This window comes from Phodopus roborovskii, unplaced genomic scaffold (genome assembly GCF_943737965.1).
Source record: "Phodopus roborovskii unplaced genomic scaffold, PHOROB, whole genome shotgun sequence".
In the NCBI taxonomy this organism is placed as follows: Eukaryota; Metazoa; Chordata; class Mammalia; order Rodentia; family Cricetidae; genus Phodopus; species Phodopus roborovskii.
Window position 1 is genome coordinate 2,594,073 of NW_026125554.1, and position 60,948 is coordinate 2,655,020.

General features: G+C 39.0%; 3 protein-coding genes and 1 pseudogene across 3 annotated transcripts; all 4 read right to left on the reverse strand.

Annotated features, from left to right (window-relative positions):
• Positions 1–17,994: 17,994 nt before the first annotated feature.
• LOC127216691 (olfactory receptor 19) lies at positions 17,995–18,960 on the reverse strand. Its single transcript, XM_051177498.1, has one exon. The coding sequence runs from the start codon at positions 18,952–18,954 to the stop codon at positions 17,995–17,997; it is 960 nt and encodes a 319-aa protein (XP_051033455.1). The 5' UTR covers positions 18,955–18,960.
• An 11,224-nt stretch (positions 18,961–30,184) lies between these two features.
• LOC127216677 (heat shock protein HSP 90-alpha-like) lies at positions 30,185–32,547 on the reverse strand (annotated as a pseudogene).
• Positions 32,548–38,129: 5,582 nt separating this feature from the next.
• Positions 38,130–39,068, reverse strand: LOC127216692 (olfactory receptor 1078). The gene has a single exon (XM_051177499.1). It carries the CDS (start codon positions 39,057–39,059, stop codon positions 38,130–38,132), a length of 930 nt encoding a protein of 309 aa, XP_051033456.1. The 5' UTR covers positions 39,060–39,068.
• A 15,339-nt stretch (positions 39,069–54,407) lies between these two features.
• LOC127216688 (olfactory receptor 1078) lies at positions 54,408–55,337 on the reverse strand. The gene has a single exon (XM_051177495.1). It carries the CDS (start codon positions 55,335–55,337, stop codon positions 54,408–54,410), a length of 930 nt encoding a protein of 309 aa, XP_051033452.1.
• Positions 55,338–60,948: the final 5,611 nt, after the last annotated feature.

Here is a 60,948-nt window from a genome sequence, read left to right on the forward strand (position 1 = left end):
AAAAAATTAAAAGAAAAAAAGAAGGTCAAGGGTTATCAGAGGAGGGAAATAGGAAACAGGGAGAGAAAAGTGTATCTTGTACACATGTATGGTATTGTCAAGGAACAAATTTAGTCATTAACCAAGGCATCTCCAGTATTGGTGCACAGACTTTTCCATCATAACACTAGGGCAAATCTGCCCTATTACACTGATAAACATCCTTTGTCTACTTAAACCCTAAAGACACCATGACAACAAGCAACAATACCATGCTTTATCCAAGGTATACTTCTGGATACAAATTATCAGAGGTTGAGTTTGCTACAGTGACCTTTTGTTTGCACAGAAGTGCATGAATGCATGGTGGGATTTGTGCAAATGTCTTTCATTTGGACCTGTCTTATCAATACAACATTATATTCACCAAAAATAAAAAGACATACAATAGTTTTGGTGTGTGTGACTTAACACACAATGCTCTGTCTGCATATTCCACAATTTCCAGGACCCATTAACATACATTCTTCTTCAGAAGGAACATTTTTATGAGTTCATAAAACCATCCTCTTATGATTATCACTCCAAAACTATCACTTAAAAATTAATTATCACCCCAATTAATGAGTTCAGTGGATACTTTTCTTTCCAGTTTCGTGAATCAATGTATTCCTTAACCAACCCAGAAAGCCTCCCTTGCATCTTCCAGTCTTGACTAGGCTAACTTTGCTCTCATGTACATTTTCTGTTCTGTTTTCTGAACTCTTGCTGCAATACTAGTAGAGCTCCAGGACTTACCCAGCTTGACCTCTGAAAGGTAGGTCTGTGCATCAAAGCCCCCAGTCCTCTCTGAATGGCTGATGGTGGAGAACTGAAGCTGTGCTTAATACATGAAGCAGGAAAAACAGAGGCATTAATCTCCAGCCAGGGGTAGGACTTCAAAATCAGAAAAGTAATGTGTGGCTCAAGTTTGCAAATCAGAAGGACTACACTGGAGAGACACTCAAAGATGACAGCAGCTTCTCTTTTGAGAATATTTTCCTCTTATTTTTACAGTCCCTAACCACATGATTTCCCCATGGGACATTGCTCTGCACAGAGAGAAAAATATTCCTAAATATCGACTGTTCTCAAAAGAATAACCCAGGTGACTAGTTGTTATTCCTTCCCCATGAACACACTTGCTTTAACCTCTTAGTAGCTTACTTCATCCTGACTTAAGATTTTAACCAGATTCTAAAGCACTGAAACTAGACTTAAGTATGTCTCAAGTCACCAAAGCATTATATTCCATTGGTGGCTTCAAAAAGTCATGATTTTGTTCAACAACAGGTTGTTTTCTTTTGATGTGAGTCTATGAGTCTTATCTTAGTTGGCTTTATTGTTATTTTTCCAAAGCAAAATAAAGGTGTATTCCTTGAAAGGCAAATAGAAATATTCCATTTATGCCATTATTCATGAGACATCTACAATCATGGAATACATTCCAATCCCTTTACACATTCTTTTTTTCTAAAATCAGCTACTGCTTCTTTGGCTTTTGAATATAGCCATTGACAACTGTTATTAAGAAACTGGTTGTAAATTTGCAAAAGTGAGATTCAGATAGTTCTGTGCTACATCCTAAGTTACAAATAAAAGACAGCTAGACTTAGAATAGAACTCCATAAATGTTTCTGTTTCCTTTAAATGTTTTTGTTATATATTATTTGTGTGTGTGTGTGTGTGTGTGTGTGTGTGTGTGTGTGTGTGTGTGTGTGTGCCATTTCTCTTTCTGAATGTGGGCTCTTGTTAATGAATTTGGCTTGTCACACAAGAGCATTTACAAATTGAAAATTTTCACTAGCCCTCGTTTTTCCCTTTCTACACCTATTGTCACTGATCAGATATGACTCTGCCTCTGAGAATCTGATAGAATGAGAAGAAACGTGATGCTCAGCATCTGAAAGGATCAAGAGAAGCTCTTGTTCCCAAATGCCCATACTACTACCCTGCCCATACTCCCACCCATCTCCATTGTCCATCATCCATCACCCTCCCCTTAAAGGAGGCAACTCAAAAGTCACCACTGAAAGAATGAGGAATCATGTCTACATCAATAGTTTTCCAACTTCAATGTGAAGGACTCTTTTGGGAATTTGCAAAAATGAAGATTCGGATACACTGATTCTAGGATGATCCCATGGATCCTGCATTTATGACTGGCTATAAGACAGTAAAGAATAGAAGCAGAGGATGCCAGATAGGACTTTATAAACCAAGAAACTTTTAATGAAACAGAATACATTTGTACACTAGCCTTTCAAGCTTTCAGTGGATTTTCTCAACCAGAAATTCTCTAGCAATATCCACAAGATTGAGGCCATTAACATTTCTTCATGGATGAGGGAGGGGGCATGGAACCCCACTTCTCTCTGGAAAGTTAGGTTGATTAGAAGAAGGGGGAGTCATTGTTTCCAGTAGTATAGACATTGAAAAATCACACTTTCTCTAGTAAATAAACTCTGTCTCACATTCTAGAGAGAAATGGTATTAAAATTGGTGGGCCATACACTAACTAAATACATGAAAGGCACAAATGGACTTATTGAGAAGATTTCTAGAATTGGAAGAAAAAGGATGAGAGAGGGGAATGAAATGAAAATGGCCAAAATTATATGCAGAAAACCATCAAATTACTTTTTTTAATTTTAATTTTTATTTTTACTTTACATACCAATTCCATTGCCCTCTCCCTCCCTCCCTACCTCTCTCTTTCCCTCTCCCCCACCCCATGCACCTGACCACTCCCTTCCAATTGCCCCAATTGCCCTCTTGGATGGTGATGCCATCCAAGAGGGGTCATCTATATCTGTCAAGTCATTTGATGTAGGGACTAGGACTTCTCTCCTGTCTCTAGGTAAAGTATCCCTCCATGGGGGATGTGCCCACAAGGTCATTTTGTGTAACAGGTATACATCCTGGTTCCACTGTCTGAGATCCTTTAGACTGCTCAGTCCTTCTGGCTGAGACCCATATTCAGGTGGGCCTGAGTCAGTCCCATACTGGATTCCAAGCTATCTGTCTGGGGACCCATTAGCTCCTCCTTGTTCAGGTCAGCTGTCTCTATGTGTTTCTGCAACCTGGTCTTGCCCTCTGTCTCTGCATCTGGATTCTACTTAGACTCAGTATTTAGTTGTGGGTGTTTGCTTCTGTTTTCAACAGGTACTAGATGAGGGCTCCATGATGGTGGATAAGTTAGTCATCAATCTCATTATCAGGGAAGGGCATTTATGGTAGCCTTTCCACTGTTGCCCAAATTGTTAGTTGGAGTCAGGGTTGTAGTTCTCTAGACCTTATTTAGTTTCAATTTTCTCTTCAAAACTATAATGGCTTCCTGTTTTATGTTCTCTCTCTCTCTCTCTCTCTCTCTCTCTCTCTCTCTCTCTCTCTCTCTCTTTCTCTCTCTCTCTCTCCTGGCTTCTATTCCTCCCCTGACTCAATCTTCATAGTTCAACATGCTTTCCTCTCCTCCCCTTCTCTTTCTCCCTCTCCCCTCACTCCACTATCCCATGTGCTCTGGAGAAATTGTCCCTTTCCCATTCTGTTAGTGACCTTATATGAATCTCTTAGAATTCTCCTTCTATCCTCATTCCTCTGGCGGTGTGAATTATAGGCTGGTGATCCTTTCCTCTATGTCTACCATCCATATATGAGCGAGTACATACCATCTTCCTATTTTTTGACTGGGATACCTAATTCACGATGATTTCTTCAAGTTCCATCCACTTACTGCTAATTTCAAGATACCATTTTTTTTTCTGCAGAGTAGTATTCCATTGTGTAGATGTGCCCCATCTTCATTATCCATTCTTCAATTGAGGGGCATCTAGGTTGCTTCCAGGTTCTTGCTATTACAAACAATGATGGTATGAACATAGTTGAGCACATGTGTTTGTTGCATGGATGTGGATCATTTGGGTATATGCCTAAGAGTGGGATTGCCAGGTCCCGTGGTAAACTATTTCTCATTTTCTTGAGTAACTGCCATACTGATCTCAAAAAATGGCTGTACAGGTTTGCACTCCCACCAGCAGTGGAGGAGTGTTCTTCTTTCTCCACATCCTCTCCAGCATAAGTTGTCATTGGTGTTTCTAATTTTAACCATTATGGCAGGAGTAAAATGCTATCTCAGAGTTGTTTTGATTTGCGTTTCTGTGATAGCTAAGGATGTTGAGCACTTTCTTAAGTGTCTTTCAGCCTTTTTGATTGCCTCTATTGAGAGTTCTCTATTCAGTTCTGTATCCCATTTTTAATAGGGTTATTTGGTGTTTTGTTGACTAGTTTCTTGAGTTCTTTGTATATTTTGGAGATCAGCCCTTTGTCAGATGTAGGATTGGTAAAGATCTTTTTCCCAGTCTGTGGGCTGCTGTTTGGTCTTGTCCACTGTGTCCTTTGCCTTACAGAAGCCTCTAAGTTGAGGAGGTCCCATTTATTAATTATTGATCTCAGAGTCTGTGCTCCTGGAGTTCTGTTCAGGAAGTGGTCTCCTATACCATTTTGTTCAAGGATACCTCCTACTTTCTCCTCTAAGAGGTTCAGTGTGGCTGGATTTATGTTGAGGCCTTTGATTCATTTGAACTTGAGTTTTGTGCATGGCAGTAGACATGGCTGTATCTGCAGTCTTCTACACACCATCATCCAATTTTGGCAGCACCATTTGTTGAAGATGCTTTCCTCCCCCCATCGTGTACTTGTAGCTGTTTTGTCAAAAATCAGGTGTTTGTAGGTGTGTGTGTTAATACCAGGGTTTCGATTTGATTCCATTGGTCTACCTGTCTATTTCCCAAACTATAGCTCTGTAGTAGATCTTAAAGTCAGGAATGGTGATGCCTCCTGAAGTTCTTTTATTGTATAGGGTTGTTTTGGATATCCTGGATCTGTTTTTCCATATACAAATTGATTATTATTCTTTCAAGGTCAGTGAAGAATTGTGGTGGGATTTTAATGGGGATTGTATTGAATCTGTAGATTGCTTTTGGCAAGATTTCTATTTTTACTATGTTTTTCCTACCTATCCAAGAGCATGGGAGATCTTTCCATTTTCTGGTATCTTCTTTAATTTCTTTCTTTAGAGTCACAAAGTTCTTATTATATAGGTCTTTCACTTGTTTGTTAAGCATTACCCCAAAATACTTTATGTTGCTTTTGGCTATTGTAAAGGGTGATGTTTCTCTGATTTCTTTCTCAACTCCTTTGTCATCTGAATAAATTAGGAATGCTGATTGTTTTTTTTAGTTTGTCTTGTAGTTTACCTTGTATCCTGCTAGCTTGCTGAAGATGTTTATCAGCTATAAGAGTAGAGTTGTTTGGTTCACTTATGTAAACTATCATATCATCTGCAAATAGAGACAGTTTGACTTCTTTCTTTCCAATTTGGATACCCTTGCTCTCCTTTTGTTGTCTTATAGTTTTAGCTAGGACTTCAAGTTCAATATTGAAGAGATATGGAGAGAGAAGGCAGCCTTGTCTTGTTACTGATTTTAGAGGAATTGCCTTAAGCTTCTCTCCATTTAATTTGATGTTGGCTGTTGGTTTACTGTATATTGCTTCTATTACGTTTAGGTATGTTCCTGTTATCCCTGATCTCTCCAGACCTTTATCATGAAAAGTTGTTGAATTCAGCATCTAGAAAGATGATCATGTTGTTTATATGGTGGATCATGTTGATAGATTTTCGTATGTTAAACCATCCCTGCATTCCAGGGATGAAGCCTACTTGGTCATGGTGCATGATTTCTCTGATGTATTCTTGGATTCCGTTTGCCAGTATGTTAATTGAGTATTTTTGCATCGATGTTCATCAGGGATATTGGTCTGTGGTTTTCTTTCTTAGTTGTGTCTTTGTGAGGCTTGGATACCAAGGTGATTGTGGCCTCATAAACAGAGTTTGGTAATGAACCTTCTGTTTCTATTGTGTGGAACAATTTGAAGAGTATTTTATTAGCTCTTCCTTGAATTTCTGGTAGAATTTTGCACTGAAACCATCTGGCCCCAGGCTTTTTGTGGTTGGAAGGCTTTTGATGACTGCTTCTATTTAGTTGGGGATAATAGGTCTATTTAAGTTGCTTGTCTGTTCTTGATTTAATTTTCTTAAGTAATAGTTATCCAGAAATTTGTTCATTTCCTTTGAATTTTCAATTTTTATGGAGGACAGGTTTTCAAAGTATGACCTGAAAATTGTATGGATTTCATCTGTGTCCATTTTTATGTCCCACTTTTCATTTCTGATTTTGTTAATTTGCATGTTCTGTCTCTGCTTTTTCATTAGTTTGGATAAAGGTTTGTCTATCTTGTTGATTTTCTCAAAAAACCAACTCTTTGTTGCATTGATTGTTTTGTATTGTTTTCCTGGTTTCTATTTTGTTGATTTGAGCCCTCAAATTAATTATTTCCTGGCATCTACTCATCCGGGGTGAGTTTGGTTCTTTTTGTTCTAAGGCTTTCAGTTGCGCTGTTAATTCTCTAATGTGACTATCCTCTGTTTTCTTCACATGGGCACTTAGTGCAATGAACTTCTCTCGTAACACTGCTTTCAAGGTGTATCATAAGTTTGGGTATGTTGTGTCCTCATTCTCGTTGAATTTTATTAAGTCCTTAATTTCTTTATTTCTTCTTTGACCCAGGCATCCTGTAATTGTGCATTGTTCAGTTTCCATGAGTTTGTAGGGTTTCTGTGTTGTTGTTAATTTCCAATTTTAAAGCATGGTGGTTTGATAGGTTACAGGGGACTATTACAATTCTTTTGTTGAGGTTTGTTATGTCACCTAGTATGTGGTCGATTTTAGAGAAGGCTCCATGTGGAGCTGAGAAGAAGGTATATTCTTTTGTGTTTGGATGGAATGTTCTATAGATGTCTGTTAAACCCAACTGAGACATAACTTTTGCTAATTCTTTTGTTTCTTTGTTATATTTCTGACTCTTGGTCCTGTCTACTGGTGAGAGTGGGGTGTTGAAATCTCCCACTATAAGTGTGTGAGGTTTTATGTGAGTTTTGAGTTTTAGTAGCGTTTTTTTTTTTATGAATGTGGGTGCCTTTGTATTTGGGGCATAGATGTTCAGAATTGAGTCTTTGTGTTGATGGATTTTTCCTGTGAGGAATAAGAAATAACCATCTTCATCTCTTGATTAATTTTGTTTTCAAGTCTAATTTGTTAGATATTAGGATAGCTACACCTGCTTGCTTCTTGGGTCCATTTGATTGGAATATCTTTTCCCAACCCTTTATCCTGAGGTAATGTCTATCTTTGAAGCATAGATGTGTTTCCCGTATGCAGCAGAAGGATGGATTCTGTCTTCATATCCATTCTGTTAGCCTGTGTCTTTTTATAGGCAAGACTAATATTGAGGGAGAGTAAGGACCACTGATTGTTAATGCTTGTTTGTTTTAGATTTGTTGTTGGCAGTGGTATTATGAATATATTTGTCCTGCTTTATCCTTAGATACTGGTGAAGTGGGATCAACTGGTGTCTATGTCTTTGTGAGTGTAGTTAACTTCTTTGGGTTGGAGTTTTCCTTCCAGAACTTTCTGTAGGGCTGGATTGGTAGATACGTATTGTGAAAATCTGGCTTTGTCATTAAATATCTTGTTTTTTCCATCTATAGAGTTTTACTGGGTATAGTAGCCTGGGCTAGCATCCGTGGACTCTTAGTACTTGTAGAACATCTATCCAGGGCCTTCTGGCCTTGAGACTTTCCATGGAGAAGTGTGGTGTAATTTTGATAGGTCTGCCTTTTTATTTTACATGTTCTTTTTCCTTCACTGCTCTTTATATTCTTTCTTTATTCTGTATGTTAGGTGTTTTGATTATTAAGTGTTGAGGGGGTCTTTTTTCTTTGGTCCAGCCTATTTGATGTTCAGTATGCTTCTTGTACTTTCATGGGCATGTCCTTCTTCGTTGGGAATGTTTTCCTCAATGACATTGTTGAATATGTTTTCAGAACCTTTGAGCTGGGCTTTCTCACTTTCCTCTATGCCTATAATTCTTAAGTTTGGCCTTTTCATGGTGTCCCACTTTTCTTGGATGTTTTGTTTTAAGGATTTGTTGCATTTACAATTTTCTTTGGTTGATGAATCTATTTCCTCTAGTTCATCTTCCATGCCTAAGATTCTCTCTTCCATCTCTTGTATTCTGTTGGTTATGCTTGTGCCTGTAGTTCCCAATCATTTACCCAGTTTTTCTATTTCCAGCATTCCTATGGTTTGTGTTGTCTTTATTGTCTCTATTTCAGTTTTCAAGTCTTGAACCATTTTTTTCTCCTGTTTAATTGTTTTTCCTTGCATTTCTGTATTTTCTTTAAGAAATTTGTTCATTTCTTCCAATTTTTTGTTTGTTTTTTCTTCCATTTCTTTAAGAGATTTTCTCACATCTTCTTTGGGGGCCTCTATTATTTTTATGATGATAATTTTTAAGTTGTTCTCTTCTGCTTCATCTGCTTTGGGGTGTTCAAGTCTAGTTGGTGTAGATCCTGGTAGTGTTATACTTGTCTTTCTATTGTTTGGTGTTTTCTTGTATTGCTGTCTTCCCATGGCTTCTTCCAGTAGGTGTAGGTAGGTTCTCTCTCTGTGTCTCTCTGTGTCTCTGTCTCTGTCTCTGTCTCTCTCTCTCTCTGGAATCCCCATATGGGCTTAGGTGGGTCAGAGGTTCTATGTCTGTAGCTCTGGGTGGTCCAAGCTCTTGGAGGTCTCTCCTCAGGCAGGGGCCAGGCGATGGGGTCAAAGATTAGGCTCCAGCAGAAGACTGACTGTGGTGGTCAAGGATCCCAAAGGCTGGGACACAGGATGTTCAGTGAGTGGATAGGCAGATGTAGCCTGGGCCTGGCCCTCTCCAGCTGAGGCCTCTTTAGCAGAGGCCTGGCGATGGGGGTCAAGGATCCAGTAGGCAGAAACTCAGAGTGGCCCCCAAGGGGATAGGCAGATCTCTGGGAGGGACCTGGAACACAAGTAGAAGACCAGTGGAGGGGGTCAGAGACCAGGCAGTTGGGGATTACGGGTGGTCCTGTGTGCTTAGGCAGGTCTAGTGTGCTCAGAGCAGCTCCAGGAAGTTCCCTGAAGGTGGCAGGATTGTTGTCTCCATCCTCTGTTCCAGTGCTCAACCAGAGCGGTGGGACAGTGGGCAGGGTAGTAGGAGGGCAGGCTCTTGGTGGGTTTGGGTGGGTGTGTATCAGGTCTCCAAGAGCACTCTTGATAGGGACAGGACATAGCGGGAGTGAGATCAGGTGCCAATCCAAGGAGTTCTCAGGGAAGGGTGTGAGGGTAGTCTACCCAATTTGGTTCCAGACTCACCTCTAGCCAAGGCCTGGTAATGGGGGATCAAAGACAAAGGGGGTCAAAGACTAGGTAGATACTTAGGATGTTTCCACACAGATGGGTGGATCTAGCTGGCACTCTCCAGCTGAGGGCCCTTTTCATCAAATAACTTTAAAAAAAAATGTGTTTCCTTCTCAACTTTTTAGTGTCACATGGAGTCTTCTCTAAAATTGACCACATACTGGCAGCAAAGTAAACCTCAACAGATACAAAAAAATTATAATAACATCCTGTATCTTATCGGATCACCATGGTTTAATGTTAGAATTCAACAATAACACAAATTGCAGAAACCCTACAAACTCAAGGAAATTGAACTATACTAATTGGATTACTCCTGGGTCAAGGAAGAAATAAAGAAATTAAAGACTTCCAAAAATTCAATGAAAATAAAGGCACAACATGACCAAACGTATGGGGCACTTTGAAAGCAGTGCTAAGAGGAAAGTTCAGAGCACTAAGTGCCCACATTACGAAACTAAGGAATAGTCACACTAGGGAATTAATAGGGAATTAATGGCACACCTCAAAGCTCTAGAACAAATAGAATCCAACTCACCGTGGAGGAGTAGATACCAGGATATAATCAAATTGAGGGCTGAAATCAATAAAGTAGAAACTAGGAAAACAATACAAAAAAGCAATGCAACAAAGAGTTGGTTCTTTGAGAAAATCAACAAGATAGTCAACCTTTATCCAAACTAACCAAAAGGCAGAGAGAGAATGACAAAATTAACAAAATCAGAAATGAAAAGGAGGACATAACAATGGACAGTGAGGAAATCCAGAGAATTTTCAGGTCATATTTTGTTAACATGTACTCCACAAAATTGAAAAATTTCAAGGGAATGGACAAATTTGCTAACACTTAGCAAAATTAAATCAAGGACAGATGAGCAACTTAAATACTCCTATAACTCCTAATGAAATAGAAGCAGTCATCAAAAGCCTCCCCCCAAACAAAACAAAACAAAACAAAAAAACAAAACAAACAAACAAACCAAAAACCCAGGGCCAGATGGCTTCAGTGCAGAATTCTACCAGAAATTCAAAGAACAGCTAATCACAATACTCCTCAAAATTTCCACACGATAGAAACAGAAGGTTCCTTACAAACTCTTTTTACGAGGCAAAATTACCTTGGTACCCAAGCCACACAAAGACACAACTAAGAAAGAAAACTACAGACCAATATCCCTGATGAACATGGATGCAAAAATACTCAATAAAATACTGGCAAATTGAATCCAATAGCACATGAGAGAAATCATTCACCATGGCAAGTAGGCTTTATTCCCAGGATATAGGGTTGGTTCAACATATGAAAACCTATCAATGTGATCCACCATATAAACAAACAGAAATAGAAAACCACATGATCATCTCACTAGATGCTGGAAAAGCCTTTGACAAAATTCAACACCCTTTCATGATAAAGATCTTGGAAAGATCAGGGATAACAGGAACATACCTAAACATAATAGAAGTAATATACAATAAATCAACAGCCAACATCAAAGTGAATGAAGGGAAACTTAAGGCAATTCCTCTAAAATTAGGATCAAGACAAGGCTGTCCACTCTCTCCATATCTCTTCAGTACTGTACTTGAAGTTCTAGCTAGAACAATAAGACAACAAGAGATCAAGGGTGATGGGAGATGTCATTCTGTAAATATGTTTCTCTTATTGTTTAATGAATAATGCATTGTTGGCCAATAGGAAATCAAGATAGGCAGGACTACAAGACAGGAAGGAAAAAGGAAGTAGGAGGGAGGAGATCCAAGATGGAAGATGGAGAGAGCATAATGCCAGCCCCTCTCTCCAATAAGATTAGACCACATGGAAATACTTAGATTAATAGAAATGGGTTAATATTTAAGACAGAGCTAGCCGATAAGAGACTAGCAACTGGCCAACAGCATTATATCAAATACAGAGTATCTGTGTGTTATTTGGGGCTGGTGTGGTGGTGGGACCAGACCGGCTGGCAGAGAAAACCTACTCCTAACGCAAGGGGATACAAATTGGAAAGGAAGAAATCAAACTGTCACTATTTGCAGATGATATGATAGTTTACATTAAGTGACCTGAAAAACTCTACCAGGGAACTCCCACAGCAGCTGATAAACACCTTCAGCAAATTAGCAGGATACAAGATTAACTAAAAAAAAATTCAGTAGCCCTACTATATACAGGCAATAAAGGGGCTGAGAAAGATATCATAGAAATATCACCCATTATAATAGCCACAAACAACATATACTATCTTGGGGTAACTTTACCAAACAAGTGAAAGATTTATATGGCCAGAACTTTGTGTTTTTAAGGAAAGAAGTCAAAGAAGATACCAGAAAATGGAAAGATCTCCCATGCTCTTAGATAAGTAGGAACAGCATAGTAAAAATAGCAATCTTGTCAAAAACAATCTACAGATTCAATGCAATCCCTATCAAAATCCTAGCACAATACTTCACAGACCTTGACAGGATAATAATCAACTTTATATGGGAAAACAAAAGACCCAGGATGGCCAAAACAACCATGTACAATAAATGAACTTCAGAAGGCATTACTATCCCTGACTTCAAGCTCTATTATAGAGGCATAGTCCTGAAAACAGCTTGGTATTAGCACAAAAATAGATATGTAGACAAATGGAATCAAATCAAAAATTCTGATATTTACCACACATCTACAAACACCTGATTTGTGATAAAACAGCTAAAATTATACAATTGAAGGAGGAAAGTATCTTCAACACATGGTGCTGGCACAACTGGATAATGGTGTGTAGAAGACTGCAGATACACCCATGTCTATTGCCATGCACAAAACTCAAGTCCAAATGGATCAAAGACCTCAACATAAATCCAGCCATACTGAACCTCTTAGAAGAGAAAGTATGAGGTACTCTTGAACAAATTGGTACAGGAGACCACTTCCTGAACATAACACCAGTAGTACAGACACTGAGATCGACAATAAATGGGACCTCCTCAAACTGAGAAGCTTCTGTAAGGTAAAGGACACTCTAAGGCAAAGGACACAGTGGACAAGACCAATGGCAGGCCACAGTCTGGGAAAAGATCTTCACCAACCCTATATCTGACAGAAGGCTGGTCTCCAAAATATACAAAGAACTCAAGAAACTAGTAATCAAAACACCAAATAACCCTATTAAAAAGTGTGGTACTGAACAGAATAGAGAATTCTCAATAGCGGAATCAAAACTGGCTGAAAGACACTTAAGAAAGTGGTCAACATCCATAGCCACTGGGGAAATACAAATCAAAACAACTCTGAGATACCATTTTACTCCTGTCAGAATGGCTAAAATTAGAAACACCAATGACAGCTTATGCTGGAGAGAATGTGGAGAAAAGGGAACACTCCTCTACTGCTGGTGGGAGTGCAAACTCGTACAGCCATTTTGGAGATCAGTATGGCAGTTCCTCAGGAAAATGGGTATCATTCTACATCAAATGATACACATTCATGCAACAAACACATCTTTTCAAAGATGTTCATAGCATCATTATTTGTAATAGCAAGAACCTGGAAGCAACCTAGATGCCCCTCAACTGAAAAATGGATAAAGAAGATGTGGCACATTTACACAATGGAATACTACTCAGCGGGGGATGGGGGTGGGGGTGGGGGAGTGACAATGGAATCTTGGAATTCACAGGCAAATGGATGGAACTTGAAGAAAACATCCTAAGTAAGGTAACCCAGTCACAAAAAGAGGAACATTGTATGTACTCACTCATATATGGATTTTAGACATTATTCACACCACTAGAGAAACTAGGATACAAGGAGGAAACTAAGAGATTCATACAAGGTCCCTCACAGAAGGGAATAGGAACAAGATCTCCTGAGTATATTCAGAGTGAGGGAGCAGTGAGCAGAGAGGGAGTTAGGAGAAAGAGAATGGGAGGAGTGGAGAACATGTGGGACCAGGAAGATTGAGTCAGGGGACGAATAGACGAGAATGAAAAGAAAAAGATATAATAGAGGGAGCCATTATAGGTTTGAAGAGAAAACTGACTCTAGAGAAATGTTGAGAAACCTACAAATATGACCCCACCTAACAATCTGAGCAACAGTGGAAAGGCTACTTTTTATGCTCTTCCCTGATAATGAGATTGATGACTAACTTATATGCCATCATAGAGCCCTCATGTAGTAGCTGGTGGAAACATAAGCAGACATCCACAGCTAAACACTGAACCAAACTCCTAGAATCCAGTTACAGAGAGGGAGGAGTGGTAAGAAAGGGGTCAAGACCAGGCTACAGAAACACACAGACAGCTGACCTGAACAAGGGGGAGCTCATGGACCCCCAGACTGATAGCTGGGAAAGCAGGCTTATACCAACTCAGGTAACCTGAACTTAGAAGGCCTGGGCAGTCTAAGGGACCTCTGACAGTGGAACCAGGATGTATCCCTGGTGCACAAAAAGACTTTGGGAGTACTTTCCCATGGAGGAATTCTCCCTTAGCCTAGAGGCAGGGGTGGGGGTGGGGAGTAGGCCCAATCCTTACTCCAAATGACTTGACAGATTTTGATGATCCCTCCTTGAAGGCATCAATCTCTCTGTTGAGTGGGGGTGGGTAGGGGGTGGGATAGGGGGTTGGGGGCATGGGGAAGGAGGGAGAGGGAACTGGGATCAATATATAAAATCAGAATATATATATATATATATATGTATATATATATATATATATATATTACAGCTAGCATTTTATTTAAGGTTAAAATGTCCTAAAGTTAATATTTTAGAATATGTGTTTTCTTTTAGAGGTAGATATTTTACAGTGAAAACTAAGTTCCTTTTCAACTGTGTGGAGTCAGACCATGCTCATTGAAGGGTTTTTTTTAATGAGCTTTCACTCTATAGGGAATGCATTTTCAAATCCTGTCTTGTTTATAGAAACCACAAAACTATACCATGTTACGGAAAAGTAAACTACGGAAAAGCGAAACTACCAAGGTGAATAACCAGAATGATTACATGAGCGCTTTTTTCTGAAGCAAGTTTATGAGCCTCCCTCTCCTAATTTAGGTTTTAAATGTAGTTTGAAAAATAATGGTGTAGAGAGGAATAGGAATTATTTCAACTTATCAAATTTCATTCTCTTAAAATTTTATTTTCATGGATTATTTTACTTAATCTTTCTAAAACAATAGAGAATTATATTAGAAAGGGAGTGATGCTCCACTATTGAGAAGTTTCTGTCGAGTTGTTCAATATGGTTTGTATTCTTTACCCAAAATATATAAACAGGGTTGCTGCTAACTCAGTTTTCAATGCTCCTATTTATACTTTATTTATTTATTTATTTATTTATTTATTCTACACCCAACCTCAGTTTCCCTCTTCACCTCCCATTCCCTCACCCCATTCATATAATCCCCTTCAATTCACTCCTCCATTGTTTCTGTTCATAAAGGGGCAGGCCTCCCAAGAGTGTCAACAAAGCATGGCATATCAAGTTGCAATAAGAGTAAGCACCTCCCTTTGTAGTAAGGCTGAGCAAGGCAATTCATTATGAGGGCTAGGTTCCCAAGAGCCAGCCAAAGCATGAAGGGACAGCCCCTGCTCCCATTGTCAAGAGTCCCATTAGTAGAGCAAGCTACACAATCATCATATATATAGCCAATTTACTCTTTATTTACCCAAGTAATTAATGATACCAGAAATAAATCATTCAGAGAGCAGGTCATGTAAGCTATTTGAGAAGCAAACAGATTTCAAATGAGAAGACAAACAGCTTAAGATCAGTCAGTATTTGTGCTTGCTTTATTTTCAATACAGTGTGTTACAGAGTCTACACATCTTAGAATTTCTGCATATTCTGAGATCCCGCAGGACAAAGAGATAAACAGATCTGTTGTCCTAGAAATAGGTTCAGTTCCTGTAGATGTTGCCTTCTTTAACAAAATAAGAATAGCAGAGGTAATTTGGGTTTCAGCCTCCAATAGGGGGAAATGACTCTGTCAAGGTGTATTCAGTCTATCACATGAGCCTTAAAAGCACAGAGCCATCTCTAGCTGCAAAAAGGCAAGATGGAGCAAAAAGAACAAAGAGTTTGTAATTGTCACAGCCAAAGAATAATCAGAGGATGAATTCAGTTCCCTCACCTCTGAGATGTGGTGGGACCTGAATAGGACAGACAAAGCAGGAACTGATGGTGGAGGCAGTTTCCAACAGTAACCAGCAAGAAAGTCATAACCTTTGCTATAGATCTAGGATCTGACTCCACTGAGAATCTGAGTGGCACCCCCGAAGCCCACAGGAAGGTCATTAGTAAACTCAGCACGAGTACCAACCTGCACAACTATGCTGAGTACGGTGCTGTTTGAAGCCTCCCCTGATTTGTGGTTTCTGTAATTCATTAGTGTATCAATGTAACACAAAAATGTGAGCATCTGGTGATCTCTGTACAGAATGGAGGCTCTAACTCATCACTGTGTTAACAAACTAATTATGTGGTGGTCTTCAAGATCTTCACCATGTTTAAAGAGGCCGGAGTTTAGAGATAAGATAATTAGAGTATGCCAATCACATTACAATGTGTGCATGCTCAAAACATCAGATTATTCATAGTAAATATGTACAGTATGTAATTATACCATAATTACATATATAATGCATAAAAATAATTGTATTAGTCTCTCTCCATAAATGATTAAAATAATAGGAGTTAGCTATGTAATTTCTCCTTTAAAATCTGTCGTTCAATGATAGCATGTGTTAAGTGAGTATATGCTTTCTGATCGTGAAAAAGAGAGGGAAATGCTAGAACAATGCCAGGCATAGATAAGAGTGAAATCAAGTATGAATCCTCTGGAATAACCTCATATAAGAAGAATAAAACTCCAGATTTAAAATAATTAGTAAAATTTAAAGGTGTTTTGACCTATGAATGATTCAGTTCACTTCAACAACAGTCCACAAATCAAAGTTATATTATTGTACAAATAAAAGATGAAATGCTGCAGTAAATTTTGAGGGAGCCCAATGTCTACTCAGTCTTTTCAGATGTAATAAGACAGCTGATGGTGTCACTGAAACACAGTTCTCAGTAACATAGTGAATCTGTGTCTTCAAAAGAGTGAAATAAAAATGAAAGAATATTATTTTACTATTCTGTGAGATTTTCACACATATATACAATGTATTTGATCCTTTAATACCTCCCTACTGTATTCCCCTCCCAACTCTGCATCTTATTTTATAAACTTACTATAACACACTAAGCCCAATTATGAGTGTCCATATGCTCATGTGTAGGGAGACATTTACCCATGCATGGTCAACCTAGTAGGGTTCAGCTATTTTTAAAAAAAAATCTCTTTCCACTAGCTGCCATCAGCTACCTTTAGCTCCTCAGCTAGGAATGAGAACAGTAATCCATTTCTCTCTCCATGCTGTAATGTTGACTGGTATGTGCTGGCACTCTTGTGAGAAGTAAAAAAGACATCTACCCACCCCTGATGAAGGATAGATCAAAATAAGGATATCACCAAAGTCCAACTTGGTGAACCAATGAGTTTTATTGGTGGATCTTATAGGAATATGGGTGAGAGGTTACTTATAGGAGCAGAAATGATTCAAAGAGCTACATCGCCAAAGTCTACCACAGCTCCTGAAAGCTGAAAACCTAAAGCATGCTTCTTAACCCAGATCAATGGGTTAAAGAGCCTTTCCGGGTAGCTCATTTGTTCCTAAGCCTCTCACAGGCATCTCTGTTAGTGCTTTCTTCTTCCAGGCTTCTCAGCTGGTCTGATCCACTGTGGGCAGCTAGGCTTATCTGAGGGTTGTCTAGAAAACAGTTTGTCTGCAGGTGTCTCGACAGTCCTTATTGATTATATACATGATTAAAGAGGGAGAGATCTAGTGAACCTAATCAGTTTCATGGACTTGCTCAAGCTATTTTGAGTTGTTTACTCTCTAAACTTAAGAAGTTTCCATGTATGGTAGAGTATTTCACCCACCCTTAGGGCATCCTGTATATTCACCTCCCTGCAAACATCTTGTGATTAATGAGCTTTTCTTCAAGATTGAAGGCTCAACTCTTGAAGGAAACTACTATACAACAGCAAGAGCTAATACAGGTCTTATAGAGGCAACAACAGCTGTGATTTCAGGAGTGTAATAGCCTGCCACATCTAGAAGGGAGCTTTCATTCATCTCTCCCCAGCCTCTCCTTCTTATAACCCTTTATTTGACCTCTGGCTCAGTGGTGGTATTCAAATTATTAGATACTATACAATTAGGTATCCTACCTGCTGGATGGAATTATGTCCATAGAAGTATTTTAGCTTAGGGATACTGTTTAGTAAAAGAAAACTCAACACTTGTTATTTCAAAATAAATCATTTGTATGAAGTCTCAGTTGTTTTCTGGTTAGAGTGGAAGTTTCTAGAGGATTTGATCCAAGGATAGGTATTTATTTGAGGAAATAAGAAATGACAAAGTAAAACACAGATATCAGAAGTAACACTAAGCCTTGTAAAGAAAGGAATTGTTTTAAGAAACAATATAATAGGCAGGGAGATTAGAAGAATTAGTGAGACTAAGTTGGTATACAATATATGACCAAAGACCACAATTGCTAATTCTGTAACTCTAGGTTCTACAAACATGAGTACATGCTATGAAGGTAAGTTCATTGGTCTGTTTCTAGTCACCCTCCCTAAAAGTATTTTAAGAGCCTTCTTCATGTCATTGTTCCTTAGACTATATATGAATGGGTTTAGCATAGGGGTTACCACAGTGTACATCAATGAAGCCATTGCAGTGGCATGTGGGTTTTGGGTCACAGCAGAACTTAGGTACACCCCCAGGAGGGTGCAATAAAATAAAGAGACAACTGAAAGGTGAGAAGCACATGTGGAAAATGCTTTGTACTTCCCTTGAGCTGAGGAGATTGCACGTATGGAAGACACTATCTTGGAGTAAGAGTAAAGGATGCCAGAGAGGGGGCCCACAGCCAATAGCATAGCTGCAATATAAATCACCATGTCATTAAGAGAGGTGTCAGAGCAGGCGTGGTGTACCACCTGATTAAGTTCACAGTAAAAGTGAGGGATATTCAAGTCTGTGCAAAATGACAACTGCAAAGCCAAAAAACTGTGTAACAGGGAATTTAGGACACCTATGATCCAGCATGCTATAATCATTAATCCACAGCGTCTTGTGTTCATGATGACCATGTAGTGCAGAGGATGACAGATGGCCACATAGCGGTCATAGGCCATCACAGTCAGCAGAAAGATGTCTAATACTGAAAAAAGCAGTAAGAAGTACACCTGAGTAATGCAATTTGCATAGGTGATAACTTTGCTCTGTGTCTGGATGTTCACCAGTATCTGTGGGACAGTGGTGGAGGTGAAGCAGATGTCCACAAAGGACAGATTGGAGAGGAAGATGTACATGGGTGTGTGTAGGTGGGTGTCCACAATGATGGCCATGATGATGAGTAAGTTACCAAAGATAGTCACTAGGTACATGGAGAGGAAAAGTCCAAATATGAAAGGTTGAATTTGAGGTTGACTCTCTGAAAATCCCAGAAGAAAGAATTCTGAAAGCTGAGTGTCATTTCCTTGTTCCATGTGTTTGATATGTCTACCAAAAGAAAAGAAAAGAAATATGAGGAAGATTCAGTCACTCATTAATAACCTAACACCAATGCTTTTTCCTTCCTTCCCACCCTCCTTACTTCCTCTCTCTATCGCACGCGTGCACGCACGCACACACACACACACACACACACACACACACACACAGAGAGAGAGAGAGAGAGAGAGAGAGAGAGAGAGAGAGAGAGATCTACCTCTTCTTATCTCAATTATCTCTGGTCATATATTCATGGGGTACTCACTGGGGCAGGATTATTGTCAATCTACTAAGAACCACAGCTCTGAAAATAATGGACTCTCTCCTCCAGCAGCTATCAGCTGCCAATGGCACCTCAGCCAAGGCTGAAGCCTTATGAAATCTTTTCTCCTTCATAATAGTGTTGACTTGTTTGATCTTGTGCAAGTCTTGTAGAATGAAACACAATGCTGTGAGTTTATATGTATAAGGACCCTGTTGTGTGAAAAAGCCATGATAGCACAGGAGCCCCTTCCAAACTTTTGTTTCTTTCTCTTTCCACTCCTCCTTCTACACTATTTCCTGAACCTTTTTATTTAGATGTCTCATTTTGGGCTGAACACTTTGTATACATTTATTCTCCATACTTTGACAAATTATCAGTTCCTATGTTATCTCCCATCCACTGAAAAAAAAAAAGAAGCTTCTCTAATGAGGATCAAAAGCATCACTTATCTATCAACACAGATATAAATATTTAGGCTCATTTTGATACTATGAACATTTAGCAAACTAATAGCTGTGAGTTTCCCCCATGGCCTATGAGATCATCAAACAATGTGTTCCTGGCCAGATAACATACATACATATATATATATATATATATATATATATATATATATATATATATGGAACCCTGTATTTCTAGTCTTCTATAGTCATGAAATTTTATTACCCAGAGAGTCCTAGTGTTATTTCTGAGTTGAAATTTCTGTGCCATTTTCAATATGTACTCAAAGACCTCATATTTAAAAAATCATGTATAATTAACTCAGACACACATTTATCATTCTGTGTCATATAAAGATACATAAATCACATATGTTTGTGAAACTTAAACTTTTCTTGAATGCAAATCTTGACTTAATGAGAACCAAGAGCCATAGGACTTGTTGAAACAGACCTGTTCAGAAAGGCAAAGGCCAGGCCTGGTAACAGACCCACAAGTGTAGCTACCAGGAAGACTGGGGTAGCAAGAAACAGGTTTAAGGGGTAAGCTATGAAAATCTTCTTCAGTTTTGTCCTTCTGATCTATGTAATCTTGAGTTTCACATCTGGCTATAAAGTGAGGTCAAGTCCGGCCTGAATCACTTCATCCCTGGCTGTAAAATGAGATAGGATCTATCCTGAATGACTTACTAAGACTGTCTCAAAGGGTTTTGTAACTCACTGGTGGGACATTTGCCTAGGATATGTGAGGCCTCGTACTTAATAACAAGCACAAAATTATAGAAGACCAAAGGCACAGCAAGGATAAACACTCATGAAATGAGAGTATATGATAGGCTGTTCAGTCACATTCTGCTGGGGCAGAAAGGCATTGAACATGTGAACATTAACAGTGGTGAAATAAGCCAGTGAAAAACATCACATTTTCTTTAATATATATAGCTAATCTAGAGTTTAAAATGACAGAAAAGTGGAATGAACAGCAATGGGGAGTAGTAAGGGAACTATCAAAAGTGGTGGTAGAGTTACAAGAGGGTGATGAACACAATCAGGGTACATTCTACACATGTATAAACCTTCACAGATAGACCCAGTATAGTATATAATTGATATTTCACAAAAAGTTAGAACAATTAGGATAATAGAGTATGTCTGTAAGATTGAACCTCACAAACCACATCATTTTCCCCAACACACACACACACACACACACACACACACACACACACAACACACACACACACACATACAATACACACACATGCTATTCCTGCTAAATAACTGCAAAGGATATTGACCATTTGCAAATAGGTAAGAAAATGGCAAGAATAATGTTACTCATCAGTAAGGAAATTGTTCCAGAGATTCTTTCTAATATATCTCTTTCTCATTTTTAATGTGACTGTCCTACATGAAGAAAGGAACATACAAAGAATAAAAATCATGAACTTTTGCAACAGTACAGACATTAATCATCTGGATCTTTCTTATTAATATAACATTATATTCATCTTAAAAATAAAGTTATTTGTTGTATGTAAATTTACAATCAGTGCTTTCTGTCTATACATTCCATAACCTCCAGGGTCCAGAACTTAAGTTCTCATTTATATGGAACTATTTTATGAGTTCATAAAACCATCCCCCATGACAGTGCCCCTTACCAGCAGGAAGTAGTTTGGAAAGAATGACGCCCAAATTCCCAAATATTGTCTATAAATGTTTGTTTTCATTTAAATGGACTTGGTTATAGAAAACAAACAAATAAATAAAAAATCAAAACAAACAAACAAACAAACAAACAAAAAACCCCATCCTTTTATGATTATCCTTTCCAAAGTATCTCTTAAGGATTAACTACCACCCCAATTACTAAGTTCAGTGGATTCTTTTCTTTCCAGTTTCATGAATCAATGTATTCCAGGACCAGCCCAGAAAGCCTCCCTTGCATCTTCCAGTCTTGGCTAGGCTAACTTTGCTCTCATGTACATTTTCTGTTCTATTTTCTGAACTCTTGCTGCAATACTAGTAGAGCTCCAGGACTTACCTGGCTTGACCTCTGAAAGTTAGGTCTGTGCATCAAAGCCCCCAATCCTCTCTGAATGGCTGATGGTGGAGAACTGAAGCTGTACTTGACACATGGAGCAGGAAAAACAGAGGCATTAATCTCCAGCCAGGGGTAGGACTTCAAAATCAAAAAAGTAATGTGTGGCTCAAGTTTGCAAATCAGAAGGACTACACTGGAGAGACACTCAAAGCTGACAGGAGCTTCTCCTTTGAGAATATTTTCCTCCTGTTTTTACAGTCCCTAAGCACATGATTTCCCTATGGGACATTGTTCTGCACAGGAAGAAAATTGTTCCTGAAGACTGACTGGTCTCAAAAGAGTAACTTAAAAACCCAGGTGACTAGTTGTTATTCTTTCCCCATGAACACTATTGCTTTAACCTCTTTTTTTTTTTTGAAACAAATGAAGGTGTCTTTAATAGATGGATAAATTTATCAGGAATACAAAAAGAATTGTTGATCTACTTATATGCATGAGGTAGTCTGCTACAAACACTTTTTTTTAGAGGTTATTTTCTTTCTTTTTATTTTATTTTATATTACAAAGTCCAATTAAATGAAAACAAACATTTATACACAATATTTGGGAATTTGGGCATCGTTCTTTCCAAACTGCTTCCTGCTGGTAAGGGGCGCTGTCATGGGGGATTCGAAGAAGATTCAGATATCCTGGCTGTAGTCTGTAGGGCTGTTTTGTCCAGCTGTTTTGAATGTAGGATCAGCTTGTACTCTGTTTCAGGAGGTCTGGCTTGATCAAACCACATTAGTCTGGAAGGAATCCACAGCTTTTCATTTTCTGTGGAAACAAAAATAGAAATCCTTTTCTCCAGTAACTTGTCCTTCAACTTAAATTTTGGAGTCAAAGCATTTTTTTTAAATTTAATTTATTATTTTACATGTATATCCCAGTTCCCTCTCCCTCCCTCACTCCCTCCCTCCCTTTTACCCTCTCTGCCCTCTCACATGCACTCTTAACACCCTCCCCTCCCATCCCCCCACCCCAATTCAATATGTAGGGGAATGCCATCCAGTTGGGGTCATGTAGATCTGACAGGTCCTGTGAAGTAGGGACTAGGGCTTCTCTCCTGTCTCTAGATTAAGGCAGTTATCCCTCCATGGGGGATGTGTTCCCAAAGTCCTTTTGTGCACCAGGGATACATCCTGGCTCCACTGTCTGAGGTATCTTAGACTGCTCAGTCCTTCTGGCTGAGACCCATATTCAGGGGGGCCTGAGTCAGTCCCATGCTGGCTTCCCAGCTATCAGTCTAGTGGCCGTTAGCTCTTCCTTGTTCAGGTAAGCTGTCTGTATGTGTTTCTGCCGCATGGTCTTGTCCTCTCCATCTGCATCTGGGTTCTAGTTCGACTCAGTGTTTATGTATGGGTGTTTGCTCCTCTTTTCAACAGGCATTAGTTAAGGGCTCCATGGAGAAGTTAGTTGTTGATCTCACTCTCCGGGAAGGGCATTTAAGGTAGCCTTTCCACGGATGCTCAAATTGTTATTTGGCAGCAGTCTTGTAGTTCTCTAAACCTTTCTTTGTGTTCAATTTTATCTTCAAACCAATATTGGCTACCTCTTTTATGTTCTCTCTCTGTGTCTCTCTCTCTCTCTCTCTCTCTCTCTCTCTCTCTCTCTCTCTCTCTTTCCTATCTTCTATTCCTAACCAGGCTCAATCTTCCTGGTCCCACATGTTTTCCTTTCCTCCCCCCCATTTTCTCCCACTTCTCTCTCCATTCGCTTTCCTCCCCCCCCACTTCACCTGAGCTCTGGGGGACTTGTCCCTTCCCAGTTCTGTGAGGGACTTTATATGAATCTCTTAGAATACACCTTGTATCCTAGTTCGTCTGATGATGTGAATTATAGGCTGCTGATCCTTTGATCTAGGTCTAAAATCCATATATGAGTGAGTACATACTGTGGTCCTCTTTTTGTGACTGGGTTACCTCATTCAGGATGGTTTCTTCAAGTGCCATCCACTTGCCTGTGAATTTCAAGATACCATTATTTTTTTCTGCAGAGTAGTATTCCATTATGTAGATGTGCCACATCTTCATTAACCATTCTTCAATTGAGGGGCATCTAGGGTGATTCCAGGTTCTTGCTATTACAAATAGTGCTGCTATGAATATAGTTGTACAGATGTCTTTGTTGCATGGATGTGAATCCTTTGGGTATATGCCTAAGAGGGGGATTGCCGGGTCCTGTGGTAAACTAATTCCCATTTTCCTGAGGAACCGCCATACTGATCTCCAAAATGGCTGTATGAGTTTGCACTCCCACCAGCAGTGGAGGAGTGTTCCCATTTCTCCACATCCTCTCCAACATGAGTCATCACTGGTGTTTCTAATTTTAGCCATTCTGGCAGGGGTAAGATTGTATCTCAAAGTTGTTTTGATTTGCATTTCCCTGATAGCTAAGGATGTGGAACATTTTCTTAAGTGTCTTTCAGCCTTTTTGATTTCCTCTATTGAGAATTGTTTCTTCAGTTCTGTACCCCATTTTTTAATAGGGTTATTTGGTGTTTTGTTAACTAGTTTCTTGAGTTCTTTGTATATTTTGGAGATCAGCCCTTTGTCGGATATAGGATTGGTGAAAATCTTTTCCCAGTCTGTGGGCTGCTGTTTGGTCTTGTCCACTGTGTCCTTTGCCTTACAGAAGCTTCTAAGTTTGAAGAGGTCCCATTTATTAATTATTTCTTTCAGTGTCTGTGCCCCTGGAGTTATGTTCAAGAAGCGGTCTCCTATACCAATTTGTTCAAGGGTACCTCCTACTTTCTCTTCAAAGAGGTTCAAAGTGGCTGGATTGATGTTGAGGTCTTTGATCCATTTGAACTTGAGTTTTGTGCATGGCGACAGGTATGGGTCTATCTGCAGTCTTCTACACACCCTCATCCAATTGTGCCAGCACCATTTGTTGAAGATGCTGTCTTCACCCCCATTGTATAATTTTTTGCTTTAACCTCTTACTAGCTTACTTCATTCTGGTTCAAGCTTTCAACCAAATTCTAAAGCAATGAAATTTGACCTAAATATGTCTCATGTAATTAAAGCATTGTTTTACATTGGTTGCTTCAGAAACACACAATTATCCTGTTCCTCAACAGGGAGAACTCATTTCCTTTGATTTGAGACTATGGGTTGTAAGATTATTGGTTTCCTGTGCTTTTTGCAAAACAATGAGGGCTGCATTCTTCATTATGCAAGGAGAAAGAAATAAATGTATTCCATTATTCATGAGTCATCTGATAATCATGTCTCCATTTAGATCCCTTGTACAATTTCTAAGATTACCTACTTACCAAGATTCTCTTAATAATTTTGAATCTTCTTGAGTAATCAGTGGAAACCTAGAGCAGTGGAAACTCCCTGGAATCTATGAGGGTGACCCTAATGAAAACTACTAGTAATGGAGGATACAGAGCATGAACCAGCCATCTTCTGTAACCAGGCAAGGCATTGAGACACCAACCCAACCATAAACATGATGACGTACAATTTCTCCTGCCTGCAAGATGTGGGTGTGGTAATGGTGGCACAGAACTTATGGGAGTGACTAGAACAGCTTAAGGTCCACACTATGCAAAGGAACCAATGCTTAACATTGCCTGGATAGCCAGGAATCAGAGGCTAGTTGCCCAGAGACCTAGGATAGAACCAAATATGACTGACATAAAAGTCAATGAAATGGAGTGATTTCTGATTATATTCTGCTGTACTCATTCAGAAACTGATGGGAACAGATGCAGAGACCCATAGCCAAAAATTAGGTGGAGATCAGGGAACCTCACAGATAAAAGAGGGTGGGGACGATTGTAGGAGCCAGTGGAGTTAGGACACCATGAGAACGGGGCTTATAGTGGCTCACAGAGACTGAGGGGACAATTCTGGAGCCCATATGGATCAGAGTTAGGTCCTCTGCATTTATGTTATGATTATGTAGGTTGGTATTCTTGTGGGACTCCTAACAGTGGGAGCTGGGGTGAGCCTAACTCTAATCCACACTCCAACTTCTTTTCTTTTTTTAGCATGTATATTTTTATATGAGAGAATGGAATTTATTAAGATATTTTCATATACACATGGAATGAATGTTGGTCATATTTACCTCTTTATCATCTAGTTTTTCATGTATCCCTGATGGAAGCCATTGTTCTGAATACAGCAGATGGCAATTAGTATTCAAGATGTCAAATGAGCAGAAAGAAATTCTCTGAAGGGGGACCTCATTGAACAAAGCCACAAGGCTACAGACTTTGGAATATCTTTTTCTTCTGTGTATAGTTTCACATGTGCTATTGCAATTTTTCCCTATTGGCTATGGGAAATATCCCCCATTGCCTGTATCCAGTATATCTCATGAATACATCCCAATCTGCTGGGCATTTTTATCTGTGGATTGTCAAGAAGGTGATTCCTCCTTAACAGTATTGTTTAGTTGTATTAGTAATGTTAATTTAAACTGTATTGATGAATAAAAGTGAATACAAAGAAATGCTACTCAAATCAGGGGTTATAAATCCCCCCCTAAGAGGTGTCGTGGATCAAAGCTCAGACTGACATTAGGAAAATCAACTGTATTTCCCCAGCTGCCAAGATACCTGTACACATTTAGCTGATATAAAACTGCAAAGTAGTTTATATTAGCAAGGTACCTTGCTAATGGTCTTTAAGATAAACTATTCCCAGAAAAAGCAGCCTCAGTTCATAAGAACATATAACAATCTCTCTGATCTGTTGAACTAAGATGAACAGTGCCGAGCAACCTAATTGCTGTACCCATCTCTCTGCTAGGTCTGCCTGATACCCTAGGACAGTGATTAACTCGGCACAAATTCCTAACCTCAGTTTTCTGATGTGGGCATGTACCCTGAAGACTCAAAATTTAACCAACTATCATTTTATGTACAGGAAATAAATTGATTTCATAGCTCTGAGAAAGAGTTACAAATTTCTTTTTTTCTTGGTTTAAAGTTACGCACAGGAAAGAAAATACATTTTAAGATTTAAAGCACTTTTAGTGTCATTATTGCCTTGATGAGTGACAATTTGAGCTGATATTAAGAGATATATGGTAACCGTGAGCCCAAGTCTTAAGACACCCTAACTAAGAGAGTGCAGAATTGTTTCTCTTCACTCTCTGAGTATGAGATAATCCAAATTTACAATTCTTGATTATAGAATGTTAATTCAAAGTGCTTACCTATTCGTGAGTCAGTTTAAATTGCCTTTTCCTTGCCTGGGAAAATACAGGGCAAAAAGGCAAAGTGGCTAATACACTCAGATAGGTTGCAAGTATACAATTTTCTCATTTTCTTGGGCTCTCCAGCAGTTTAGGGTTATGACTCCTTTAAAATTATTTGTAAAATTATCTCTCAAGGCAGATAATTAAGTGGCTGGTTCTTTCTTTGCAGCTGTAAGTTATAGTCCACCAGTCCACCAATTAGGGAGCTGACTAAGAGAAAGTGCTCCTTCTGTACTCTATAACCAGTTATTTAGATTTATTACATGTGAGATGTTGGGATGACTGTTCCCTGAAAGATTCTGTGGTGTTTAAGCTGTGAAGAATGAAGACAATGTAACTTCTTGAGAGGACCACCATGAGAGAAGGATAACATCATGTATGAGAGAGTTAGAAGGGAAACATCAAGAGTAAAGATGAGCTAGAATAACAGACAGAAAGAGAAAGTAACAGAGAGGCATCATGAGAAATTCAACTTGAGAGAATAAAGAGACACCATCAGAATATGTGTGTGTGTGTGTTTTACTAACCTCCTCAGATTAAAAAAAAAAAAAAAAAAAAAAAAAAAAAAAGGTCTCAGTTTATGATGCTCTGTGCTGTTACAAGTAAGGTTTTTCCTGCCCGCCTGGACCCACCACAGCACCAGCCCCAATTAACAAGCAGAGACTCTGTATCAGATATAATGTTGTTGGCCAGTTACTAGTTTCTTATCGGCTAGCTCTGTCTTACATATTAACCCATTTATATTAGTCTAAGTATTTCCATGTGGTCTCATCTTACCGGAGAGTGGGACTGGCCTCTGCTCTCTCCATTCTCTACATGCTGACACCTCCTTACTACTGAGTCCTCCTTGTCTCCTAGTCCCACATATCTTGCTTTCCTATTGGCCAACAGTGCTTTATTCATTAACCAGTATGAGAAACATATTTACAGAATGACATCTCCCATCACTGTGCAGTTTCCCTTTGAGCCCTGTATACAGCCTTGATTTTGAATGCTGTGATATCTCTAACACACAATCTCTGTGTTCTGCCTGTGGGAGAAAATATGTACCAGTAGGTTTTCTGAGTCTGGTGTGTTTTAATAACTGTAATGATCTCCAGCTCAACTTTTCTGTCAATGACATAATTTCTTTTCTCTTAATAGATGAATAAAACTACTTTGTGTGCTTATGTCACCATTTATTTAGGCATCTCTCCATTGATGGGCATTTAGGTTGACTCTTCTATTGTGTATTGCCTTGATTTCTTTCTGGTATGGAGCCAAGAATAGAAAACAAGATCATGCTCTTAGGTTGTCAGAGGAACATCCATATTGATTCCTAAGGTGACTGAGCTAGTATATATCCCCACCTCCACAAATATGTGCCTTTCCTCTCTGCAATGTGATAGCCTGTTTTTTTTTCCTTTCTTCAAAATGGCCATCTTGACTAAGTTAAGGAACCTAAGTATAGCTTTTATTTGTTTTTGTTTTATGGTTAAGGATGAAGAGCATTTGTTTCATTAATTTTCCAATTGCATTAATTTTTCTGAGAAAACTCTTTTCAATTCAACTGTTTATTTGTTAATTGGGTTATTTGCTTTGATGTTTAATTTTTAACCTGTGCAGTATGATGTAAAAGTATATATGCATAAGCACACACATATATGGTGTGTGTGTGTGTGTGTGTGTGTGTGTGTGTGTGTGTGTGTAGGCCTGAGCTTGATGCCAGGTGTCTTCCTTAATCACTCTTTAGTCATTAACTGAGTGAAGGTCTCTCCGTTAAAACCAGAACTCAGATATACAGTTAATCTAGCTAGCCAGATCTTGGTATACTCTGCCTCTCCCTTTTGAGTTACACTGGAATTACACTAGAAAAGTCACATTCACCAAGCATTTTATGTGGGTACTGCAGATCCAAGCTCCTGCTTCACTCCAGCAAGGAAAACATTTTTTCTCCTGAGCTCTCTCTTCCAATCTCCATAATGTTTAATCAAAGGAAGAACTGACAGAGATCTCCTGTTCTGTAAGGTGCATTTCCATGTTGTTGCTTTCTTTTTTCTTTACTGTGTACAGGACTTTTAATCTGGTGCAATCCCATCTATCAGTTATTGCTATGTCATTTCAGGACCTACAGTGTATTTAGAAAGTCATCACCCATACTTACATCTTGAACTAGTTTCTCTGTGTTTTCCTCTAGTGGTTTCACACTTTACATGGCCCAAAAGCTTTCATGGGCCATTTGAATAAATACTACAGGCACTCAGACACAATGGAAAAGAAGGATTGTTTGGGGAAAGTTAGGATTGTTTGCTTGTTTCAGCATTCTATGAAGTCTTTTGAAAGGAGCTATAGGTTAAAAATGCCAGCAACAGATTGGTAGAAGTATGAGAGGAAATCTACACTGATAGCCAGGATAATTGGGACAGATCACAGGGGCTCATAACCAGGTATGTGGACACAGAACCCAAAAAGGGGAAGCTACAGCTCTACCTCCAGAAAGTCCATGATTAAAGTTTGGTCTTCCAATTTCATGAGATGCATGCATTTTCTCAGACAGGGAAAAAAAAAAATCAAAATGCTAACTGCTATTCAAATAATTTTATCTGAATCATTATGCTACTTAACAACCCCTCCTCCAATTATGATTCACTTAGTGTGGCATTGTTATTCCCAGTTCTCAGAACCCCAAAAATCCACCACCAAGGAGGCAACTCACTGAATGCAAGAACAAACGTGTCTTATTGTCACACTGCAGCATGGCTCCTACCTGCTAGGGAGCAAGCAGAATAAAACTTATAGCTAAGTGAGTTTTTTTTTACATGTTTTATCTCATCTGTATTTACTTTTTAAAGCAGAATGTGATTGGGCACTATATTTCCATTCACAAACCTTGCTGAGTTAAAAGACCTAGGGAAGCTCAGGGTTTTGTTCTTAGTACTCTGAAAACAAGCCACATGGGAAATTCCTCAGTTGTTTTAGCTTATGTATTTACTTCTAAGACTAGTACATGCAGAATTAACTACAAGGAATGAAAAATTTTAAGATGAAACTTTATCCATCTTGATTTTTTTTTTCTTTTTTAAACATGAAACTATCTTAAATTCTTCCAAGTGACAAATTATTTGGTCTACTAAGGAATCCAGCTCAACAGCTAAACACTTCAGACCACAAAGTTAATAGGTAATGTCTTACAACAAATGTTCTACCAATCTGTTGAACCAAACCTATAAGTATCACAGTATCACAAGTAGAAATTTTATCTTCCCATTAGTTTTCATGCCACACAGATGTTTTAAATGTTAACAAAACTAAATGAAAATCCTTGAAAATATATTATCAGAAGGAATGAAAGTAAGCATCAAACATATAGCTCTGGGTGAAGCTTAGTCTACTTCTTCCATGCGTAATGTGTTGTCATCTCCTTCCAGTGGTGGCATTTCTTCAGAAACAGCAGCACTGGTATCATCTACAGTAGGATCATCTTCATCAATACCTAGACCAATCTTGATCATCCTGTAGATCCTGTTAGCATGTGTCTGGGGATCTTCCAGACTGAAACCAGAAGACAGGAGTGCAGTTTCATACAGCAAGATCACCAGATCCTTCACAGACTTGTCATTCTTGTCAGCCTCTGCCTTTTGCCTTAGGGTTTCAATGATGGAGTGGTGAGGGTTTATCTCCAGGTGTTTCTTTGCTGCCATGTAATCCATTGTTGAGTTGTCTCTGAGGGCTTGAGCTTTCATGATTCTCTCCATGTTTGCTGTCCACCCATAAGTGCTTGTGACAATACAGCATGGGGATATCACCAATCGGTTTGATACAATCAACTTCTCAACTTTTTTCTCCAAGATATCTTTCATAATTTTGCAGAGGTTTTCAAATTTTGTCTTCTCTCCCTGTTCCTTTTTCTCCTCTTCATCTTCTCAAAGTTCCAGTCCTTCTTTGGTAACAGACATCAAGGTCTTGCCTTCAAACTCCTTCAGCTGTTGCACACTGTACTCATCAATGGGCTCAATCATATAGATCACTTCTAAGCCATGCTTTCTGAGACAAAGGCGGAGTTAGCAACTTGGTCCTTGGTCTCACCTGTGATGAAGTAGACATGCTGCTGGTTTTCCTTCATCCTGGTGCAGTAGTCCTTGAGAGAAACTATCTCATCTCCAGAGGCAGATATGTAGTATCGCAACAGCTCCGAAAGCTTCTTCCGATTCTGGGTGTCTTCATGAATTCCAAGCTTTATATTTTTTGGGAACTGCTCATAAAACTTTTTGTAGTTCTCTTTGTCTTCAGCCAGTTCAGTAAATAGTTCTAAGCATTTCTTGACCAAATTCTTTCTGATAACTTTCAAAATTTTGCTTTTCTGCAACATTTCATGGGAGATATTTAATGGAAGATCCACCACTCCTCTAATGAAATTCAGATACTCAGGGATTAACTCCTCACAATTATCCATAATGAAAACTCTGCGCACATACAACTTGATTCCCACCCCCCCTTGGGACAAAGGGCTGGGAATTCCAATTGTCCTTCAACAGAAAAATTGCTTTACTGCCAAATGTTCTTCCAAATCGTTGGTTAAGCTCTTGTAGAACTTCCATATTCTTCATTAGTGATATCATCAGGATTTCTGGTCCAAATAGGCTTTGTTTTGTTGAGTTCTTCTTGGTCAATGTATTTTTCCTTTATCTTCTTCTTCTTCTTCTTCTTCTTCTTCTTCTTCTTCTTCTTCTTCTTCTTCTTCTTCTTCTTCTTGTCACCATCCTTCTTTTCTTCTTCTTCCTCATCAGAACTGACATCTTCTATTTCTGTCTTGTCATCGGACTCCTTTTCTTCCTTTTCCTTCTCTTCCTCTTTATCTTCTTCATCATCACTGACTTCCTTATTGTGTTCCTTCTCCACAAAGAGAGTAATGGGATAGCTGATAAACTGAGAATGTTTCTTCACAATCTCCTTTATTCTCCTTTCCTCCAAATACTCCGTTTGGTCTTCTTTCAGGTGTAAGATAACCTTTGTTCCACGACCCATTGGTTCACCCATGTTGGTCCTCACTGTGAACGAGCCCCCGGCTGAGGACTCCCAGGCATACTGCTCATCGTCATTGTGTTTGGTGATCACAGTTACTTTCTCAGCAACCAAATATGCAGAGTAAAAGCCAACACCAAACTGGCCAATCATAGAGATATCTGCACCAGTCTGCAGAGCCTCCATGAAGGCCTTGGTGCCAGACTTGGCAATGGTACCAAGGTTATTGATCAAGTCAGCCTTGGTCATTCCAATTCCAGTATCGACAATGGTAAGGGTTCGATCTTGTTTGTTGGGAATAAGATTAATGTGCAGCTCCTTTCCAGAGTCTAGCTTACTGGGGTCTGTCAGACTCTCATACCTGTTCTTGTCCAGAGCATCTGATGAATTTGAAATGAGCTCCCTCAGAAATATCTCTTTGTTTGAATAGAAAGTGTTGATGATCAAGGACATCAACTGGGCAATTTCTGCCTGAAAGGCAAAGGTCTCGACCTCTTCCTCCTCCATTGGTTGGTCTTGGGTCTGGGTTTCCTCAGGCATCTTCGCTGAGTGACCATGCACGGGACGTGACTCGCCACACAACGACACTGAAGCAACTCCTAAGTGGGGTTTTTAAAGGGACCTTGTGAACACATCCCCCATGGAGGGATAACTGCCTTAACCTAGAGACAGGAGAGAAGCCCTAGTCCCTACTTCACATGACCTGACAGATCTACATGACCCCAACTGGATGACATTCCCCTACACATGGAATTGGGATGGGAGAGGAGGGTGGTTAGGGTGCATGTGAGAGGACAGAGAGGGTAAAAGTGAGGGAGGGACAGAGGGAGGGAGATGGAACTGGGATTGACATGTAAAATAATAAATTAAAGAAAAAAAAAGGGAAAGTTCAAAAGACTGAAAGTTTTGAAATTATAAAGCTTCCATAGTTACACAGAATGAAACAATAACTGTATGTTTTAGGCAGGATACAATTAAGGAAAAATAAGTTTGTTAATTATCTTCTGGGCCAGGGATTTTTACAACTGGAAACTGATGGCTATCCGGTCTTCTTTGGAACAAAGGAATCAACATTCCTTTGGAGGGTATATTATCTGGTGTCAGGCCTCAAGTCATGTAGACCTTTGTTTAACCTCATCTGTTGGGCTGCCTTTTGGGAACATAGAGAGGCTTGAAATTTTTCTTTTTCCTATATGGGCTTTGGAGTCTAAGTTTTTTAGACTTTTATTAATTTTGTCCATTTCAGTATCACCATGATTGTCCTGTAAATCTGATACCTGTAGATGTGTTCATACAAACAAGATAACCACAGTGACAGACTTAGATTATCTGCCTCACCCACACACATTTCTGACTAGAGGAAAATGGTAACAACACATCATGAGGTTGGACAGTACAAAGACTATGACAATCATATCACATGCATGTGTGTGAAGCCTAAATAATTTTCACTTAGAAAGGAAAATATTTATCTGTGCATTTGTCAGGATGTTTGTGCATGTGAGTGCAGGTGTCTATAGGGACACAGCTCCGTTACTTTGGTGCTACAGTTACCTGAGATTGTGTGCAGCTCAGCGTGGGTACTAGGAACCATACGCAGGTCCTCTGAAACAGCAGTACCCTTCTTTAAACAATGTCATTTCTCCATCCCCAGTCTAAAGAATTTCTACAGTTTGTCGAACACCATTTTGTAATAGCTAATCATAACACAAAGTGGTAAACAGACAAAACAAAAGTAATGTGCTGATTTGTGGCTTGCTATCATTAATATAAGAACTGCATAGCGAATGAATGGACTTTGGGAGCCCATTCCACATAGAAGGATATCCCCTCAGTCTAGACACATGAGGGAGGGCCTAGGCCCTGGTCCTAATGATATGACAGACTTTGGAGACTCCCCATGGAATGTCTCATCTTCCTTGGAGAGCAGAAGGGATGGGATGGGGGAGTGGGGAGATCAGGGGAGGACAGGAGGGTACTGGAACTGGGATTGACATGTAAACAAAGCTTGTTTCAAATTTAAATTAAAAACGTATCAAACAAAGAGAACTGCATAGTAATACTGACCTAGAATTCCAACATTCAATAAGCTGATGAAGGAAGATCACAACAAAGCCAGCCTGAACTATATAACAATGAGACAGATAGGTAACTAGCCTCTCTGTATAACACTAAAAAACAAAATGTTAAGCATTGTTCAAGTTCCTACCATTGTTATCTAAATTTTTACCATGAACATTCATTCTGATATTAATTTTTCTGTAAATACACAAAGTCACAGAATTTTGGTTTTGTTTTGTTTTTTGTTTGTTTTGTTTTGTTTTGAGACAGGGTTTCTCTTTCTCTGTGTAGCTTTGGAGCCTATCCTGGCACTCACCCTGTAGCCCAGGCTGGACTCGAACTCACAAAGATCCACCTGCCTCTGCCTCCTGAGTGCTGGGATTAAAGGTGTGTGCCACCATAGCCCGGCAGATCCCTATAATCTGTATGTCTTTGTTTTCCCAGCTGCCTTGGACAACTGACTTGGTTCATTCTAATAGCCCATTAGTTTACCTTTACAACAACACCATCTTCGCTAATCAATGGATACCTTGAGACAACTCACAAAGACAGAAGCTGATTCCTCTAGGTCCTGAAAGGATAGATAGAACTGTGTGAAACATTTCTTTTTTGAAACAGGGTCTCATTGTGTGTCTCTGGGTAGCTAGAAACTTGCCTTCTCAGACATTTGCCTCCCTTTTCCTCCTGAATACACGGATTAAAGCTGTGTACCCCATACCCATCTTGGCTGACTCATTTGTATTCTTGTCCTTATACTAAACTGTGATTTCCTTCAAGATAAGCTTACTCTTTCCTTCCCTAATTGTTCTTATGATTCTGGACATATGTTCAACACCTTACTTTCTCATGTCCATAATAGGTAAAGACCAGTAAGTCATTCTCTAAGATTACACAATTTAAAAAAAAAAAAAGCACAGTTATGTTCACACAAAAGCTTCAATTTGACAGCCCAGAATTTTATTATTTTAACAGAGATAGATAAAAGTGTAATTTTATCTATTTTCACAGAAAATCATTGGGTAGGAAAACTGATTACCCCACATTACACAGCTGTTTTTAGGTAATATAAAAACTAACTCATATATCCAAGAGAACAATGTAAAACCAATAATAAAAACAGAAAAACTGAACTGGTTTAGTAGAAAAGAAAAGTAAATCACAAAGAACTATCTGAGATGAGACATGTAGTCAAAGTGAGAGAAGGAAATTGATGTTGATTTTCACCTACTGTAGGAGCTTCCTTTTTCCATAGTCTTCATCTGTTTTCTCCCTACACTTCCCCAATTTTTCTTAGTTGTCCTAATGTAATTTACTTATTTTTGAGATTATAATAAAATTAGTTTCCCCCTTAATCACTCCAAACACTTCTATATACCTCTCTTTGTTCTTTCAAATCATGACCTCTTTCCTCATTAATTGTTATGTGAATATATATATATATATATGTAAAATATATATATATATATGTGTGTGTGTATTAAATACATAAATAAAACCTCGATTTACATAATATTACTTAAATTTACTTTCTCAGGGCTCACCATTTAGCATTGTATTACCAAATGATGTGTTCTTCCCTGGGGAAGACTCTTTCTCTCATTCTCAGAATTCTTTAGTTTCTTGCAGTTCATAACAGAGACTACCTTAAATGCCCTTCCCTGATGATTAGATCAATAACTGACTTATATGCCATCACAGAGTCCTCATCTAGTAGCTGATGGAAGCTGAAGTAGATACCCACAGCTAAATACTGAGTGGAACTCCTGGAATCCAGTTGCAGAGAGGGAGGAGTGATAAGAAAAGGGGTCAATACCAGGCTACAGCAACCCACAGAGACAGCTGACCTGAATAAGGGGGAGCTCATGAATCCCCAGACTGATAGCTGAGAAACAAGCATTGGACTGATTCAGACCACCTGAATGTGGGTCTCACTTAGAAGGCATGAGCAGTCTAAGGGACCTCTGACAGTGGAACCAGGTGTATCCCTGGTGCACGAAAGGATTTTGGGAACACAATCTCCATGGAGGAATACTTCCTTAGCCTAGAGACAGAAGGGAGGGCATAGACCCCATTCCAAATTACTTGACAGATTTTGATGATCCATCCTGGAGGGCATCACCCTCCTTGTGGAGTGGGTGGGGAATGGGATGGGGGCGGTCGAGGTGCATGGGACGGAGGGAGAGGGAACTGAGATCTATAAGTAAAATAAGAAAAAATAATAAATATAAAAAAGAAAAGAACAATTATGCATGTTTTATATCAAAGTTGTGGGAAGAAAGGACTTTCAAATATACCATGCCAAAATTTAATTGATGTTTAAAGTGATGGATATGCTAATTGTCTTGATTTCTTGATTTAACCACTACTTGTTATATACATGTATCAAAAAATCACATTATAGCTCACAAATATAAGTAAACACTAAGTCAATAAAAAAATGAAATGAATGAACTGTTAATGGCTACAATCTTCAAATATAAAGCACACTGTTATATTGAAGTCCATATTATAAAAGAAGAACCAATTTAGTTACACACAAAGTTTGACATAGAAAAGAGAGCCATGCCCTCAGACTTTCTTTTACAAGAAGCATATAAATTTCATTAATTGCTAGGTGTGGTTTTTATTATTAAATATACAGTAAAACTCATGAATATTTTTCTGTATTTGGTATATATCTTAAAATGCAATTTTCACAATCTAGATGTCACTCAAAGATAAGGAAAATGTGGTATATCTACACAATGGAGTAAAAACCAATGACCTCATGAAATTCTCAGGGAAATGGATGGAATTAGAAAACATCATTCTGACTGAGATAACCCAGATCCAGAATGACAAACATTGTATGTACTCACTCATAAATGGATATTAGGAATAATGTATAGGATAACCAATTTACAATTCACAGCCCTAGAGAGGTTACAAAGGGATTCATGGATTTCCCTGGGAAGGGAAAATAGAAGAGATCTCCTGCGTGTGTGGCTGGGGGTGGGGGTGGGATGATGGGTAGTTGGGAACATGAGGAAATCAGGTTGGGTGAGTTTGGCATGGGATATTGAATGGGGCAGGACAGAAGGAGAGAGTAATGGGTGGAACATTTCTAGGTTAGGTAGAAACCTGGTGCAGTGAAACTCCCAGGAATCCACAAGGATAAACCCAACTAAAACTAGCAATAATGCAGAGGGTGCCTGAACTGGCCACCTACTGTAATCAGACTGGTTCCTAACCGAATTGTCATCAGAGAGCTTTGATCTAATAACTGATGGAAGTAGTCACAGAGATCCACAGCCAAGCACTGGGTGGACTCTGGGTGTGCTGCTTAAGAAAGGGAGGGGGGTTTGAACCAGTCAGGAGGGTCAAGGTCATGACCAGGCAATTCACAGAGAGAGTTGACCTGAGCTTGTGGGAGCTCCCGGACTCTGAACCAACCTTTAGTGAGCCTGCATGGGACCAACCTAAGCCCTCTGCATGTGTGTGACAGTTGTGTAGCTTGGTCTGCTTGTGGGGCTTCTAGCAGTGAGGTCAGGACCTGTCCAAAGTGATTCCCATGCTGGATTACTTTGACCAGCCTTGATGCAGGAGGAGGAGCATAGTCCTGCCTCAACTTAATGCTCCATGCTTTGTTCACACCTGTGGGAGTACTGCCCCTTTCTGAATAAAGATGGAGGAGGAGTAGATGGGGAGAGGGTTAATGAGAGGCAGAAATGGGAGGAAAAGAGGGAGGGGAAACTGGTCAATATGTAAAATAAATGAAAAAGATTTATTTAAAATAAATAAAATTACCTCCTTTGGGTTAAAAAATGCAAGTTTCAGATGAGGTAAACATATTTCCACATTATTTCTCACCTGGTGTTTGGAATAATTGGGAAGCTGTGACAACAGATGGAGCAAATATTGGATGTGAGAATTAGTAGAAATGTTAATGTTTCTTATGGAGTGCTGAGCCTGGACTCAGCTAATGCAAGCTCCAGAAAATAAGTAAAACACATTCTGTTTCTACCATGTAATCTCAGAATCCAACTTTCTGGCTTTTAAGCTTTAATGGCTGAAATAAAGGTAAAGATATCTGCAAGTATAGGGTAAAGACACCATTCATAGTTTCCCCGCTAAGAGCCTCTTCAGGGCTCTTTTTACATCTTTATTCCTCAGACTATAGATGAAGGGATTCAGCATGGGGGTGACCACTGTATACATCACAGAGGCTGTTGCACTTGCTTTTGAGCTGTGGCTTACTGCAGAACTGAGGTACACTCCTAGGCCTGTGCAGTAAAATAAGGAGACAACAGAGAGATGAGATGCACAGGTGGAAAATGCTTTGTACTTCCCCTGAGCCGTGGAGATTGCACGTATGGAGGACACTATCTTGGAGTAAGAGTAAAGGATGCCAGATAGAGGAACAGTAGCCAATAGCACAAGAGCAAAATACATGACTACATCATTAAGAAAGATGTCAGAACAGGTGAGCTGGGCCACCTGATTCAATTCACAGAAGAAGTGTGGGATTTCCAAATCTGTGCAGAAGGACAGCTGCAATATCATCATACTTTGTAACAAGGCATGCAGGACACTCACAATCCAAGATACCAGAACGAGAAATCCACAAAGTCTGTGGTTCATGATGCTAGTGTAATGCAGGGGATGGCAGATGGCCACATAGCGGTCATAGGCCATTACAGCCAGGAGGAAGTTGTCCAATTCCACAAAGATAAGAAAAAAGTACATCTGGGTGATGCAATCGGCATAACGAATGGTTTTTCTCTTGGTCTGAATATTCACGAGCATCTTTGGGACAGTAGTGGAGGTAAAACAAATGTCCACAAATGACAGGTTAGAGAGAAAGAAATACATGGGTGTGTGCAGGTTGGCATCTGAGATGATGGCCAGAATAATTAGCAAGTTCCCAGCTACAGTGAACAAGTACATGGAGAGGAAAAGGCCATATATAACAGGCTGCAGGTCTGAGTCCTGTGAAAATCCCAATAGGACAAATTCTAAAAAGCGTGTATTGTTCCGTGGCTCCATGTGCTTTGGGTGACTATGACAAAAGATAACATGAGGAACATTAGTGAAAATTGACGTTGCTGGAAGGAATAAACAATATAATTTGTATTCTAAAGCAAACAAATTTTTAAAATTTTATCCATGGGTCTGCTACCCCACAGGTCATCTCTATCTAGTGCTGCAACTGATCAGGAACTGTTACAGTGAGGCATTTGCCTAAGAGGTTATACATGCCACAGATTTCATGAGCAATTATTTCTTAAGTTTGCATAATATGTATTGACTACCACTCCTGTTCCAGGTGTCATCTCCACAGTGAACAGAGGCTGCTGAGCAACAGATGTTTCCAACATTAATGACACACAAAGAAAACATCCAAACAAGGAAATTAGCTGTATATTACTTTTATGCATAAACACATTGTGTATAGACAAACTAACAAGATTATATGAAATAAATATCTGTGATCTTTGTAAAAAGTAGTTGTACCTTAGTAAAATGCTTTTGAAATAAGTAATAACATGACATAAAAGATGGTGACAATGTTATGAAGGAAAGCATTTATAAAGAGTGGATATACAGGAGGATTGTGAGGTGTTGGGGCATGACTCCAGGCACATACTAAGCATGACCCCAGGCACATACAATAACCTGTATCATCAACATCCAGACATAATAATTTTTGTAGATGCCCAGACATTGCTGGCAGAGAAGATGATCTAGCAAGCTGGATAAGTGAGGCTCAACCCACAGTAGAAGGAAAGAAGCATCTCTCAAGTTGTACTGTTCTCTGTGAACATTTCCAAACATAAAATATTTTTGGTTGTGAGCCTGGCCTTTAATGGCTGAGCCATCTCTGTAGCTCCCCAAACACAAAATAAATAAATAAATAAATGAATATTTAAAAGGAACTAAAAAAGTATATGTTATACAAATTCATTGTAATAAAAATCCATCATGCTGTGCAATGTGTAGACAATAACTTTAAAAAGGAGGAGGAAGTAAATGGCAATAACTATGATGGTGAGAATGAGGAGATAAGGAAGGGGATGAGGAGATGTAAAAGTCAGGAAATTGTCTCAGAAATTTTCACCTGTCAGAGAAATGACTTGTAGAAAAGACCTGAGTAGGTGTTTCTTGCAGATGTTCATGCCCATAAATGAGCCAGCGTGAGGTCAATGAGAAAGGAAAATGGTAACAAATGACATCACAGGCAGGTAAGGAATATGGAGGTTTCCCAGCTGGGACAAAAACTGTGAGGGTAACTCTCTTTCACAATATGTGCTTATGGTTTATTATTAACTTTGATGGGAAGACATCCACTGAGCAAAGTGGATACATGTCAAAGTATGATTAAATTAGTTATCATTCTATAGTATATAAGAATTATATTGGAATATATGGGTCCAGGCATTCCTGCTATGAGAACTATGCATGTCCACAGAGCCACTTCCCCCGCCATAGCACCTGGGCCTGTTTCTAGGGATGTGTTCTTCATGACCTACTCACACTGACTGGAGACAGACCATGACATTTTTCCCTACTGTATAGTAGTACACATAATTTCCATTCTGTAAGCTTCACATGGACAAATGAGCAAATGGCTAAATTTTACTAATTTCATATATAGACATTGTAAGGATTCAGGCATTACTCTGCCCTGCCTCTGTCACCTGGCAGAACGCACTCAGGCAGTACTCTGATCAGCCCAGGGTTCCATGAGTATTCTAGTCTGAAGGCAGGTGTAAAGGACTCCTTTAAAAGTCAGATCCCACCCACTTACGCTCTCTTTCCTGTCTCTGTCCCTCTCTCTCTCTCTCCTGCTTTTGGTTGGCCATCAGCTACCCCCTTCTTTTTCTCTCCCCTTCTCCTCCTCTTCTGTTCCCGGTACCTCTATTTCTCTTCCCTTCTCCCTCACTCCCATTTCTAAATAAACCTCTCATTTAAGCTCTATCTGCCTGGCATGTTATTCCCTCTGCCTCGCTACCTTGGTCACCCTCACCTGCTATGGAACCTGCTATGCTCTCCCATGTGGTCCCTTCCCTTGGGACCCTCACTTGGGACCACTCACCCCCTTTCTCCAGCCTTTTATTCTTATAATTTATATGAAAAGGGTGATAAGTTGTGATAAAATGGGGCAAAATACCTACATGAAAATGCCAAATGGCAAAATGTTAGTCAATGCAGGCAAAGCACATTAATACTTTCTTTGACAGAAAGCACTGAAAATGGATTAAAAGTGTTCTAAGTATACAAGACAAAGGCTTGACCAGAGACTTGTACCACATACAGGGAATGACTAAAAATATAAATAACACAGTCTCACAGGTACTGAAATAATTATGAACTAAGGCTCATTGGCATACATTACTCACATAGAAAGTCATTTCCATGTGGATACCCAGAGAAAGGGGTAATACACACTGAAAAGTGCATCAGGAACTGTTCTATTGCTAGGTAAGATTTTCAAGAATTCCCTTCTCTGCATTCTTCTCCTCAATACAAACACAGTTGAATATGGCACATCTTAAACAGAAAAAAAATTTACTCCATAACTAATACCCTGATTATCAATTCCCTGTAATTGCAAAGATCTGTAAAATTACATTCTTTTACTTGAAACATTTTAAGCCTTCTATCAATTTGTTGTCATCCATGAACCTGGTGCTAATCAGTTAAATATTCATTTCTCATTTTAACATTATGAAGTAATGTTAAATAAGAAGTAAATTAAATAATGAATAAATGACATATTTTGAATAAATAATGAACCACAAACCAGGTAACCACAGCAATCCCACTCTGGACTAGGTAGGCCTTACTCTCAGCTGACCTTGGATAAGTGTTCTCAGATTCTTTTAAGTATACACTGAGCTCTCAGATTCACCTTGACCCAAGAATGTGAAGGAAGATCTCCTCATGAAGGTCAAGGTCTTACCTGGATGACTGAAGCTCATAACTCATAACATAAGACAACAACAAGGAGTCAAGGATTTGTCCCCTGTGGAGATTTAAGAACTCAAAAGATACCTCAAATGTAGTCTAGCCCAATGCTAGTCAGTCTTAGGGTCATCAGAGAAGGCATTTTCAGCACCCTATATTTGCTTATTAGAAACACTCTCCTCCGCTTGCATCATTCCCTAACCACCCAATTTCCCTGTGGAGCACTGGCCTGTGAAAAAAGAAATTCTCCTTCTGATTCTCTTTCCCTTGGGGGCCATTTTATAATCCAGTAAATCTGCTTTTTAATTCTTCCTTCTCCATAAACTCACATGGTGACCAGAAGCCTGACCTCCTAGCATTACATCCCTGCTTCAGGTTGAATCTTAACAATGATGAGCCTTTCATGATTGGCTGTCATGGATAATGGCAACATTGATGGTGGTGGTGGATACAAAGCCCTGGCACATTTACATAATTATTAGCCTTTATTTAACAAGATAGGTATTTGTGTGTTACTTTGTGGCATGAAATACTGGAACTTTCATTTCTTGATTCCGGAGTCATTTACTTAACCTGACCAGACATTTATGATCAGCCCAACAGCTGTCATTTAGTTTTCTCATTTTGAAATGGATGCTCATTAGGAGAGATGCTCCTGGCTATTTGCTAATGATATAATAGTATACATAAGTGACCCCAAAATTCTAATAGGGAAGTACTACAATGGATAAACACTTTCAGTAGTGTAACAGGATACAAGATTAAAAATAAACAAACAAATAAATAAGTAGCCCTACTATATACAAATAATAAATGGGCTGAGGAGGAAATCAGAGAAACAATGCCCTTAACAATAGCTACAAACAACAAAATATCTTGGGGTAACTCTAACCAAACAAGTGAAAGAACTGTAAGATAAGAACATTCAGTCTTTGAAGGAAAAAATTAAAGAAGATAACAGAAAATGGAAAGATCTCCCATGTTCTTGGATAGGTAGGATTAACATAGTAAAAATTGCAATCTTACCAAAAGCAATTTATGGAGTCAATGCAATCCCCATCAAAATCCCAGAAAAGTTCTTCACAGACTTTGAAAGAACAATAACCAACTTCATATGGAAAAACAAAGATCCCACGATCTTTGCCAAAGAAACCCTGTACGATAATGGAACTTCTGGAGGCATCACTTCAAACACTACTGTAGAACTATAGTAATTAAAACAGCTTGGTATTGGCACAAAAACAGACAGGTGGACCAACAGAATAAAATTAAAGACCTGATATCAATCTATACATCTACAAACACCAAATTCTTGACAAATAAGATAAAATTATAAAATGGGAAAAAGAAAGTATCTTCAACAAATGGTGCTGACATAACTGGATGTCAACATGTAAAAGAATTCAAGTAGATTCATATCTATAACCATGCACAAAACTTAAGTCCAAATGGATCAAATAGCTCAACATAAAACCAACCACACTGAACCTCATAGAAGAGAAACTGGGAAGTAGCCTTGAATTCATTGGCACAGGAGAACATTCCTAAATATAGCACCAGTATCACAGACACTGAGAGCAACAATAAATAAATGAGACCTCCTGAAACTGAAGCTTCTATAAGGCAGAGGTTACAGTCAACAAGACAAAACAGCAGCCTACAGAACAGGAAAAGATCATTATCAACCACACATCTGACAGAGGACTAATCACCAAACAATACAAAGGAATCAAGAAACTAGACATCAAAAGACCAAATAATCCAATAAAAATGGAGTACAGATCTAAAAAGAGAAATCTCAACAGAGGAGGTTGAAATGGCAAAAAAAAAAAAAAAAAAAAAAAAAAAAAAACACTTAAGGAAATGCTCAACATCCTTAGTTATCAGAGAAATACAAATCAAAACAACTCTGAGATACCATCTTATTCCTGCTAGAATGGCCAATATCAAAAACTCCAATGACCGGTTATGCTGAAGAGAATGTGGAGAAAGGAACATTTCTCCATTACTGGTGGGAGTGAAATATTGTACAGATACTTTGGAAATCAGTATGGTTGTTTCTCAGAAAATTGAGAATCAATCTACCTCAAGATGGAATAATACCACTTTTGGGCACATATTCAAAGGATGTACATTCACACCACAAGGACATTTGCTCAACTATGTCCATAATAGCATTATTTGTAATAGACAGAACCTGGAAGCAACCTAGATGCTCCTCAACCAAAGAATGGATAAGAAAAATGTGGTACCCTTTATATGGAAAAACAAAAGACGCAGGATAGCCAAAACAACTCTATACAATAAAAGAACTTCAGGAGGCATCACCATTCCTGACTTTAAGATCTACTACAGAAACTACTACTGTTCTGAAACAGCCTGGTATTGGCATAAAAATAGACAGGTAGACCAACGGAATCAAATTGAAAATCCTGATATTAACCCACACACCGATGAACACCTGATTTTCGACAAAACAGCTAAAATTATACAATGGGGCGAAGACAGCATCTTCAACAAATGGTGCTGGCACAATTGGATGAGGGTGTGTAGAAGACTGCAGATAGACCCATGTCTGTTGCCATGCACAAAACTCAAATCCAAGTGGATCAAAGACCTCAACATCAATCCAACCACATTGAACTTCTTTGAAGAGAAAGTAGGAGGTACCTTTGAACAAATTGGTATAGGAAACAGCTTTCTGAACATAAGTCCAGGGCACAGATACTGAGAGCAACAATTAATAAATGGGACCTCTTCAAACTCAGAAGCTTCTGTAAGGCAAAGGACACAGTGGACAAGACCAAATGGCAGCTCACAGACTGGGAAAAGATTTTCACCAATCCTATATCCGACAAAGGGCTGATCTCCAAAATATACAAAGAACTCAAGAAACTAGTTAACAAAACACCAAATAACCCTATTAAAAATGGGGTACAGAACTGAAGAAAGAATTCTCAATAGAGGAAATCAAAAAGGCTGAAAGACACTTAAGAAAATGCTCTACATCCTTAGCTATCAGGGAAATGCAAATCAAAACAACTTTGAGATACCATCTTACTCCTGCCAGAATGGCTAAAATTAGAAACACCAGTGATGACTTATGTTGGAGAGGATGTGGAGAAATGGGAACACTCCTCCACTGCTGGTGGGAGTGCAAGCTCATACAGCCATTTTGGAGATCAGTATGCCTGTTCCTCAGGAAAATGGGAATTAGTTTACCACAGGACCCGGCAATCCCACTCTTAGGCATATACCCAAAGGATTCACATCCATGCAACAAAGACATCTGTTCAACTATGTTCATAGCAGCACTATTTGTAATAGCAAGAACCTGAAAGCAACCTAGATGCCCCTCAATTGAAGAATGGTTAATGAAGATGTGGCACATCTACATAATGGAATACTACTCTGCAGAAAAAAATAATGGAATCTTGAAATTCACAGGCAAGTGGATGGCACTTGAAGAAACCATCCTGAATGAGGTAACCCAGTCACAAAAAGAGGAACACAGTATGTACTCACTCATATATGGATTTTAGACCTAGATCAAAGGATCAGCAGCCTATAATTCACACCAGCAGAGGAACTAGGATACAAGGTGTATTCTAAGAGATTCATATAAAGTCCCTCACAGAACTGGGAAGGGACAAGTCCCCCAGAGCTCAGGGGAAGTGGGGGGGGGCAGCGAATGGAGAGAGAAGTGGGAGAAAATGGGGGGGAGGAAAGGAAAACATGTGGGACCAGGAAGATTGAGCCTGGTTAGGAATAGAAGACAGGGAGAGAGAGAGAGAGAGAGAGAGAGAGAGAGAGAGAGAGAGAGAGAGAGAGAGAGAGAGAGAACATAAAAGAGGGAGCCAATATTGGTTTGAAGATAAAATTGAACACAAAGAAAGGTCTAGAGAACTACAAGACTGCTGCCAAATAACAATTTGAGCATCCGTGGAAAGGCTACCTTAAATGCCCTTCCTGAGAGTGAGATCAACAACTCTCATGGAGCCCTCAACTAATGCCTGTTGGAAACAGGAGCAAAAACCCATACATAAACACTGAGTCGACATAGAACCCAGATGCAGATGGAGAGGACAAGACCAGGCGGTAGAAACACATAGAGAAAGCTTACCTGAACAAGGAGGAGCTAACTGGCCACCAGACTGATAGCTGGGAAGCCAGCATGGGACTGACTCAGGCCCCCCTGAATATGGGTCTGAGCCAGAAGGACTGAGCAGTCTAAGGGACTTCAGATAGTGGAGCCAGGATGTATCCCTGGTGCACAAAAGGACTTTGAGAACATATCCCCCATGGAGGGATAACTGCCTTAATCTAGAGACAGGAGAGAAGCCCTAGTCCCTACTTCACAGGACCTGTCAGATCTACATGACCCCAACTGGATGGCATTCCCCTACATATGGAATTGGGGTGGGGGGATGGGAGGGTAGGGTGGTTAGAGTGCATGTGAGAGGGCAGAGAGAGTAAAAGGGAGGGAAGGAGGAAGAGAGGAAGTGAGGGAGGGAGGGAGGGAGAGGGAACTGGGATATACATGTAAAATAATAAATTAAATTAAAAAAATGCTTTGACTCCAAAATTTAAGTTGAAGGACAAGTTACTGGGGAAAAGGATTTCTATTTTTGTTTCCACAGAAAATGAAAAGCTGTGGATTCCTTCCAGACTAATGTGGTTTGATCAAGCCAGACCACCTGAAACAGAGTACCAGGTGATCCTACATTCAAAACAGCTGTGCAAAGCAGCCTTGCAGACTACAGCCAGGATTTCTGCATCTTCTTAGAATCCCCCATGACAGCGCCCCTTACCAGCAGGAAGTAGTTTGGAAAGAACAACACCCAAATTCCCAAATATTGTCTATACATGTTTGTTTTCATTTAAATGGACTTGGTTATATAAAATAAAAAAAATAATTAACGACAAACAAAAACAAAGAAAGAAAAATATGGTACATTTACACAATGGAGTACTACTCAGCAGTAAAAATAAATAAATAAATGACATCTTGCAGGCAAATGTATGGAAGTAGAACAAGTCATCCTGAATGAGGTGTTCCAGACCCAGAAAGATAAATATAATATGTGATCACTCATAACTGGATATTAGACATAAAACAAAGGACAACAAGCTTACAGTCCACCACTCCAGACAACCTAGGTAACAAAGAGCACCTTAAGAGAGATACACATGTATGTGCCTAGGACAGGAAAAAAGACAAGATCTCCTGAGTAAATTGGGAGCTTGAGGGGTAAGGGGGAGGCTAGAAGTGGAGAAGGAAGGAGGGAAGAGGAGTGGGAAAAATGTATAGCTCAATAAAAATAAAATAGAGGTGCTCTTGGACTATTCTATGCACTAGTGATGTAAAGATAGTTCCCATTACTAAGGTATAAAGAAATAATTATTATGAATTCAAATGTGAGTGAAAATGACCCAGGACCACTTGTCTAGGTTGGACCTTCTGAATAGATGGAAATTTCATGAAGTTACTCTTACAGAACCAAGAGAAGTCTTAAATCAATATACTTTTCAAATATTTTAGTAAAGATATTAGGTATGTGGAATATGGCAACCTGAGGAAACTTCTACTACAGGCCTCAGATAATTTTCTCGATATCTTTGAAGTACTAATTAATCACTCACTCACTCAATCCATCAGTCTCACTATATCTTCTTTATAAGTACATTTATCCAGGGAGCAATATTTGTGTTAGTTTATTTCTGTTGCTGTGATAGAACATCTTGGGGAAAAAAGCAAAACTTAGAAGAATTTGTTTTGATTTACAGCTTCAGAGATGATGTATGGAAAGACATGGCAGCCAGGAAGCAGAGTGATAACACATCGTCTTCACAGAGAAAAGAGAGAGTGTGTACAATGTAGACAGGCTATAAAACCTCAAAGCCCATCCCCACTGACCTCCTGCAATGCTCTGCCTCCTGTTTATATTTTTTTATTTTGGGGTTAAAATTTGACTACAACATTTCTCCTTTTCTCCCTCCAACCCTTCCCAAATAACCCTTTCTACCCTCCAATACATGGCCTCTATTTTGGATAATTGTTATTACACGCATTTAAGTATATGTATATACATATATTCTTAAATATATCCTGTTCGGTCATACCAGTATGTATGTTTTCAGGGAGAAATATTTGTCACGGGGCATGTAATTGTTATCTTCCATGGGTGATGTCACCTCCCCTGCTCCCAGCTTTCCCTGGTTCCTATATTTCTTTGTGTAGGATATTTCTCCATCCAGTTTAGTATAATCATTGGTGTTATCCTTGTTCAGGTTACATTTGAGAAGCCTTGTTGGTGAGATTCTATAGGTGTAGCATCTGGTATTCCTAGGAGATACAATCTTATAGCAAATTCCCTGATAATCTGCCTCTTGGAATCTTTGTGCCGCTTTCCACAGTGAGCCTTCGGAGCAGGAGTGTTTTGTAGCTGTATTCATTGTCACTGGGTGTAAAGCTCTTCATTTTGATTGGTTGTGGTTTTCTGTAATGGTCTCCATATGTTGAAAAGATAAATTTCTTTGATGAGAGGCAAAGACTACACTTATCTGTTGGTATAAGAACAAGTGTTTTGGCTCAGCGGTGGTAGCTTATGCCTTTAATCCCAGCACTCAAGAGGTAGAGACAGGCAGGTAGGTCTCTGTGAGTTTGAAGACAGCAAGTTTGAGGACATGCAGGGCTACACAGAGAATCTCTCTCTGTCTTAAAAAAACAATAAAAAAGGAGAACAAATATTTATAGATTGTTGTTAGGGATTATACAGTTTTATTAAAGTGGCAGTTGTAGATTTCTCTTGTATGACTCTACTAGCACAGAGTAGTTAGCTGACATGGTCTGCCTCTTGTTGAGAGAGTCTTAAATCCAATTAGAGAACAGTTTGTTATAGACACAGTATGTATGTCATTAGTGCACACTTAAGGTTATTGTGCCATGTTGGTCATCAGTGTGCTCATAGGTGTCATAGCTGAGAAGGACTGCAGCTTCTCTTGTTTGTAAGCGTGCCTTCTGGTACCATGAAAGGTATGTAATTTTCAAGGAAGGAATTTTCTTGTCAGTCCCAGCTCAGTGGTCTCTGCAGCCCTGGTTCTGAAGTGCACGGTATCTTCAGCAATAATGACTTACCTTCCACCTCTGGGGAATAGCCAGGGGCAACAACAATAGACTGTATGTTCTGGAAATCTCTTAGAAAGCCCTGAGAAATAACTTAAAATAGGGATTTTCACAGGCTTCATCTCTTATATGCTTCACAACATTCCTTAACAACACCCAAAGCTGGGGCCTAAATGTTCAAACACATTTTTGTTTGTTTCTATGAGGGACATTTCACATTCAAATCATAGCAATAACCTAAGTTTAAAACCTTACTGAGATTATGTAATTTGATTTTTAGTAACAAGTATTTTATGAGGTATAAGTGCTATTATGGACTCCATACTCATTGCTGAAATGGATGTGAAAGATGTTACAAATTTGAACCTTAGCATTGAGTTCCAACTCTCACACACTGTTCCAGTAATTATCAACTATAGATGTTTCATTCTGTACATTATTTGGAAATATCCAAGGAGTGTGGCTAAATATCTGAAGAACAGTTCTCAACACAAATAATGTTCTGATCCTCAAACAATAAGAATATAAGAAAACCAATTCAAAAGCAACTTCTTTATACATAAGAATTACAAAGAACTCAACTTCCGGTGTAATTTGAATGGAGCAAATGTGGAGCCAGAATGTATCCCTGGTGCACAAAAGGACCTTGCATACATATCCCCCATGGAGGGATAACTGCCTTAACCTAGAGACAGGAGAGAAGCCCTAGTCCCTACTTCACAGGACCTGTCAGATCTACATGACCCCAACTGGATGGCATTCCCCTACATATGGAACTGGGGTGGGGGGATGGGAGGGGAGGGTGGTTAGGGTGCATGTGAGAGGGCAGAGAGAGTAAAAGGGAGGGAGGAAGGGAGGGAGGGAGGGAGAGGGAACTGGGATATACATGTAAAATAGTAAATTAAATTTAAAAAAATGCTCTGACTCCAAAATTTAAGTTCAAGGACAAGTTACTGGGGAAAAGGATTTCTATTTTTGTTTCCACAGAATTCCTTCCAGACTAATGTGGTTTGATCAAGCCAGACCACCTGAAACAGAGTACCAGGTGATCCTACATTCAAAACAGCTGGACAAAGCAGCCTTGCAGATTACAGCCAGGATTTCTGAATCTTCTTCGAATCCCCCATGACAGCGCCCCTTACCAGCAGGAAGTAGTTTGGAAAGAACAATGCACAAATTCCCAAATATTGTCTATAAATGTTTGTTTTCATTTAAATGCACTTAGTTATAAAAAATAAATAAATTAAAAAAGAGTAAATACATTGGATGTCTCTATGTTCCATTATATTGTTGACATTATAGGTTCCTACACAGGTTGAGATTCTGCGATAAAATCAGGCACACGGGTTGGGTATATAACTCAGTGATAAGACATACATTGAGCATGCAGAAGGCTCCTCTCCCACACTTGGCATAAAAAACATGTATCATATATCACTTTAGGTCTATACCAAGAATCTTCTTTGCATGTAATTTTGAAGAAGAAATGGCATATTTATTTTATTTTAAACTTGTGGGAAATACAGCATATGATTTTTTTATGTGAAGGACCATGTTTATTGTTGCTGTATTCACAATAGCTAAAATGGAAATATTCTAAATGTCCTTTAACTGGTGAATGGATAATGAAAATGTGGTACACACAGTACCGAATATTATTCACTTTAAAGAAAAATCATGGAATATTCAGCAAATGAATAGAACTAGAAAATATTATACCAAGTACAGAAAGACAAAAGCTACATATTTTCTCTTATTTCTGAATCCCAGATATGAATATTTATATGTGAGTATATAACCTGGAGTAACTGAAGAAAACAAAAATTAAAAATGATGATTGGGCCAAGAAGTCTCATGAAAAATCTCCAAATAACCTAAACTGCTACTTTCTGAAAATTTTCAGCAGGGTCCCATTGCCAAACAACAGCTTCCCACAGAGCTCATTTAACGTAGAGAAATTAAGAGGGCCTACATGGACACTTTACACCTATATTATAGTCTCTTTGGTGCAGGAAAATACTCTGCAGGCTATTGAAAAAGAAACATGGATACAAACCCAGCCACAAAACCTCTGACATTCAATCTGTCCTGCTTGGATAATATGCTAGGGCAATGGTGGCATAGAACTTGTGGGAGAAGCCCACTCTACAAAAAAGAACCCAAATTCAACAAATGCTTGGGTAACCAAGAACTAGAAATTGATAGCCCAGAGATCTAGGGTAAAACCAAGCATTACTTCTCCAAAAATATCAGTAAAATTATTCCTAATAATATTTTGCTATACTCGTAGATTGGTGACTTGTCCAGTTATCATCAGAGTGGCTTCCTCTGGCAGCAGATGGGAACAAATGCAAGACCCATAGACAGACATTAAATGGAGAGAGCCAAACTGGAGGTCTCTATCAAATCTCCCCTCAGGGCTCAGAGAACCCCAAGGAAGAGGAAACAGAAAGAATGTAAGAGCCAAAGAGGTTGGAAGACACCAGGAAAGCAAGGCCCTGTAAATCAACTAAGCCAGGTGCACTTGAGTTCACAGAAACTGAAGCTGCAAGCACATGACCTACACAGCTCTACACACACACACACACACACACACACACACACACACACACACAGACATTTAAATTGAAAACAATCTTATTTTACATGCCAATCCCAGTTCCCTCTCCCTCTTGCCTTCCCATTCCCCCCACCAATCCCTATCCCACCCCTTCCACTCCCCAGGGAAGGTGAGGCCTCCCATGGGGGGTCATCAAAGTCCCTCACATCATTTGGGGCATGGCCTAGGCCCTCCCCAATGTGTCTAGGCTGAGAGAATATCCCTTCATAGAGAGTAGGCTGCCAAAGTTCATGCACTAGGGATAAAAACTGGTTCCACTGCCAGGGACCCCATATATTGCCCTGTCCACCCACCTGACACCCACATTCAGGGGGTCTGGTTCAGTCTTATGCTTGTTCCTCATCTGTCAGACTGGGGTCCATGTACACACACACTTGCTCAGGTCAGCTGTTTCTGTGGGTTTCCCCAGAGTGATCTTGGCCCCCTCCCTCTGGATTCCAGGACTTTGGCTCAGTGTTTAGCTGTGGACCTCTGTTTCTGCTTCCATCAGCTTCTGGGTGAAGGTTCTAGTTTAGTATTTTTATGGGACTCCTGACTAGGAGAATGAATGGGTCTCTGACTTTTGTGCTAATCCTTGGGATTCTTTTTCTTCTGTTGAGTTGCTGCATCCAACTTCAATAAAATGGTTTTTGCTTCATCTTTTTATATTCTTTTGTGTCATGTTATTGTTGTCTCTTAGAATCCTATTCTTTTCTAACATGGGACAGACATGGAGTGCATCCATAGGGGAGGAGAAATGGGGAGGAACTTGGAGGAGTACAGGAAGAAGAAACTATAATTAAGATATATTTTATGTGAAAAGGATCTATTTTCAATAAAAGAAAAAAATTTAAAATGGCCATGGCAGAGGTAAGGCAGAGAAAGAGCTATAGAGAGGGGACTACTATGACACAGGTATGAAAAGGGAAAATGGGAAAACCAAGAGGCAGGGAACTTACCTGTAGAAAGGGAATGGAGAACAACACAGAACTAAGAGAGAGGATAAATAACAAAATAACAAGGATGTTGGTAAATGTCATAGGGAATCATTTTCTGTTTAAACTACACACACTAGTGTGTATGAATTAATATATACATTGAATATATTACATGTTCAATTTAAATGAAATTACAACATGGGATTAGGATGATCCCACTAATTCCCTTTGAATTGTTTATCAAGAGCATATAAACAGTTCATGCTATTGTTTTTGCCCTTGGTTACTTCCAGGACTGTGAAGGAAAGATTCTATTGCTGAATACATCATCTACTTCTACAGGAGCCATGGAAGATGCCAGGGCAAAAATCAGTCAATAGTACTTACTACCCAGGTGCAAAGTCTATGAACCACAACAATGACCAGAATGGCAATACATCCTCAAAACACAACAGTGACGCTTATTTACTAGAGCTAACCAATAGTTATTGGACCTAATTATCATTCATAGGAAGAAACTCACATCTGGTACTCTAAACCTAGCCAAATACCCATGAATAGAGAGAAGGAGAACTAGTCTTCTCCAGGACAAATCTCCCAATAAGTTATCCACTCCAATGAGCAATACTAAGTGACTTAAAAAGGTGGTATGCACTTATCTGTGTGCATATATATTGTATGACAACAATAGTAAAGAATAAGAGATTGTGAATATGAGGAATGGCATGCACAGGAGAATTTGGAGCTAGAATGTGTAGAAATCATGTAAAAGCAGTACATATAAAAATTCTAAAAAATAATTTTAAAATTAAATTATATATTATTAAGAAAGCAAGTTAAGTCTGGGAATATAGTTAAATGCCTTTCAGGCAAAGGTAAGGATTTAAATTTGAATTGCCAGGACCCCAACAATGCAGTGTGGATATCGTGGCTTTTTAAAATTTTATCTTCAGATGGATGGAGTTAGGGGGTCCCTAGGAAATGCTGCATGAAGAAGAGCATTGAGAATGAACAAAGTCAAAGGGAAGTGTAGGCTGATAACTAGCATGAGCCTAGGACCTATACATGTGCATGCACTCAAGTCCATATGTACCTGTGCACATGTGAGTCTAAGCACATACAGAAACAGAGAGAGAGAGAGGGAGAGAGAGAGAGAGAGAGAGAGAGAGAGAATGGAAAGCAAGAGTGAAAAAGAAAAGTTAAGGTACAGATAAGAAATAAAAGGTGCAAAAGAGAAAAAAGTTTTTATTTAGTCATATTTAACAAATGTTTTTATATGTATAATTAATCCCATGATGGAATCTACAGTGAAACAAAAAAAAATGTTCCTCAATAAAAACATAGGCCTTGTGGGAATAAGTTATGTTTTTTTTAAGTATAGCTGTCCTTTATATGAATAGGTATTTCTAAATGGTTCTCATGTCATTTTGCAATAACTTTGGGATGGGCCACCAAGAAAATGGTTTTGGTACCAGAAAGCAGATATCTTAATCAAATGAGTTGCTTGCTATGTGTAGTTGAAATTGACTGATGAGACCTTCAGGAAACAAATAGAAGGAACAACTTCTTCTGCCATCTGACCAGAGTCCCAGGTCCCAGGAGTCGCCCTCCTTTGGGTATGTGGTGACTAGTAGATTGCTCATGCCCCAGTAGAAGGTCACATGCTCATGTGCACTAATTGGCTTCACAAGGTTATTAATAACAAAAGAAAAAGAAATAAAGGAGATGACATGTAGCTAGTAGGGATACCAAGTGGGGACTCCTTATAACTTTTTCCTAAAGAATCTTTTCAGGGCACTCTTAACATCTTTATTCCTGAGACTGTAGATGAAGGGGTTCAGCATTGGGGTGATCACAGTATACATAACAGAGGCTGTTGCATTTGATTGTGATCTGTGGTTTGCAGCAGAACTGAGGTACACTCCTATCCCTGTGCAGTAAAATAAAGAGACAACCAGGAGGTGAGACGCACAGGTGGAGAATGCTTTGTACTTTCCCTGAACTGAGGAGATTGCACGAATGGAGGAGACTATCTTGATATAAGAATAGAAGATACCAACAAGAGGAACAGTAGCCAACAGCACAAGTGTAAAATACATCACCAGAACATTAAAAAAAGTATCAGAACAAGTGAGTTGAACCACCTGGTTAGGTTCACAGAAGAAGTGTGGGATTTCCAGCTGTGTGCCAAAGGACAGCTGCAACATCATTAAGCTTTGAAACAGGGCATGCAAAACACTTATAATCCAAGACACCAGGAGCAGAAATCCACAGAGCTGATAGTTCATTATTACTGTGTAGTGCATGGGATGACAGATGGCCACATAACGGTCATAGGCCATGATGGTCAGTAAGAAATTGTCCAATTCTATAAAAAGCAGGAAAAAATATACCTGGGTGATGCACCCTGCAAAGGTGATGACCTTGTTTTGGGTCTGGATGTTCACCAGCATCTTTGGGACAGTAGTTGAAATGAAACAAATGTCTACAAATGACAGGTTGGAAAGGAAGAAGTACATGGGGGTGTGCAGACGGAGGTCTGAGAGGATGGCCAGGATGATGAACATGTTCCCAAAGACAGTGACCAGGTACATGGAGAGGAAAAGACCATAAATAAGAGGTTGCAAGTCTTTTTCTTCTAAAAATCCCAGAAGAAGAAATTCTGAAACTCTTGTCTTGTTACTTGAGTTCATGAGTTGTATTTCACTAGAAAGAGAAAACACTGCAGCCATTCTCCACACAAATAGATACAATTTTTAACAAATAACTTAATTTCTGCACTTAGTCATGGATCTAGTCCTTTTAGGACATACTGCGTTTTTGGGATGAATCCCTCCCTGTCCCTTGAGCCCTTTCCCTTGAGAGGTTACATATATTACAGATTTAATAGGAAATGTCTTTTCACAGTTTAGTGATATTTAGGAATGGCTGACCACATTCCAGACACCAAACAATTAGAGGTTGTTGCTAGCTGTCTTATGCCTGTAATCCAGACACTGGTGCTGAAGCAAGAAGATTGCTATGAGTTCAATATCAACACAGGCCACAACCGTGTGAGAGTTGGTGTTAAAAGTTAGGATTAAAGGCCAGCTCCACAAGAAGGAAATCATGGGAAATACTGTGAAATCAATGTACAAAAATAGCTATGGGAGTTGCTATGCCTAGTACAGAACACACTGATGTTACCCTTTTAAATGATTGTTTTGTGAAACTGCCTTCTAAACATATATGTTTACATCTGTAGATATGGACTGCTGTCACCCTGGGTCAGAGAAGATTCTCATTGCTGTGGGTAGTAGTTAATTCAGAGCTTTGTAAAATGGTGGGAAAGTTGAGAATCAATAACTGTGAGATGCAGGCTCAGAGAACATCAAGAATAATAGGCTAAAAGGAACAAAGAACTAGAGGTTGCCGAGGAAGCTGGGAAATGCTGGCATTGGGACATGGTATGACTGTTATGTGCATGATTCCAAAGCAGCTCTGGTTACCTAGAGGAGCCCTACACAAGATCAAGCCAGTTAATAATTCCAGCATGGATTAAGGAGGGGCTACTGGGCCTCCTCCTAGCAAAGGAATTATTGGCAGTTGATGGCTGCTAGAGGAGAATCACTTTTCTTCAAGGCTGTGACCACTATCAGATTGCTCACATCCCAGATGATGGTCCTATATCTATGCACATATGGGACGCTCCAATTGAACTTAATGGGTTATTTTTTAAAGAGAGGATATGAATGTTGGGAAAGAGATATGTTGGGTCCTGGAGAAGATAGAACAGGGAATAGGGGTGATATGAACAAAATACATTGTATACATGTATGAAATTTTCAAAGAATAACTATAAAACTATTGTTTTAAAAAGAAAAGGAGACTTATAGCCCAAGGAAGGGTGTGTGTGTGCCACTGTGTGTGTGTGTGTGTGTGTGTGTGTGTGTGTGTGTGTGTTTGTGTGCTCTAATCTCACAATTCCTTACCTGTGCCTTCAACTATGGAGGATGCAAATTTTATGTCAGGACAAGAACATCAGGGAAGATGACATTGAAACAAAAATCCCATCCTATTATGCCAAACCCAGAGACAGGTGTTTGTTTCAGATGTCTGACATCACCAATGAGACAACCAGAAAGACAAAGAGTGATGAGTGCTGGTTCAGAGAAAGCTAGACAATAAAGTAGTCTGAATGTTGTTGTTAAACTGAAAGACAGAGGGAGACTCATCCACACCGTGCTTGTCCTGCATGTAAGATTCTTAACGAGGCATGTTATGAATTGAAATGGATGCCCTACTAACTACTATTGATGTTTGGAATCTCCTGTCATTATAAGAATAACTGTACCATACAGGAGTATAGCACCTTTGCACTGAGGAATGCTTGTCGATGAGCATTCATGGCCAGCCATGGACTTCTGAGGCTGCTTCCACTAAGCCCTCCTCACCATCTATCCTCACTGATTAGTCCACAACATATCCAGAGAATTTGCCCAGAACTCCCAATGATTTGAACTTTGTTTTGTAACATGTTTATTGAAGCATTGTTTTGTTAAAATGTCAAAGCCATTCATTCTCTCTTTCATCAGATATTTCATGAGAGCCAGTGCTGTGAATGTCTTATATCACAAATAAGAATTCTGAAAATAATATTATAAGCCAAAAGGAACTGTCTTTCCCTAATGTAGAAGTTGACCCAAGATTTTCATTTTCCTATGGAAAATAAACTGAAATCAGGCGTTCCTCATGAGCAGTACCTGCTCTTAACCACCAAGCCATCTCTCCAGCCCCCAACTTTATTCTATTGTATTGTTGAATGAAACTCCATTGTGTACACATGCCATGCTTTTCATATCCACTCACTTGTTTACAGACACTGAGGCTGATTCTAGAACTTGGCTATGACCAGGCATCTCCTTGTTATATTGATAGAAAGTCTTTTAGGATTATATTGAAAGAGATAGTACCCTCCGCCATTGAGTGGAAGGCCTCCATTCTTCTTGCAACTCAGTTAAACTCATTTCATCTTTGTTGTAGTTATCTGCATGCTCAGATCTTTATATGAGTCAGATTAAATCTTGATGAATTCCTTACTGTGGACTTTTAGGAAACACCTTGTAAATTTAGTCTTGAGTTCATAACTCATGATGATATCACCAAATCATTCATATTTTGTATATTTCTGGATCTTTTTAGATTTCCATTCAATTTTGTTTCACCCAGATGTGCAAATATACTAAAACATAGTGGATGCTTTAAATATGTGCACTGAATATTTGTGAATCAAAAATTTGAAAGTATCTTTTAAAATCAGTGTAGTACATATTTAAACACTGATGACAAGAGGCTAAGCTGAGAAGAAAGGTTAATGAAAGAAACTGCAGAGTGAGGACCAGGTCCTATTACAAGGGCAAAATAAACTTTAATGTACTGAAGCACGGTAAGGTAACTGTAGCTCATACACATACACATATTTTGTAATCATAAGAAACCAATGTAAGGGCTGGAGAGATGGCTCAGAGGTTGAGAACATTGACTGCTCTTCTAGAAGTCCTGAGTTCAATTCCCAGCAACCACATGGTGGCTCAATGCCATCTCTGATAGGATTTGATGCCCTCTTCTGGCACGAAGAGCACACATACATAAAATATAAATAAATTTTAAAAAAGGAACAAATGTAGTTGAATACTTTAGTCTTGCATATATTTTCTTATGTTTTAAAATCAGAAAAAAAGGAATTTTAAGAATTCCAACACAATATAATGATGCATGTGTCATGAGCTAGATATGCTGAATGACTGGATTTGATTATTAACATGTTATACACACATGCCAGATGTTCACATTGTATCCTGCATAGAAATCCTGTGCAGTGATGACAGCTAGACACCATAATAAAGATCACTATGACTACAGAGATAAAATTTTAAAACAATATTAACTGCCTCTCTTTTATTTTCATGTTCGTGTCCCCAAATCCAATACATGAGAGACTCACTCCATATATGTCTGTGCAACTTGTGAAGTGGGAGAAGTAGTATAATGGCTGACCACAAACAAAATCATCATATGCCTGGATGGAAATGTCAAATTTTGTAAAATGAACATGATAATGCCTTAATAAACCAGAAATGTTAAAATTTGAAAACTTGTGTCTTGCCTTATAGAAAAACATAAGCACTACATTAACAGTAGTTTCATGAATATGGATGCTGTAAGTGCCTATAGCATATGGTCTTAGTTTACATCAAAATTTCTTTTCCATAGTATGCCCACATTCATCTCTTACATGGATGTATTAATCAGCAGTATTCATAACAGTGTATCAAACCCATGGCAAACACCTTCCTTAAGTATTGCTGTGTGTTCTGTAGTTTTGTTTCTCTCCTTTTTACACAATATCTATACAGCCTTGGAAATTAAGTATTATAAAGCAGCTAATTTATTTCAAAGAAAGCATGACACTTTCTAATAGATATGTGCCACACTTTTGATGGTCTTTCATATTCTTTTTTATCAATTTGCTATTATAGTACAGTTAAAATAATTATTTTGAAGGCTAGTTCTCTCTCTTTTTTTTCAACCAGGAGTGACTTGGTTTCCCAAAGGGAATTGAGCCATTACTATCTCTGCCACACCAGGAAGTAGGATGTCAAGTTTAGTGTAGTACAGCCCCACACTGAGAATGGCCTGGTCTTGAATTACAGAATGTCTGTGTTTCTGTTATTCATAATACTTGCAGACTGTCTCCCTATTGCTTGTCATCAAGCCACATTTTTTGACAATATTATTAGAATAACCTTTTATGGTTAAAATTTCCACCTCCAATCAATATAATGGTTATGTTTTTTTTGTTTTTGTTTTTGTTTTTTTTTGTTTTTTTTGCCCTTGAATGAATGTTTTGAAAAGAGCATTATCGTCTTAAATAATTTGTGACTCGTAGCAAAAAGTATTCACTTAGTTCTATACCATATTTAGTTCCCTATTTTTAAAGTGACAATTTATTTTAGTGTTTGTGCTCATGTCAACTGTCACATACATCTCTTGGAATTTCTGTGAGCATGAAATAACTAAATGGCAAGAGAGAAGTTTGTATAAAAAATAATCCCAACACTTTACTGGAAATATTGCATTGGAGAGCAAGAATACAGTACCCCACTGGGTGTGAATGGGAAGAGCTTGCACAGGACCTTAGTAGAAAAGAAAGGAAATGAACTGGCACTAGCCTCAGGGGTATAGGAGCAAGTGCAACATAAAGCTTTAAGACCTGTACTGGCCATCTATTATACAATTCCCTTCAGTGTCAATAACTAGAGGGAAAAACAATACTTTAAAAAGCTTATCTTATGAAATTATATCAAGATAAGATTTGGGAAAAAACTCCTTTACTGGTCTTTCTCATAAGCGTAGAAACACAGTGAAGTACGAGTGATCTAAAACACAAAAATAGCTTAATTTCACTGCATTTTCCTCCATAAATAACACCCTGTATATTCTTGAGCTTGTGTTCTTTTATTGAAGTAATTTGTGTTTCTGATCCTCTCATTTTTTGCTTTTCCATGTGTGTGTTGTGTGTGTGTGTGTGTGTGTGTGTGTGTGTGTGTGTGTGTATGCATTGTCTGTGGGGACACATGTTTGATTGTGCAAGTGGAGGTCTAAGATTAGTTTCTGGAACCATCCTATAGCAATCTTCCACATTAGTCCTTGAGGCAGGATCTCTCAATCAAAACCAGAACTCATTGATATAACTAATCTTTCTAGCCAGCTTGCTCTGGAACCTGCCATCTCTGTCTTCTGAGACTGGGATAACAGATGTTTGCTTTGATCACTTTCATTTACATATACTCTTAAGATCCAAAATTTACCTGCCTGTTTCTGTGCACTTTAACCAAGAGGATATCCCCCTAGTCCTTGGTTTCTTCTTTTATTTGTGCCTATGTTATTATCTTTTCATTGTCTGCAATAAGCCCTACTTCAATCAGTTGAACTCTCATTTCTTTTCTCAGCACAATGAATAAATGAAGAAAAATTAATAAATGAAAGATTACAAATTAATAATGAATTCCATTCTGGTCTAGGTGGGTCTGGCTCTCAATTGACCTAAGGTAAGTGTCTTCAGGTTTCATTTTCTTCCCCTTTGCTGCAGTATCCCCTGAGCTCTCACTCACCTGGACCCAAGGCTTGAGAGGAAGAGCTCCCTGTGAAGGTCAAAATCTTCTCTGATGGCTGAGGATGGAAACTGAAGCTCTGCCTCACACAGGACAGTGGGAAGGAGTCAAGTGTTTGTTCTCTAGGGAGACTTAATACCTCAAAAAACCT

Bases quoted from the DNA above. Each gene is read 5' to 3' on its own strand.
- LOC127216691 (XM_051177498.1), bottom strand. From the start codon at position 18,954: ATGGAACAAGGAAATGACACTCAGCTTTCAGAATTCTTTCTTCTGGGA.
- LOC127216692 (XM_051177499.1), bottom strand. From the start codon at position 39,059: ATGGAGCCACGGAACAATACACGCTTTTTAGAATTTGTCCTATTGGGA.
- LOC127216688 (XM_051177495.1), bottom strand. From the start codon at position 55,337: ATGAACTCAAGTAACAAGACAAGAGTTTCAGAATTTCTTCTTCTGGGA.